Source organism: Lathyrus oleraceus, chromosome 6, assembly GCF_024323335.1.
Source record: "Lathyrus oleraceus cultivar Zhongwan6 chromosome 6, CAAS_Psat_ZW6_1.0, whole genome shotgun sequence".
In the NCBI taxonomy this organism is placed as follows: Eukaryota; Viridiplantae; Streptophyta; class Magnoliopsida; order Fabales; family Fabaceae; genus Lathyrus; species Lathyrus oleraceus.
In genome coordinates, this window is record NC_066584.1 from 508,357,121 (window position 1) to 508,429,209 (window position 72,089).

The 72,089-nt window shown below is 38.2% G+C and overlaps 2 protein-coding genes across 2 annotated transcripts; one reads left to right on the top strand and one right to left on the bottom strand.

The window, feature by feature from the left end:
- Positions 1 to 13,378: 13,378 nt before the first annotated feature.
- Positions 13,379 to 14,464, bottom strand: LOC127096467 (uncharacterized). The gene is made up of 2 exons (XM_051035032.1): positions 14,331 to 14,464; positions 13,379 to 14,204 (listed from the first exon to the last, which is right to left on the bottom strand). The coding sequence occupies exons 1-2, from the start codon at positions 14,462 to 14,464 to the stop codon at positions 13,379 to 13,381; spliced, it is 960 nt and encodes a 319-aa protein (XP_050890989.1).
- A 2,337-nt stretch (positions 14,465 to 16,801) lies between these two features.
- LOC127096468 (uncharacterized mitochondrial protein AtMg00810-like) lies at positions 16,802 to 17,578 on the top strand. The gene is made up of 2 exons (XM_051035033.1): positions 16,802 to 17,272; positions 17,387 to 17,578. The coding sequence occupies exons 1-2, from the start codon at positions 16,802 to 16,804 to the stop codon at positions 17,576 to 17,578; spliced, it is 663 nt and encodes a 220-aa protein (XP_050890990.1).
- The last annotated feature ends 54,511 nt before the right edge of the window (positions 17,579 to 72,089 follow it).

Below are 72,089 nucleotides of genomic sequence, written 5' to 3' on the forward strand. Positions count from 1 at the left end.
ACTCATTGGAAACGATGTCCCTACCCTGCAACAAGTAAAGTCTTGGTTGGGGAAATGCTTTTCTATGAAGGACCTAGGTGAAGAAGCCTATATATTAGGAATCAGGATCTATAGAGATAGATCACAAAAACTGCTTGGCCTAAGTCAGAGTACATACATAGACAAAGTGCTAAGATGTTTTAATATGCATGATTCCAAGAAAGGATTCATACCTATGCAACATGGCATGTGTCTATCAAAAAGACAATCCCCTTTAACTAAGGAAGAAAGGGATCACATGATTAAGATTCCATATGCATCTGCAATAGGATCTATCATGTATGCCATGTTATGTACTCGACCAGATGTCTCGTATGCTTTAAATGCAACGAGTAGGTACCAATCTGATCCCGGTGATGCTCATTGGGTAGCTATTAAGAATATCCTTAAGTATTTGAGAAGGACTAAGGACTCATTCTTGATATATGGAGGTCAGGAAGAGCTTGCTATAACTGGATACATCGATGCTAGCTTCCAGACAGATAAGGATGACTTTAGATCGCAATCTGGTTATGTGTTTTGCTTAAATGGTGATGCTGTGAGTTGGAAAAGTTCAAAGCAAGACACAGTTGCTGATTCTACAATTGAGGCCGAGTATATTGTTGCCTCAAGTGCAGCAAAGGAAGTTGTTTTAATCAAAAATTTCATTAGTGAACTTGGCATAGTTCCTAGCATTGTGGATCTCATTGATCTCTATTGTGATAACAATGGTGCTATCGCACAATCTAAGGAGCCTAGATCTCACCAACGATCCACACACATACTTAGGCGTTATCACCTCATTCGAGAGATAATAGATAGAGGAGATGTGAAAATATGCAGAGTACCTACACTTTACAATATTGCTGACCCACTGACAAAGCCTCTTGCGCAGTAGACGCATGATATCCATACTAGATCTATGGGCATTATGGGTATGCCTGATTGGCTCTAGTGCTAGTGGGAGATTGTTGGTGTAAACCCTAGAGGCCAATACTTTTGGTACTTGTATCGAATTATTTATTAATAATAAAAGGCTTTTTCTTTATTATGTTTGTTTAATAAAGTCCCTAGAATAGATAGTCCGTTTAATGTATCAAGTGTGACTTAATCATGAGATCCCATTAAACAGTAGGACATTATTCTTAAAGTATCCGTAGTCGAGCTTTTTTGTAAAGTGGGATAACATTAAAGCATTAAGACTATTATGTATATAGACTGATGATCACAACTCATGGATCATAAAGGAGTTATCAAGTCTTAAACATAGGTATGAATATTAAGAGTAATATTTGTACTAGATTGACCCACTATGAGAATACTATATAGAATATTATGCAAAGTGTCATAAGTTATTCTCATGGTGATAGTAGTGTATACCACCCTTCGACCTGAAACAACTATGGACCCTAGATGTAGAGTCGAGTGCCTTATTGCTGATCAAATATTGTCCGTAACTGGATGACCATAAAGACAGTTGATGGGTAATCCAAGAATCATGCTAAGGGACATGAGTGACCTAGATGGAATTTGCCCATTCTGCATAACAGGATAAATGTCTAAGGGCCTAATATTGAACTGGACAAGGATGACATGGTTTATGCCTTGTGTTCAATATAGACATAAGGGAAAAAGGGTAATTGTACATATAAGTATTATCACAAAAGGATTTGTCAGATCACATGACATTTTCGTGTCTTGGGTGGTAGTGATGTGTTGCTAGATACCGCTCACTGTTTATTATGTTAAATACATGATTTAATATAATTACCAATGTCGCGAGAACCTATAGGGTCACACACAAAAGGACGGATTGATGAGAGATAGAGTAAATAAGGAACACCGTAAGGCACGATGCACTTAAGTTAATTGTAGGACATCGTAAGGTACGACGCACTTAAGTAGAATACGAAATATGGTAAGGTACCACATGCTTAAGTGATTTTGGTATATCATAAGATATGGGTCACATACACTTAAGTGGACTTTTTAGCTTATAGCCCACACAAGTGGTTCTATAAATAGAACCCTTGTGTAGAAGAATTTGTGCATATGAAATTTCGTTTCTCTCTCGGTCTCACTCAAAGCCTTCATTCGTAGCAGCTAGCACTGAGATTGAAGGAATTTATTCGTGTGGACTAACTAGAGGCGTTGTCACCATTCAACGTTCGTGATCACTCCCTGTGGGTGACGATGATGGAGGCTTAGAATAAGGGGAAGATAATGATGGGGGAGGCTAAGACATAGGTGAAGGAAAGGCTCAGAGCCAAACTCTTACCACTCCAACCATTGCAGCTATTCCAACAGGAAGAGTTTCGACAAGTAGTACTAGGGGTCTCTCTGCAGAAGAACTGGATATTCTGAAACGAAGCCAACCCCTTGAATATCTGAAGGCTATGTTAAGTTGCAGGGAAAGTTCTTCTAAGAAAAGCCTTAACACTGCTTCGGCCTCTGACGATCAACCTTCGAGTATGCCTGCGGATGAAGTGCTTTCAAAAATTAAGGACAAGATCTTTAAGGGTGACTTGTTCTGATGTTGGTTGATCCTTCTGCCCATTTAACCTTGAGGGCTCTTCTTAATCAAGTCAATCTACTAGAAGCTTCTCCTGAAGTGGCCAATGTTATCTTAGAGGTAGGCACTATGATCGACCAAGCTGTCGAAGATCATAAGCTACTACCTTAGCTAATAGGATAGATAAAAAAAAAGACTTGTTCTGAGGCAGCTTCCTGGGATGCCGCCACTGCGTCAACCAACAAGGCAATGGAATTGGAGCAGACAAAACAAAAGAATAAAGAGAAGATTGAAGGCCATGATCATGATATTGCTTCGTGGAGACAACAAATAGAAGAACTACAGGCAAAAATCTTTGAAGCCAAAAGAAGCAAAAGTGAACTCCTAGAGTTCAATGATGCTTTGATGGCTAAAGAACTAGAATTCGGCGTGGAGTTCGTCGAAAAAGCTTAAAAAATGGAATCTGATATCAAACTTCTCCGTTCGAAAAGGTTTTTATGTGAGAAACTTCTGGAACTTCTTAAAGCAAATTACCTTCAGATCAAGTCCAATCTTCCTTTCTAGTTTTAGTCTCCTTTCCATTTTTTCCTATTTTGATGTAATGAATATAAGTCTTTATTGTAATGAATATTAGCCCTTTGGGCCTTTAAATAAAATGCAAACCATTTTGGCACTTTTACCATATTGGCTCTGATTAACTTATACATAATTACTCGTTTCTTATTTTTATCTCTTGGAGTGTTGGCCTATACTTTTTCAAATATTTTTCATTTACTCTCAAGATTCTCTTGTCTTCATTAAGTTCCTCAATATCATAGGCACCATTAAAAAACACTTGCAAAATTTGAAAAGGGCCTTCCCACTTGGGAGACCATTTCCCCAAGGTCATATCCTTTCGATCCATTGGAAGGACCATTTCCCAGACCAAGTCTTCAGGCGAAAATATTTTGATTTTTACCTTCTTGTTGTAAGAGTTCTCTACTCTCTTCTTCTGTCGTTTTAATAACTCCAAGGCATTTAGTCTTTCTTCATCTAGATCAACTAATTCATCCAACATCATGTTCCAATATGACTCTAATGGAATTTCATGATGCCTTTGAATTCCTGTGGATTGTAGGTAAACTTCTACTGGTAAAACTGCATCATGGCCGAAGGTCAGTCAAAATGGGGTCGAATTTATGGCTTCTTTGGGAGAAATACGACATGCCCACAAAATCTGATCTAAAGTTTTGTGCCAATTTCTAGGCTTCTTCCTCACATGCTTCTTAATCAAACCAATAATCACCTTATTAGAAGTTTCAGCCTGTCCATTAGCCTGAGCATAATATGGTGTCGAAGTTAACAATTTGAAACTCATTTATTTAGCAAATTCTTACATCTTTCGATCAGTAAATACTGACCCTTGATCTGTTGTGACAGTCTTTGGGATTCCAAATCTATAAATAATATGTTTCTGGATAAAATCAATCACATCTTCCTGATTTACATTTGGTAAAGGTGTAACTTAGATCCATTTCATAAAATAATCAACGCCCACCAGGATATACCTTTGATTCTTAGATGATGGTGGTCGAATTTCCCCAATTAGATCCAAAGCCCAACCTATGAATGGCCAAGGCTTGATTATAGAGTGCAATTCACTCACAGAGACATGTTGTATGCCTGCGTGTACCTGACATTCATGGCATCCTTTTGCAAATTCGATGCAATCTTTCAGCATGGTAGGACAATACATCCCTTGGCGAAATAAGATCCATTTTATCTTATGGCCAACTTGGTGTGCCCCACTATGGACAGTCGAAAGGGCTAAATATGCCTCTGGCTCACTAAGCCGTTTAAGTAAAACTCCCTCAGGAGACTTCTTAAACAACTCCAATCCCAGAAGAAAATAACTTAACGCTCGATACCTGGTTTTTCGATCAGAAGACGTCGTTGGATTCTTTAGATATTCCACTATTGGTTTCCTCCAATCTCCGCCTGTCAGATTGTTTATTGCCAATATTTCGAAGTTTTCTTCATCAAGGTATCCCAACTTTGTCTTTTCTAAATCTGATGGGGCTAATCTGGTTAATACAACTTTTCCTCTGACTTCGATGACTTTTTGCAATTTCTCTTTTGAAATTTTATACACATATGCAATTTGAGCCAAATTATTAGTCACTTGATTTTCCAATCGAGATATATGTCGAATTTTAGGTATCTCGAATCTTTTTAGCAATCGACTGGTTATTATGAAGTACATAATTAAATTCTCCTTAATACATATGTATTCTTTTGGGATCTGTTTTATAACTAACTCTGAGTCACCCATTATTTCGACTCGAGTTGCCCCCCAATTCCAACAATATTTCAAGTCCGGCTATGAGGGCTTCGTATTCAGCCTCATTACTCGAGTAGAGGCCCTATACTCTATACTTGAGTCTTGTCGGAATTTTATTAGGAGAAATAATAAAAACTCCTATGTCTGTTCCATCTTTGTGACTAGACCTATCGAAGTACAATTTCCAAGGTTCTAATTCGAGATAGTCCAGTGCATTCGCATCTATGGAGTGGTCGACTATAAAATCTGCCACCATTTTTCCTTTAACAGCCTTTAATGGCATATACATTAAAGAATATTCAATTAACGCTAATGCCCACTTTCCAATTCGACTGTGCAAAATTGGTTTGGACCACATATGTTTAATGATGTCAAAATGAGATGAAACATAAACATCAACAGGTTTTATATAATGCTTCAACTTTGTACAAGAGAAATACAAGCATAAACATAATTTTTCAACTATGTTATACCTAGTTCCTGCATCATTTAAGACCATACTAAGGTAGTAAATGGCTCTTTCGACGCCATTATCATCCTCTTGAGCCAACATGCTCCCTAAAGTCTTGTCAGATGCAGATATGTACAATCTCACACTCCTATTTCTACAAGGTGATGTCAGGATTGGTAGATGACTCAAGTATTCTTTAATTCTATCGAATGCTTCTTGTTGAGCCTGCCCCCATTCAAATCCTTCCTTGTTTAGTCGAAGTAATGGTGAAAAAGCTTGCGTATTCCCACTAAGGTTTGAGATGAATCTCCTCAGGAACTTGATCTTGCCTAATAGTGACTACAATTCTTTCTTTGTTTATTGCACTTTCGCCTCCATTATGGCCTTGGTCTTATTCTAGTTTATTTCAACTCCCCTTTTGTGGATCACAAAGCCTAAGAAATCCTCTGCCTGCACACAAAACGCGCATTTGAGAGGACTCGTTTTCAGACCATGTCTTCTCACACTTTCGAAGGACCGTCGAAGATGGTCTACATGGCTCTTCCCTGAAACAGACTTAATGATAATATCATCTATGTAAATTTTTATAAAAGTCTCTATAAAATCATGGAAGATAGAATTCATTGCTCTTTGGTAGGTTGCCCCATCATTTTTCAAACCAAAAGGCATCACCACCCATTCGTAGGAGCCTAAGGCTCCAGGACATCTAAATGTTGTTTTTGGGACATCCTCTTCCATAATAAATATTTGATTATATCCAGAATATCCATCGAGCATGCTAAGATATTCATAGCCTGCAGCGGAATCGACTAGCATTTCTGCCACTGGCATTGAATATTAATCCTTTTGGGATGCAGTATTTAAATCTCTAAAGTCTAAGCAAACCCTCAAAGTACCATTCTTTTTAATAACATGCACAATATTAGCTAACCATTCGACATACCTGGTTGTACGAATGAAGTTACAGCGAAGAAGCCTTTCTTCCTTCTCTTTGATCTTCGAAAGTATTACAGGTGCAAATCGCCTCTGGTTCTGCTTGATGGGCTTCTTTCCAGGCTTGATTGGCAACTTCAATTCGACCAGATCTCTGCTCAAACCAAGCATCTTGTCATAGTCCCACGCGAAACAGACTTTGAACTCCTTCAACAACTGACTATTTCGACTTTTAGTTAAGGGTTGATATTGGCGCTAATGTAAGTTGGCCTTTTTATCAATCCCTCTCCCAAGTCTATTTCCTCAAGTGGAACTTGATCCAGCATTTTAACATTTGTTGCCAGCGGATCCTTCTCGAAACCCAAAGGCTCATCATCATAGATAATATCGAGCCTCTGGCCTTGCTCTTCGCTTTGAACCTTATCAGGTTGCAGTGGATCATAGTCCTTTCCAGGACCTATATGATGAGAATTTTCACTGGCTTCGACAACCTTGTTTTTTACTTCAGCCTCTAAGGCCAATTGCTGCTTGTTTTCGGCTATGTAAGCCAAAATCCTTTTTAGTGCTTCGAACTCAGTTATCAGCATTGGATTCGCTTCCTTAACCTATGGGTTCAATTCCTGACGCTCCGAAGTACCCAAAGTCATCTTCGCCCACCACTTCTTTGTCCCAGCGAAAGACATTGTAAGGGTGAAACGATAGGGAACAGTAAGCATTGTCGTCAGAAGTGAATGCAAAATCGGCCGAATCACATGGATCGATATTGACCAAATGCTTGTCGAACTGGCGTTTGTCGGTATGGTTGATAGGGGTTTTGAAGTACCCTTGATCTGCTTCTATATTCTTCACAATACCATATGGACGCCATAGGATGATTCACTGGTGCATTGAGGATGGCACAACCCCGACCCCATGTATCCATTCCATTCCAAGTAACAAATTATAGTTAGCCTTCGTCTCCACGATCATAAACATTGTGGATCTTGTGACTGTTCCTATAGTTAACTCGACCTGGATGGCACCAAGGGTGGAACCCACTTTACCCTCATAATTGGAAAGCACCATATTGTGAGGTTTGACATTAGTGTCGTACTTGCCAATTTTTCTCAGCATGTGATGTGGAATCAAATTCACGCTCGCGCCGCAGTCCATTAAGATTTTATTAATAGGGACATCTTCGACCTTCCCAGTAATGAAGAGAGGCTTAAGATGACTCTTCATAGCCTCGTTGGGTCTCTCGAAGAAGGCATTTTGCTCCTCGACGCAACCATTATTCATCATGTAGTAGCATACTGGCTTATGAGCAGCCATTTCTCTTTCTGTAATGCTGTCGGTATCTTCGACCTTTGTAATTCGGTCAAACTCCCTGGGCATCACAGACACCACACCGACTAAAATATCTAAAGAAGGCTCTGATCCTGAGTCAAAATTATTTGTCAACATTTCGTCTTCAGCAGCCATTTGATCATATCTTTCTTTGGCCGCCTCTGCTGGGGTATTAAATTTTCTTTTGTCGAAGCCCAAGTCTTCCTTTTTCCTCATAGGCACGTTGTTGCTAGACTCGGCTTTGTCTTTTTCGCCAGCATCCCTCTGGGCTTTCCTCCTCCTCTGCTCCGTTCTCCATTGAGTCCTTGTCATGGGGTTTTTTCCTTTATAATTTTCAGAGACATGGTAGGTTTTCTTGTCGGCCTGAAATTCCATACGGAAAGCTAATGATGAACCTCTATCAACTTCGAAGTTCTTCCATTTCCCTTGGTCTCATTTCCTTCCATCTAATGGCTTTACCCATTTCGCGTTTGAAGCTTCAGCACTGGGTTTGAAAGAAATGGGTTTAGTAGCAGGACCTTGTCGTTTTGCTTCACCAAGCTTCACCATCGGTCGTCTTGGATCATAATACCTCCTTGGGTCAAAAGCCCTTATAAGTTGAACAGTTTGTTGATCTTGAAAAGCTATATGACCCCCTTGGTGTTTCGCCCTCCTTATTCCCTCGAGGTTTTGGGCTGCATTTTTTCAAACGCAGCACTGCATTGGGGGCACAACATGACTTCTGATTGCTTCTTCTGGCACCTTCGAAGGAAATCAGACAGGGTTTCATCATCTTTGGGGAAGGCGATTTTATTATATTCTTCTTGTTGACATTCATTGTCAACTTCCATGGAGGTCTCCTGGGATATATCAACAATATTAACCTCCATGTTGACATCTTTAGTGATGTCCAACTTCTGGAATTGTAATTGAAGGCCCTTAGTGGCCTTATCTATATGCACGAAACCATTAGCAGTTTCCTTAGTGACTATCATCAGGTTGGAATCTTCAGTGATTCCAGCATCAAAGACATCATCACTTTTATTGGTGGCATCTCCCATAGCTTCCTGAATGAAGTCATTAAAAGATTCCTAATCAAGATGTTCAGAAATCCTAGCCATGACAGGTTCATTGATGAAGTCTTCAGTGACTTTGGTGATGTAGAAATCGTCAGTGACTTCGACCAAGTTCACTTCCTCTAGCTCCATATAGTGGGCATCAGCCACTTGCAGATGATCAGAATCGATCTTCATCTGGCTCCGAGGTTAGTCTCCAAACTTGAGTCCCCCTTCTTAGATGGCATTCTGCACAAGATCCCTGAAAAGAAAACATTGAGATGTTTTATGATCCAGAAAACTATGTGTCACCCCCCAATTTTGACCCTAAATTGCTGATTCAATACATTAATCATAGCTATTGCATCTCTACATAGCATATCATGCATTCCATACCGCATAGTGCCTAGAATATCAGTCGAAATAATTTTCTTAGATCTACAGGCAAATCGGTTGAATTAATCGATGGATGTGCGTCAAATCAGTGGACGAAATTTTTTAAAATTAGGCTTCCAGACATCAGCTATATTAATTTACGTTTCGCGTAGTTTAATCTGGTATGCTCGATTTATTTTTCAGCTAATTTTTCGGCCACTTTTTGATCAGCTCGAGCCCGTTTAACCGGTCAAAATTTATTTCAAAATTAAAAGAAACGTTGTATTTTTCCAATAAGTTTATTTCGCACTGATCATTTTGGTGCATTCATTTTAATTTTTTGAGCATTTTTATGTTAGACTTTTATTCGTTTTTGAGTTAATTTATTTTTATTTTTTCATCCAAAATGTTATGAATATTAAATAGAATTAGTTATGGTTTCACTTTAATTTTATTTTATTTTAATTATTTTGACATATTTAATTTTGTGTGTTTTAATTTATTCACCAAAAAAATCAAAAGGGCGTTATTGGCGTGTATGCAAATTTTAAAAGCCCTAGGATCATTGTATATATTGATGATGTTGAAGAAAGAGAGGAATGGATCCAAACTCAAACCAAGGGGAGGCGCTCATCTATTAGTCAATATCAAATTTTATCAATACAAAAAAGAAGAATAAGAAAGTTGTTTGATATGGACTCCAATCGAAGAACAAACAAAATTGGGGGGCCCAACTGACACTCCCTCAACGTCTCTCTTGAGAAGAAGACAAGAAATAAAAGGATGCGCATGGCTTTTCTATGGGATCTCCTCGATATCTCTCACCATATTTAGGATCCTCTAAGAGAAACTACCACTACGACAACACCATGTAACAACAACCATTTTTTTTCACTTTCCATACTCAGTTCCCTCATAACCAACTTCTTCATTCTCCCTTCAAGGCATATGAGTAACACACCATATACCATATTCAACCAAACTCCAAATCGTGAAACATTTTCCATCCCTCCATCTCTTCAAGCTCACATCAACAACAACCTCACTCCACCCTCTATCAAACTTCCGGTCATGCAAACTCACATCTAAACACCATCCTTTTACGCTAAACTAACCATCCTCCGCCGTTAACCACTAACATTTCCGACGATACTCATACAACAACAACTCACGTAAACCTCCATACAAACTTCATCATGTGAACAACAATCTATACCAACTAGCCATGCGCCACCTTTCACCATTCAAACATACATTCACCATAACCACAAAGAAAAAGCAACATCAATTTCTATCAATTTTGTTTTGCACAATACCGATACAGCAGGATCATTTTAACACCAAATCTCCATAACAACCAACGCCACCTCTTCTCCTCTACATCACTCAGCAACCTTTTTCAACCTTTAATGCACTTCAAAAACAAAATAAGCCATTGTTCCTTTTGTTCTATACACACAATGGAAACCATGTTTCCTTATGTGTAACTCCGAATCTGGCGACAGTTTAGTAATATCCACCATAAAACATTGCCTCTCATTGTTAAGCAAGTTGATTGCATCACAATCACCACACAAAAGAAACCTCTCGTTGTTCGAACCCCCCCTGCCATAACTCATACAACAACAACAGACTGGACAACAACACTACAAACCTCCTCCACACATAGTGAATATCAAAACTATGTAACCTCTCAAGCTACATACTTCTTCATTTTTCAAGTCAAGACCTTGGACTCACTTCACCTTCTTTCTCAAAACAACCATAACATTTACTTCCATAACCTCCAAAACTCACACCATAAGCCTCTATCGTTATCTCCACCTTGGACACATACACACCGCCAACACACACACACACCTTGCATCCTTAACACAACATAAATCCATACTCCTCCCCCACGCCTCACAGTGACACATAAAAATTGGCATGTGACAACCTCTGTTACGAGTTTCTGCTGTTGTTTCAATCAAGTTGGTATGCAACAACAACATCACTTACATCTTAGCAATTACCACCGTGCCAAAGCTGTTAGAAAGTGTGCTACCGTTGTGTTTCCTGTTCCGTTTGTGTCACCATCGCCTACAACAAACGACATCACTACACCAAGCTCCACCACGATAACACAACTCAGGTCTTCTCACTGCGAAACACAACAACAAGTTCCAGCGAAACTCATTTCCATATGAACCGCATTGTACCATAACTCTCCAACAATCCAACAACTCGCACAACACAGCAACAACCATGAAGACATTGGAGAATTGATCCAATCAATACACCGCATATGGACCTTCCTCTGAAACTTTCTAAACCGTGCAACATAGTACCGCCACCAACGTTGCAACCTTCTGAAACAGAACTTTAACGTACACGTCGATAACACGACTTCCGACAATAGATCCACCGAAAGCTCCCAACAACGCCGCATGCGATTGGAGAACAACATCTCATTTCAATCACAACTACAACACCTCCATCATCGTTCCTCCATCCGCCGGAATCGTGTTTTTCAGCCAACGACAACCGCCGCGCCTTGACGTCTCCCGCCGCCATAGAATTGATTGGTTTTCCGCCGGAAAACATGTCGCCACCCCCGCTGTTTGTTTCTTCCCCCTATTTTGTTTTGCTCGATTTATTTTTCCGTTTACAGTTGAAGCAATGTGTGTGGTTTTATGTTTGATTTTGAGGAAAATGTTGTTTGGAAGAGGAGTATACTTTAATGGGTGAGAGAAATTATTTTTCAAGTGAAAAGGCAATTTTCTGATGGAGAGAGAGGACGTTCCAAATATTGCGTTCTTTTCATTATTTATTTTTATTTTGATTAAAGCGTGCCATGTGTCAAAGGATGATTGGACTTATTTTGAATTTTGAAAAAAATGGGAGAGGAGTTTGCTTGGTCAATAGGGCGTCGCCCCCATCAACTCTCATTATTATTATTCATTTTAATTTTGTTTTATTATTAGAGCTAGGGATTTAATTTTGGAATGGGCTTTGGGCCCTAATTTCATTTTAACATCCTTTAATTTCTTGTGCACCTCATATACATGCATGTTCTTTTTTATATTTATAATTTGTTTTTGATTATTTGACCATTTATTTATTCATTTGATTTCAAATTAATTTTGAGCGTGAAAAATAAAAATTGAATGATTGAGAACTCCACCGATTTATTTTCTGAAATCATATTTACATCTTTTTTCTCATTAAAATCTGAAGGAAAAATTACCTGGATGGAATATTCAGTCGTAATCTTGAATATTAGGCCCAAGTTGTAAGAGCTTGCAAGCCATAAGTATTCGTCTTCTCTTTAGAATACTCCAGTATTCAAATCTTTTTTCTTAATAAAATTGGAAGAAAATGATTACCCTGGATGGAATATTCAGTTGTAATCCTGAATGTTAGGCCCAAGTTGTAAGAGCTTGTAAGCCATAAGTGTTCGTCTTCCCTCCAAAATATTTGTAAATATTTAAACCATTTTCTTAATAAAATCCGAAGAAAAATATTACCCTGGATGAGATATCCAGTCGTAATCCTGAATATTAGGCACAAGTTGTAAGAGCTTGCAAGCCGCAAGTGTTCGTCTTCCCTTTAAAACACTTGTAAGTATTCAAACCATTTTCATAATTAAAATTGAAAGAAAAAGATTACCTGGGTGAAAGGTCTAGACGTAATCCCGAGTATTAGACACAAGTTGTAAGAGTTTACAAGTCATAAATACTCGTCTTTCAAGCCCAAAAATACATTCAACCAATCAAACTTTTCGCCGTCGTGCGATTGATTAGAAAAACCTTTTCAAAACGAAAGACGTCTTGTTTTAAGGTGATGAAAAGCAATGCTTCGGCCATAATTGTTGAGTTGAGATAAGTGACGTTTTTCCGAATATTGATTTGTAAATCCATTCGATGTGTGGTACACGTCCGCTCCTCATCTGTTTTGGGTAAAACAATGTTTTCGTCGATTAATACAATATAGCTTTCGCTAAAATTGACCAACAAACAAATATTTTTCTACCCAGAACTACGTAAGCCTTGAGTTCTCTATTGTACCCGGAGATACGTAGGAGCAGGATTTGTAAATCTTGTCAGGCCCACTAATAAAAAACTTAGGTTTAGTCCTTCGTCGAAAATCCAAAAATATTCTCCTCTCTTCCATTCTTTCTTTCCCACCTAATAACTTGAAAAGCCTAACATTTCTAACTAACACTAACACACACAATTAACCTAATGGTTCCCGTTGAGTACAATGGATATGAGGGGTGCTAATACCTTCCCCTTGAGTAACCGACTCCCGGACCCTGATTTGGTTGCGACGACCATAATCATTGTCGTTCTTTCTTGGGTTTTATCGATATTTCCCCTTTACTTTTTAAGAATAAATAAAGTTCGGTGGCGACTCTATTCAGTCTATCATTGCGAGCGTGCGATTGTACTTCGCTTAAGTCGTATTCTCATTTTTCGAGGTGCGACACTATGGTACTTGAAAAACCCTATTTTCTTTGTTTTTTCTAAAGGAGGAAGTTTAGCACCCGAGGGTACAATGATTTGACCATCCTTAACTAACAAATCGAAGATTTCGTCACATTTTGTAACGTCGAAAGTGTAAGTTTTCTTAGGAAATTTATCATTCTTTTCTAGTTCAATAGGGTTTTTTCCATTTGACGGGGCCAAAACCCTACACGCGTAAGGTGGCCCTTGCTTCAACTCAGCAAGGTCGATTTCATTTTCGTCAAAGTCTGAAGGCCCGTTACAGGGCCCTTCATCATTATTGCTGAAATCGACATAGGCTAGTCTTTTATTATTATTTGCTCTAGCTTTTTCTTCCTTCAAGCGTTCTAACTGTCGAACCCTATCAGCCAGTTGGGCCATATCTCTCAAATACTGGCTATCTAATTTCTTCCTAATAGAATAGTCAAGGCCCCCAGCGGCCATTTCAACCAGTTCATGCTCTAGCACTTGCGTAAAACACCTAGCTTTGAGTAATCGAAACCTATTCAGATAGTCATCAATTAGCTCAATAAACTTTCGTTTAATACTAGCCAATTCCTTCAGACTTATCTTCGTTTGTCCCATATAAAACTGCTCATGAAACATTCTCTCTAACTGATTCCAAGTATGAATCGAACTTTGTGGCAAGGTGGTGAACCATGTGAAGGCATTCTTTATGAGAGAACTTGGGAAAAACTTTATCCTAAGGCTTTCGTTGTTCGAAATGTCTCCTGCCTCGATTAAATATCTAGCCACATGTTCGACAGTGGATTCAGTAGTATGCCCAGAAAACTTAGTGAATTTGGGGATCTTTGTTCTAGGGGGTGCTTATGCCTATAGGATGTATTTCGACAAAGTTGATGTATAATTTTGCCTTCGAAGGCCAAAGTTTACCTCATTTCCAACCATAATCCTTTCGACCATGGCTGCTAGATTATTAGTTGTTGCCATATCGTCATGTTGAATCTGCCGTATGACACTATCGGTGTTTTGGTTTCTATTTACCATTACTACCCTTGGCTCCCTTTCTTTGGGGATTTATGGTTTGATCCTAAGGGGTCCGACTCCTACTTCTTGATTCACCATCTTTGGTTGCGGTTGACTTTATGGGATCTGGTTGATAGTATGGTCTTCTTCGAAGGTTGCCCCCTGGTTTTCCCTTACCCAATCCCTCGGAGGGTGTCGACAAGGTTGTGGTACACCCAGGAATTCAGACATTCACGCCACATGAATTGTCATCTGTTGATTCGACTGAGTCGTATTTTGAATCAAACCATTTAATATGATGGCCAATGTTTGGGTAAGAATTTGGACCATCTCATGGTTGCTTTCGTTCATCTGTTGTCTCAACACTACTGCAGAATTATTAGTAAGGCTAGGTATTTGTGTCTGGTGTCTCAACCCTGAAGATTGGTTGTTTCGACCCATGTTAACCCCAAACCCTTGTACTGGAGAGTTTATCTTAACTACTGGTTCAAAGAAGGTTGAAGCAGCATTTTGTAAACTTGTCATCACTGAAGTTGGCATTCCATACGGCTGTTCTCGACCACCAAATGGTATAGAGAAACCAGGGGGTACCAAAGGCCTGTTTGGAACATTTCCAATTGGTGGTGGGGGGGGGGGGGAGCCCCCCTGGGCCCAATGTAAGTTAAAATCGATTTAGTATGGGGAATCGAATGCGTTAGCATCGAACTTGCGACAGATGGAACCGTTTCCGACACGTGCATTGTGGTCGTGTTCCCCCCTATCGAAAAAGAAATGGGTGGTATATTGCTGGTTGATGGATTTTGAGAATTTTGGTTAGCTGACGCATTTAAATTCTCCATTCTCGTAGTGGATTTTCCCCTTGGTCTGTGTTCGTTGGTTATGGCTACTTTACCACTCATTAATAACATACAACGAATTCTTTCGAAAAAACGAGAAAATGAATGAATAGCCAGAAATAAAACAACTTCAATTTTCTTAAAACGTTAGCACGGTCTCACCAGGTGTGCCAATTTGTTTACCGTGAAAATTGGTAAACAACCGTTGATCTTCCAAATTACTAAATTTAGTTACTTACAGGACCGATCAGATTGATCCTAGGATATGTGTTAATTGTTTAAAGTGAATTCTAGTAAATACGAATACTTCGACAATATTGTGATGACAATAGTGAGTGAACTATTTCGATAATAAAAGACTAACACGAATTAAAGAGAAAGATTGTAGAAGAGATGATGATAACTAGCAGCAAATAAGAATATTTGAAATAAAGAAGTATTCTTGGAAAAATAAAGATCAATTGTATTACTTCAAAGTAACTGACAATGGTGTAAAACAAACGTATATTTCTTAATTTAGGGTTCCTCTTCACACGGGTACTTGGTAAATTTTACAGGCTTTATACACACTTTTACCACTCATCCTAACACAATATCCTTTATTTATACTTAATCAAAATAAATGTTTCCAACGGCCCCTCAATCATGTCGAGACAAATGGCACTTTGCATGGATGCAACTATCCATTACACTCCATGTGTACCTTCAACAATTTCAGATAAGAACAAAGTTCCCTCCTTTATTTGAATTTTTAATCTCCAGTCAAAACCGTCTTCAAAACATTCAAAGAAATATTTCTAAGTCCTAACTGCACACTGGCCCTTCTTACCCAGGGACTTTCAACTGAATCTCCCTAATATCAGATTCGGTCGAAAACATCTTCACATGGGATTTCCATTTTGTAACTCTAAAATGGGCATCAAAATTATGAGCTAACAGCCACATGTTGATGTTCCTCCTCAAGTTGAAGAGGTCACATCAAGGGAGGGTAGAGTCTCAAAACCACCGATATGGATTGCTGATTACACCTCAGGAGAAGGCTTATCAGATGCAGAAGATGAGGTAGATCTACTAAAAGTTGATGTTTTTGATAGTGACCATCTTGCATTCATGGTCATCTCAGATCCTACAAGTTTCCAAGAGGCAATCAAGCATTCAAAATGGAGGCAGGCAATGGATGCAGAGATAAAATAAATAGAAAGAAATCAAACATGGGTTATGACTTTGCTTCCTGCAAAAGCCAAAACAATAAGCGTGAAATGGATTTATAAAACCAAACTCAATGTATGAAGTGGACTACACTGAAGTGTTCACACCTGTGGCAAGAATGGATACCGTAAGAATGATTATTGCCTTGGCGGCATAACAAGGGTGGGGCCTCTACCAATTGGATTTAAAATCTTCCTTCTTACATGGAGAGTTGGAGGAAGATGTATTTGTGGAGTAACCTCAAGGTTATGAGATAGAAGAGAAGAAACATGTGGTCTACAAGCTGCGTAAAGCACTTTATGGATTAAACCAAATGTCAAAGGCTTGGTTCAGTCACATAGAATCTTATTTCGTCAAGGAGGGTTCCAAGAGCAGTTCTAGTGAACAAACCTTATTTGTCAAGAGGAAGGAAGGTAAATTTTTGATTGTTTGCATATATGTTGATGATCTGTTATTTATTAGTGATGATAAAGATCTATTTAATGAGTTCAAGTGTTCCATGAAGAATGAGTTTGACATGACAGATTTAGGAAAAATGAGATATTTCCTTGGAATAGAAGTGGCGCATAGAGGTGATGGAATATTTATATGTCAAAAGAAATATGATGCTGAAGTTATTGACATATTTGGATTGCAAGACTACAACTCTGCTTGCAATCGAATTGTTCCAGGACAAAAAGTTGGCCGTGATGAAACTGGTGTGAAAATCGATCCAACCGTATACAAGCAAATAGTGGGTAGCCTAATGTATCTCACTGCAACATGTCCTGATCTGATGTTTGTGGTAAGTCTCATCAGCAGATTTATGGCAAAACCCAATCAACTTCATTTTGCAACAGCAAAGAGAATCATGCGGTATTTAAAGGGAAGAATAAACTATGTGATCTGGTACAAACAGGGAGAAATAAGTAATGTCATAGCCTATACTGATAGTGACTATGTAGGGGATATAAATGATAGCAAGAGCATATTAGGTTATGTGTTTCTAATAAGTGAAGGAGGTGTAGCATGGTCCTTAAGAAAACAGCCCATCATAACTCTTTTGACCACTAAAGTTGAATATGTGGTAGCTGCCACATGTGCATGTTAAGCCATCTGGATGAGAAGAATATTAAAGGAGATAAGCCATGAAGAAATGGTGTTGTTATGTGACAACACCTCTACTATCAAGTTGTCTAAGAACCTGGTCATGCACGGATGATCTAAACATATAAGAGTTCGGTATCATTTTCTGAGAGACTTAACCAAAGAAGGTTTTGTCAAGCTTACTTACTGCAACACATGGATGGAGCTAGCAAACATGATGACAAATCCGTTGGAGTTGGAATCATTCGAAAGGATCCGAGAAGCACTTGGGATGAACACAGGTGAACCAAACTCTTCAAAAAGTTAAGTTCAAGGGAGGGATTGTTAAGTATTTTGTATTACTTAGGAATAATTGATCTATTAATATGGGTTTAATTAGAGTCAAATTCTATTAGAGTCAAATTCTATTAGATTCATTATAGCTATTAGTTGAGATAGTGGGCATCATGTCCTATTATTTAGCAGAGTGAGTTTTTGTAAGCCTATTAAAATGGCACTTTGAATTCATTAATAAATTGATGAGTTCGGTACTAACCTTCACAGGGAGAATATAAATCTATGTGATGTGGAGGTATAATTATGAGTTGGCTTTGATGATAATTAATGACACTTTTCAAATGGGGAGTTGATATCAATTGTCTATTAATTCTTGATTATGGCATCTAATCCAAAAAAAGATATCTCAAGTCTCATCAGTAAGATAATTCAAGTTCAACCTTAAGTGTTAATCAATTGCACAATTGAGCAGAGGAGTTTGAAATTTGAAAGTGAGAAAGTGTGAAATCTCGTCTAATCCTATGCTTAGTGTTTCAGAGTGATCAGTATTAGCGTTTTAGAGTGATCAATTTAAATTGTAAAAGTATAAGATTAAGTCTTGAATTACTAAGGCAATAAAAAAACACACAGTTCTTTTTCAAACTGTAGCGGTAAATTCATGATCATCAAGCTATGGATAAGCTAGATCAAATAACAAGAGTCGCCACCGCGCTTTTATTGTTTCCAAGGGAAAAGGGAAAAGGTAAGAACAAAACCCAAAAGTAAGAAGTTTTCAAATCAAAACTAATAAAATGTCAGAGATTACAGGTAAGGGGGTTGGTTACACAAAGGGAATGTGTTAGCACCCAAAGTGTCCTAGGTACTCCTAGGGAGCCCTTTTTGTGTGCATATGTATTTGATACAAAATGATGTTTACAAACAAATAGAATGGAGGGATGAGAAAAAAATTCATTAATTATATTTTTGTATTTGGCAAGATCTTTGGTCTTGTGCCTACGTACCAACATAAAAATGAGGGATCAAAACCTCGTAGTTCGTGATACAAATTTCAAAATGGATGCAATGCTTTTAATAAAAATTAAGTTTGAAAGGCACAAAGGCCTAAAAATGGTTTGAATGAGTTAATTCTTTTTTTGACTTTTTGAAAGTTTAAGTCAAGTATAGTTAAGTTTATTTACAAGTTTGATTTAAGAAAAGAAGATTGAAAATGCAATGGCATAAAGCCAAAGTTTCTATCTTTTTACAAAGTGGTCAAAGTTTTAGAACAAAATAAGTTCAATCAAAGAAGATTTTGAAAAAGGGAGGGAGAGATTTTGAAATTAAAGAAATGGGGAGAAGATGAAGGGACTAATCCTATGCACAAAATTTAAAAGTTAAGAGTTGAAAAGATCTGACCAAATGGGTAGCAATCCAATAGACAAGAATGTCAATAGAAACCCAGAATTCCCTTGGACTTTTAGAATCAAGCAACACACACATGCAAAATTATATTATCTTGAAGAGCAAAGGCATCAAATAAAGATAGCCACATCCAAGCTTATCCATTCCATGATCTTCTTCAAGATTAACCCATGTAGCAGATGAATTTCATAAGTCACAGATTCAAAATAACAACTTCACAATGATCATGTTGCAGATGAACTCAGAGGGATCTTGAATGATGTATCAGATGAAGTTTCAAATTGCAAGCACTTGGTTTCTCAAAAAGTTGGCATTGGCCAAGTCCTTTAGCATAGGAATGTTGCCTAACTTCTAAGTCCATTTGTCCAAGATCAAGCCAACAGTCCACACAAAAGTTTTTTAGGGTTTTTGTTGTTATTATGTACATTAATGGTCAAAGACCACACAAACAAGCAAAGTATACACAAACAAAATATATCACACAATATGGTCCAAGGGAACAAAGTGAGAATTGCATTAACATAAGCAATTAGAATGATATGAACAATGGCAAATGTATAAAAGCTAGAATTAAATGACATTAAAGTAAATGGCTTGAAATTAGAAGTTAGTTATTAATATGTTAGAAGTTAGTATTGTTTTGCTTTTGCTTTTCATTCTTAGACATTCTTTGGAGAACACTCAACCCATTTATCACAAGCATGGATCCTTGAACCAAGACATCTTCCAAAGGAAGGAAAAAAGACCAAGTTTCCACACAATACCATGAGAGAGGGGAGACTTACAATCTCACTAACTAGAATGCTATGCCTTTTATGTCACAAATTTAGCACTATGTTAAGCAATCGTAATTGGACTTATGTAGAAGTCACAACTATTTGAGGTCGGGCAATAGAATTTTGGTGTTAATGCATGTTAGAGACATAGTATTATGGACTATGCTCATGAAACATACCGCACACAAAAGAATATGCAAAAAGTGTGGCCTAATCTGATCCATACTCATGTTAATTTTTCAATCAACTAGCTTTAGGACTTTGAGATATCATAGGCCAAATGAGATGAATGCGTAAAGGAAAGGAATAAGATAAAGTAGGAGGGGAATGGATCAAAACACAAATTGACCAAAGGAAGACATTTACCAAATTAATATCATCCATTCATTTTGGGAGATGGAATGTACATTCCATCAATCCCCTAAATCCAATGATATTAACTTGACAAAGTCAAATCAACATTGACCAATGCCCAACTACAAGAGTCAAACACAAACAAGTCATCACAATTGATCAACAAAATTATTTGGCACTTATTCAAATTAAAAATACTAAAATAATACATTTAAATTGAATATGGTTTGTAAAATTTCTAAAACCTCATCAAATCACCAAATAAATGGCCATGAGATTTATCATAGGTCAAACAAGGTCAAAGGACCTTGGAGAGAAAAATTCAGAATTTTTAAAGACTTAAAAGTATTTTTAAACAATTAAAAACAAATGAAAAATCAATTAAATTATCAAAAATATTAATAATGATCCAAAAAATAATTTTAACTCAGAATATGAAAGAGGAAATTATTTGAAAATTTAGGGTGAAACTCTCATATTTTTTGGATCAATATTAAAATTAATATGAATTAATGAAAATAAAGTAATTAAAATGAAATTCAAATAATCATAAAAAAACGTGGACCACTTGATCTCCCTTATTAATTGAGGTGGCAGATCAAGTGGCCACCAACGCGCGTTCCATGGTAGACTTGAGTCAACGCGGTACAAGCATGGTAATTAAAATAACGCACGAGATTAAAACAATTTAAAAGGGATCAATGGCTCTGAACCGTGCTAACACATCACCGACGTCTAAAGGCCGATCATCTTCTCCGGTGACCCTGGCCGGACTGGTTCACTCATCACCATAAAAAAATGAAAAAGGAGGACATGATCTGAAAGAAAAAATGGCGTAGAGCACGAATCTGACCTCAATTTTAACTAACTCCTCACATCTAGAAAGATATGAGGAGTTGAATTTTGAGGTATGTCAACTGAGTTGCTTCGATTTGACCTCTAAGCAACTCAATCTTCTTGCCTATATTGGTAGGACTTCAGACAACCAAAGAATCAAGAGAATTGAGCAAGATTGAGAGAGAATCAAAGAGATAATTTTTTTGGAAAATACCTTCAATGCAGGTCTGAATTCAACTGATCTTGCCTTGGCTCGTGCTTGATCTCACTCAGAATGCTTGCAGAAGTAGAATGAAATGCCCAAAAGGTCTTGGATCCCTGGAGTTTTGAATCTTAAAACAGTGAGATTCAAACTCAATTTCAAGATGAAATTCTCAGGATTATCCTCTCAAATGGAAGGGTTAGGGGTCTAGGATTAAAGCTGGTGTGAATGTCTGTTCAATTCTGAGCATATGGAGCTCTATTTATAGCTGGATCATGTGATATTTGCACCTTCCAAATGACTTTCCAAAATTGGCAATGGATGATACATGGGTGCATGGGCGTGTACAGGCCCATGAGATCATTTCTTTAGGTCCACAATTGAGTGTGAGAGAGTCTGAAATCAACTTGGATTGCAAGGCAAGTGTACATGGAAACTTGAAGTTTGATCTTTGCCAAATGATGATGCAATGTTCAAGCCATGTGCAGCCTATTCAATTCTTGTCCAAAATGGATGAACTTCGACTTTTTGGAAAGGTTAGATCAAGAGGAACAAATTTCATGTTCAACACTTTTCCATTTTAAGCTTTTATCATGATTAATTTTGAAGTGGAAGTTTGGAGATTTCAACATGTTGAATTTTTTTTTAAGTGTCAAGCCATATACCTCAATATTCCACCTTGCTTAACTTTTTATGTGAGCTTCAAATGAGAAATGTGTCTTCATCAAAGTTGTATATATTTCAAAGACCTTCGAAATGTTCACCAATTTCATGTCATTTGGATTTGAAATGATAGAGTTATGCATTTTTGAAGTTTGGAAAAATCACTTGTTCAATGGTATAAGTCAAAAGTGACCTATAATGTAACCTCATATCACATGCTCATAAAAGTTGAATTTGCTCTCACTCCAAACATAAAAGTTGAAGTAGACACCTTGAATTTGATTGTGCAACTTGTAAGCATTTCATATTATAAAAATTGAGCAAGTTATGGCCTTGGTAAGTTGACTTTCAAATTAGGGTTTAGACAAAATGACCTATAATGTTTCAACATAGAAAATGATTTTCCAAGAAAAAATAGATCTAGGTCTCAATATGAAAGTTGTTAGGAATATCATTTAGAGTAAGTTTTCTCTTGGAGTCATTCTCATATGGTGAAAAGTGTAGGAGATAGGGTCTAGGGAGACCCAATTTTGATGAGATGAATTCATCTGGCCAACCACCATAAACCAACTTGCTAATATTCAACTCTCTTGACTTTATAGGCTCATGGTAGATCATATATGCATAAGATTATGAATTTTGAAGTGTCCCTTGATAAATTTGATCAATTGCTGTGATATCTTGTTGGAGAAGTTACTTAAGATACCTAATCAAACTAGAGTTTCCAAGATAAATCACCCTCAAACTCTTGAAGAAAACTTGATCAATATAACATGTAGAGATCATTGGGACTCATATATGATGCTTGTGACCATCCTTGTATCAATCCATTGTTGTGTTCTTTGTTCATGAGGGTCTCAAATCCTAGATGTGAACTTGATAGATCAGTGGGATCATGCCCTACCTACAAAAGAGTTAGGCAAATACAAAGATATATTTTTGATATTTTGGTTAGTGAAAATGATAAAATACAAGTATGATACAATCATATAGTGCTTGGTGATATCTCCTAAAACAAACCCAATGAAAAGGGGTAAGGAGGATGTCAAGATATGATCCCAATGCTAATGCTTATGATGAAAGTGCATGAGGGATCTTAGGGTCAAAATTGGGGTCTTACAGCTGCCCTTATTTAATGACATTCTAACTGAGGAGGCGAAGGTTAAAATCTTCATGTCGACTCAGTAGAATGGGCTTAAATAACAACATATGGAAACAATTTTGGTCCCTAAGATACCTCATGATGCATATGACATGAATGTAAAAGTTAATGCTCTGTGGGGAAATGTGGCCATAAAGGAAAAGAAATCAGAGAGACCGAAAGTTAGTAGGAGTATAATGTCTTTCGTAAGGAAAACTCACTGGGGAGACAAAGACTCTAGGGGAAAGACGAGTTATGCCTAGGCCAGGCTACGACTTAAAACTACTGGGGGACTCGAGGAATTCCATACAAACATGGAAAGAACTCAGCCAGGTAACAACAACATCTGTAGGGGATACGAGTAAGTCGGGATGAAACTGAAATACTTGAATCATGCAGGAAAAAGTGATTTCACTAAGGAAATACGCGCTCAACTCAACTGGGGAAGAAATAAACTTCAACACAGGAGGAGCAGAAATCTATTATCTACTACCTGTTATTGGGTGAGGAGATAATAAAGATCTGACAGAGAGAACATCCGTCATCGGTTAGGATGAACATATCAAGGACGACCCGCTGGGAACCAACAGAATGGAATATTCATTACCGGTTACTGGGTAAGAACAACCTTGTTGGAGAGAACTGCAGAAAATAGGATTTACAACTAACAGTTACCAGGCAAAAGACCAAGGGTGAGAGTATCCGTCATCGGTTAGGATGAACATATCAAGGATAAACTCAACAGGGAAGAAAATTCGTCATCGGTTAGGATGAACATATCAAGGATAGACTTGCTTGGGAAATGTCAAGGAGGATATCCGTCATCGGTTAAGATGAACATATCAAGGATAAACCAACTGAACAAAAAGTAGGAATTACATCTATCGAATGTTGGATAGAATACCGTCAAAGAGAAAATTTGTCACTGGTTAAGATGAACATATCAAGGATAAACCAACTGAACAAAAAGTAGGAATTACATCTATCGAATGCTAGATAGAATACCGTCAAAGAGAAAATATGTCACCGGTTAAGATGAACATATCAAGGATAGACTCTGAGAGAAGAGAAAATAGGGATTACATCTATCAGTTACTGGATAGAATACCATGAGAGAGAATCTGTCACTGGTTGAAGTGAACATATCAAGGATAAACTCTACGGAGGGAACAAAAGCAGAATTTACAACTACCGATTATTGGGTAGAAGACTGCAAAGAGAAGGAAACCCGTCATCGGTTAGGATGAACATATCAAGGATTAACTCTCTATGAAACAAGAATAGGGATTACAACTACCATTTTACTAGGTAGAATACCAAAGGTGAGAATATTTGTCATCGGTTAGGATGAACATATCAAGGATAGACTCAGGCAGGGGAAAGAAAGATATTTGTCACCGGTTAGGATGAACATATCAAGGATATACTTCCTGGCGATTTTGGTCCTGAATTTTTTATGTTTTTATTTTCGTTTAGCATGCCTGGCCTAACCTTACTTTGGTTTTATATGAGGATTGGTTTTGGTCCAAAGTCATGGTGTTGTTCATGTGATTGTGGATACATCTATGGTCTGGGTCATCTGAACAACCAAGCTTCTTGTGTTTCAAGCCACTTGCTAGTCATGTTATTGGTTCATGGATACTATGTCAAAACCCTAACCTTATGGTCTCATTTCATGACCTTGTTCATGTACATTATCAGTCAAGCTATTTTTTTTTCAAAAGTCAAACATTCAAGTCATAAGACAAAACAATTTGGAAACCAACTTCAAACCATTTGTTAATCCATTTCAATTTATTTCATGTCATTGTAAATCATTACATGTGAGTCCATACAAGAAAATACAAAATTTGGCATTTTTGACCAACTGTTGACTTTGGTCAACAGTTGACTTTTTGGTCAACTTTGACGAAAGTCAACCCAAATTCATTAAACCCTAAATTTCACCCTGATCATCAATACATTGTCCATTTACAAAGAAAATACCAAAAAAATGAAGTTTTGACCTATTGTTGACTTTGGTCAACAGTTGTCTTTTTGGTCAACTTTGACCAAAGTCAACCTCCCCATTGTTGACCATCAAGAACCTAACCTAACCAAATCTGCCTTGATTCTCCGTCCAAGCTTCACTTGGTGATGCCTTTTTCATGATTACTCCCATTACAAGTAAGTGACTTTGCACACCTTGTCTTTTTGGCATTTTGGAGCAAATGACCGTTTGCCTTGGTCTGTCCCTAATCCATTTCCAAGGGGTCCTCTAACAGCCCAACATTTGTTCATTACTTATCACTCTTGGCTTTAACCTAAAACAGTACATCAAACCATGAAAGTGCAAGATCAAGTCAATGGAAATATAGGATTTGCCTGCCCTACTGCTACAACATTCTGTTAATGAATTCCTGCAAAGCCACGGTTATGCCTCCAAGTGGTAGCTGCAGCCTGCAAAACCAGTGCACCATAAATCAACAGGTTGTTGTGCAAGGATCCATTCGATTACGATAACATTGCTCAAGGGTTTGCTAAAGGGCCAACCTTCATCAAATGACCAAGGCAATAATGTCTCTCTAAACCAGACTAAATGTCCTGTTGCAACGCATCCAGTCACAAGGCAAACATCAGGAAGCCAGAACTTATCTACAAAAGCACACAATTGCATCACCATGGAAGGACACAACAGGATAATAGCCTGAAACTACTGGCTGCATAACAGTCTGAAGCCTGAACTGAAATACCAATTATACTCACCTTCAAACCAGTGCCTAACCTCTTGTGCAGAATCACAACACCCTGCAACCTATACAGCAGACCATAACCCCGCAGTGAATATGCACCAACACACAACATTCTTATCGGCATCATTTCTGCCATGAATATTGTGGTTCAAAGCAAGGACCAATTGTAGAGTCCTCCTGCAGCAGTTGGAAAACCACAACATTGCATCATCAAGTATTGACCTTTTAATCATAAGCATAGCAGTCCAATTCAGCTAACATTTGCAACAGCCACCCAATGCTAATTGACCAACCACAACCTAGTAACATACCTGTGGGAACACTGCTGTGTAAAACCAGACCAAGGTTGAACTTAGGCGAGTGGAAATACATGGATAAGTTATGCAGCAGAATTGAGCAACATTAAACCTACAATCATCAACCCCATTCCTCATTAGAAGCATATGCTGCTAACTCAAGCCATCGACCCAGCTTGCCTTGCCATACCATGACTATACCCACCTGCATCAAGCCAAATTACCATGACCATAGCTTGCTGCAATAATCCAGGTGAAACCATGTCAAACCAGTGAAGATGAAAAGAAGAACCTACTACCAGCTGCAATCATACAGTCATCTGAGCTTACATAACTATTTAGACATGCTAACACCTGCATTTGGCCTTAAAATTGTAATGATGAAGGGCTCATGAAAGCTGCAGCAAAAGAATCATCTCTGCATGAACTCGACCATCCAGAAACCTCAGTGCATAATCCATGAATATGTGTGTCAATGACCAACTTGTTTTAAGCCTACAAACTAGTTCAGACCTGCAGCAAAACCACAATCTCATGTCAGTTCCATTTCTAACCTAGCAGGAAGCCTACCATATCCAACACCAGTCCAGGTACACGCATCCACATCTTGCAGCCAACATGAAGCCTAGTCAAGTTTGTTTCAATGCCTAAGTGCAAGTCAACAAACACCCTGCAGCCATCAATCCAAATATGTGAGCCAACCACACATCACTCTCCATAAACATGTCTTAATAGAGTAATACATTTGGTCACTTGAAACTCACCATGACAGGGGTAATGCATACAACAATTGGCCCTACAGCATGTTATGATCCTGTTACATTAGACGTCTACATCGAATCCAAAATTCTACAGATGGATAGCATCTTTTCCAAGCCACAGCAACATGCCTAACTACATCGATAACAAACCATAGCAAACCAAAGCTCCAATTTTCACTGCAGTAAACAAAATAATTACCGAGTCGGTTAAATTTCAGAAATATCCCAATTTGGCATAGAGACAAAAACAAAGAAGAAGGCACATGCTCAGGTTACCTGTTCCAGATCCAAGTATCAAACGAGATGGACCAAATTCTGAGCATCAAAAAAGGAACTTTGCAGGAACACCTCTTTTGAACATCAAAGACCCCCTTGGAAACCCTAATCAAGGAACATAAATAGAGAGGGAGAGAAAATCAGTAGAGGAGGCGGAATTGAAAACTTGAAAAGCAAAATTAAAACCCTAATCAACAACAGAAAAAACCTGGAGGCGAAAATCTGAGGAAAAAACCCTAAAATCCCAAAATCAATTACCTGGAGGCCAGCTTCTTCGCGTCCTTCACCGCCACTACCGCGACACTTTGTAAGAACTTCTTTTTCTTTCTTTTTATCCTTCTCATGTGCTTGTTGATGAAAATATTGTGAGAGTTGAGAGAGATTGATTCGCTGAGTTTGAGAGCGTGAGAGGGTTTCGTTGATGAGCGATTTCATAAGAGGGACGAGAGGGTCGAGTTCGTATGAGATTGCCGTTGGGTGGAAAGGGTGAGTTCGTGAGGTTGGGGAGAGGGTGAAGGAAGACGAGCGTTTGTTCTTCGTTCCCATTTTTTTTTCTTTTTTTTTCTTTTTTCTTTTTTTTTAATTTAATTTAATTTGATTTGTTTTAACAGAGATAAAAAAAAACATAAAAAAATATTTATGTGTTAGTATTTTCTTTTATTGTTCTTAATCTTTTTTTCATTTTTTATCCCGGTTTATATATTTAACGTAGTATCACAGTAGCAGATAATCATAAGTGGTCTGGTGGAGAAGGTCAGTGTTCATATTCTTGAGTGGGGTGGGTTCAATACTCATATGTAGCATTTTCTTTTAGCTATTTTATTTTTCTTTTAGCATTTTCATTTATTCTTATGTTTATGCCTTTATTACACTCATATTTTCATTTTATTAATAATGCAAAGTTGTTGTATTTTAATTTAATTCAAAACCATTTTAAAACTATAAAAATCATATTTTTCTCGATTTAATATCGAGCCCATTTTTCACACCCTTGTAAGTCGATTGCTTTTTAAGCATCGCCATCGACCTCACATAGCTTACTCTTGGGCTTTCTTACAATGAGCCGGTTCCCTTGCACTTACACTCATACATTGTTTAATGCTTCATTATTTCATTCTTTGATTATTTGATTCGATTATATACTTGTTTATATCTTACTTGTTTGATTAACTGTGGCCTACTTGTATGGTGTTTGAGGCATGTATTATTATTGTTTGTTTGCCATGAACAATCCCCATTCATAACAAATGTATCCCTCTCCCATGAAATGTATAATATTTATTCTTTCATTCTTTATTCATCTGTTAATACAAGAATTAAAATGAACATTCGATAACCATTTCAAAGCAAGATCAAAACCTCGATCCAACGTCGAGTAATCATTTTTCAAAACCTAACAGAACCAGCACGTATTCATCCACCCTTTTGTAAGTCGATTGCTTTATGCATCGCCATCAACCTTGTAAGTCGATTGCTTCATGCATCTCCATCTACCCTTATCCCTAGCACTTCTCCTTGCTCCATTCGTCGATCTTTGTTCCGATTAGGTAGCACCCATTAGATAGAACCTTTTGTATGATAACATAGGTAGGATTCCCATATCCTTTTGTATGATAACATAGGTAGGATTCCCTTGTCCTTTTGTATGATAACATAGGTAGAATTCCCATATTCTTTGCATGCTAACATTAGGTAGATATTCCCATTTGTAAATCCTAAACACTTAAGTACATATTGCATGACAACTCTAGGGCAGAGCTTCCCCACTTCTAGACCTTTCCGAGCGTCTCCGATCTTGTGGCATGTAGTCCGTCCTATTGCAAAGAGGTAACTGCCTAAGACTCGATTCAGCGAGCTGCGACACCTACTGCTAGGACGTGAACACATTGCCCACTCTCCTTTGACACAACTGGTGTCCTCCTTTTGTAAGTCCATATTCAGATGGCAATCCCTATGTAGCCGAACTACGGCAACTCTGATTCTCATGTTCAGATGAGATACGTAGGCACAAGATGCGATGTCTTGCCGAGTTTGACTAACAACTAACAACTAATCCTTGTTTTCTTTCGCCCTCGTTGCGATCCTTTCTCTCGCCCTCGTTGCGATCGAGACTTTCCTTTTCTCTTGCCCTAGTTGCAATCGAGACCCTTGTTCCCGTAGTTAGTTGAACTACGTTTTGCTCTGATTCTCATTCTCGATGAGATACGTAGGCATAAGACGCGATGTCTTAGCGAGCACACTCCTCTTTGACCCATAGGTAGCCGAGCTACGAAGACTCTGATTCTCATTCCAGATGAGATACGTATGCAATGGATGCGACATCCGTGCGAGTCATTTTCTTTGACCCTTTCTTTTAGTAAATAGTACATTAGATAAACACACACCCTTTAGACAAGAATAACAAGAGTGGATCCCGTAGAGTACTACGGATGCGTAGGGGTGCTAATACCTTCCCTTCGCATAATCGACTCCCGAATCCAAGATTTGGTTGCGAGACCTTGTCTTTTCCTTTCCTTTTCTCCAGGTTTACTTCGAGCATTTCCTTTCCCTCCTTTGGGATAAATAACGCACGGTGGCGACTCTTCTGTCATCTTTTTCTTTCGCCGGTTGTTTTTTCGCACCTTCTGTATTTTTCGGGTTGCGACAACTGGGGAGCAAGTCGAATGGCGATTGGCAGGGAAACCAATGCGATCTACTAGGGAGATCAACCACTTCTGCTGAAGGAACACAAACTCCACTAGGGAGGGCAGGAACTCTGTCGGGGGAGACAAGCTGCAAGGTACCTGAATCAACCAACTCAGCTAAGGAAAAGGAACGAAACTCCACTAGGGAATCAAAAACTCCGCTGAGGAACTGAATCAACATAGTTGTCTAGGGATACCCGAAGGGTTAACTGCTTGGGGAACCTCTGATGTTTCGCACTCAAGGACTTGTTATCCATCGAAATGCTGTTGATATTTCTTTTCAATTGCTTTGGAAAATTCTTGCTTTTATATGTTTTAAGAAAAAGAGATTTTGATTAAAAAAATTAAATTTTCAAAAATGATCATAATAAAATTTAAAACTATTGGCTGAAGTAAATAAGAGTAGAAACAATTGGATAAGAGCTCAACTTTATTTGACAGAATGGTAGTCTATAAATGACAAGACCCCATAGATTTTTACAAAGCTGAAAATGGTAATTTACATGGAAAAGGGTTACATTGAATGCAAATGATCCTTAATCCTTCTATCAACTCTTGATATCCGCTGTGCTCTTGACCGCTGCCGGGGTGATGAATTGATGTCAATCCTTGTGCTCAATCAAGTCTTCAAAACACTGAAGATCAGCAGAATACAGTTACTTACCATAATCCCTAATTTTTGCATAAGTTGCCCCAAGGTGGGGTACTCAACTTATCGGGAAATTCTTTTTGTTTTATGTCTCTAATTTTTTCCTGGATCGCCCTTTCGGGTTTTGAATCCACCAAGACGCTTATTTTTGCCTAAGCCGCCCTTTCAGGTTTTCAACTTAGCGAGCTGTTCTTTTTCTTTTTAGGTGAAGTATTTCTTGACTGCATCTGCGTTCACGGGACGAGTGAAATCTTCACCATCCATAGTTGTAAGAATCAACACGCCGCCTGAAAAGGCTCTTTTAACAACATATGGGCCTTCATAATTAGGAGTCCATTTCCGTCTAGAATCTAGTTTAAACGTCAAAATCTTCTTGAGCACAAGGCCACCTTCTCTGAACAATCAAGGTCTGACCTTCTTATGAAAAGCTCTCTTCATCCTTTGCTGATACAACTAACCATGACACATGGTAGTTAATCTCTTCTCTTCAATCAAATTCAACTGGTCAAACCTGGTCTGACACCATTCAGCCTCAGTCAACTTGGCTTCCATGAGCACACGCAATGAAGAAATCTCAACCTCTATGGGGATCACTGCTTCCATACCATACACAAGAGAGAAAGGGGTTGCCCCTACTGAAGTGCGGATGGATGTACGATACCCGTGCAAAGCAAATGGGAGCATCTCATGCCAATCCTTGTATGTGACAACCATCTTCTGAATAATCTTCTTGATGTTCTTGTTTGCAGCTTCAACAGCCCCATTTATCTTAGGTCTGTAGGGAGAAGAATTATGATGTGCAATCTTGAAATCTTTACAAAGAGCTTCCACCATATTGTTATTCAAGTTCGATCCATTATCAGTAATGATCTTGCTTGGCACACCATAACAGCATATAATCTGATTCTTGATCCTTACAACAACTTACTTGGTTACATTTGCATACGATGCTGCTTCAACCCATTTTGTGAAATAGTCAATTGCCACCAAAATGAAACGATGTCCATTCGAAGCTTTGGGTTCAATCATCCCAATCATATCAATTCCCCACATGGAGAAGGGCCATGGGGAAGAGATAACATTCAATAGTGTCGGAGGAACATGAATCTTATCAGCATAAATTTGACACTTGTGGCATTTCTTCACAAACTTGCAACAGTCAGATTCCATTGTCAGTCAATAGTAACCTGCTCGCAACATCTTCTTCGCCATTGCATGTCCATCGAAATGAGTACCAAAGGAACCTTTGTGCACTTCGGTCATCAACAAGTCTGCTTCGTGTCTATCCACGCATCTGAGCAAAACCATGTTGAAGTTTCTCTTGTATAGTATATCACCATTCAAGTAGAAGTTTCCGGCTAATCTTCTCAAAGTCTACTTATCTTTCAAAGATGCCCCAGGCGGGTAAATCTGACTTTGGAGGAAACATTTGATGTCATAATACCACAGCTTCTCATCTTTGATCTCTTCCACAGCAAACACATGAGCTGGCCTATCAAAATGCATCACAGACAAATTAGGAACTTCATTCCAATATTTTACCATAATCATTGATGCCAACGTTGCAAGAGCATCTGCCATCCGATTTTCATCTCAAGGGATATGATGAAACTCAACCTTTGTAAAGAAAGTTGAAATCCTCCTCACATAATCTCTATATGGTACTAAACCAGGTTGATTTGTCTCCCATTCTCCTTTGATTTGATTCACAACCAAAGCTGAATCACCAAAGACATCTAAATACTTGATTCTGAGATTCATGGCCTCTTCAAGCCCCATAATGCAAGCTTCATATTCTGCCATATTGTTTGTACACTTGAAAGTCAATCTAGCTGTAAATGGTAGATGCGTGCCTTGAGGAGTAATAATCACTGCCCCAATGCCATTTCCATATTGATTAACAGCTCCATCAAATACCATACCCCAACGGGAACCAGGTTCTGGCCCTTCTTCAAACAATGGTTCATCACAATCTTTCATTTTCAAGTACAAAATCTCTTCATCCGGAAAATCATACTGTACTTACTGATAATCTTCAATCGGTTGGTGAGCCAAATGGTCAACCAAGATACTACCTTTGATCACCTTTTGAGATCGGTACTCGATATCATACTCTGACAACAACATCTGCCAACGGGAAATTCTCCCAGTTAAGACAGGCTTTTCAAATATATACTTGATTGGATCCATTTTGGATATCAACCAAGTGGTATGATTCAACATATACTGGCGCAGACGCTTAGCAGCCCAAGTCAATGCGCAACAAGTCTTCTCAAGCATAGAATACCGAGTCTCACAGTCGGTGAACTTCTTATTGAGGTAGTAAATTGCAAATTCTTTCTTTCCAGTATCGTCTTGCTGACCAAGAACACAACATATACTATCTTCGAGCACAGTCAAATACATGATCAACAGTCTTCCTTCAACAGGCGGAGACAAAATTGGAGGCTTAAGTAGATATTCCTGGATACTGTCAAAAGCTTTCTGGTAGTCTTCGGTCCAATCACAAGACTGATCTTTCCGAAGAAGCTTGAAAATAGGCGTGTATGTGGCAGTCATGTGGGAAATGAATCTGGAAATATAATTCAAGCGGCCGAGAAAACCTCTGACTTGCTTCTCAGTTTTGGGCGCATGCATCTCTTGTATTGCTTTGACCTTGGCATGATCAACTTCAATACCCTTCTCACTGACAATAAAGCCCAATAGCTTACCAGAACGAACACCAAAAATACACTTATTGGGATTCAAGCGGAGTTTGTATTTCCTCAAATGTTGGAATAGCTTCAAAAAATGCTCAACATGTTCCTCTTCATCAATTGATTTAGCAATCATGTCATCGACAAAAACCCGATCTCTTTATGCATCATATCATGAAAAAGAGTAGTCATTGTTCTTTGGTAAGTTGCACCGACATTCTTTAGACCGAAATGCATCACTCTATAACAGAATGTTCCCCCAAGGTGTAATGAATATGGTCTTTTCCATATCTTCGGGTGCCATCTTGATCTGATTATATTCGGAAAATCCATCCATAAACGAAAAGACTTTGAATTTAGCATTATTATCTACCAACATATCAATGTGTGGCAGAGGGAAATTATCTTTTGGAATGGCTTTATTCAAATCTCTATAGTCAACACACATATGGACTTTTCCATCTTTCTTCGGCACTGGCACAATATTAGCCACCCATTGCGGATACTCAGCAGTTACAAGGAAACCGACATCAATTTGCTTTTGCACTTCCTCTTTAATCTTCACAGCCATATCAAGATGCATTCTTCTCAACTTCTGCTTGACTGGTGGGCATTCTGGCTTCAATGAAAATCTATGCTCCACAATCTCAGAATCCAGACCAAGCATGTCTTGATAGAACCAAGCAAACACATCTGAATACTCTCGAAGAAGATCAATCAACCTCTTCTTGACTTCTGGACACAAGCGAAACCCGATCTTGACTTCCTTCACATCATCCTCGGAACCCAAATTGACTAGCTCAATATGCTCTTCGAACGGCTGAATGGTTTTTTCATCTTGCTCAAGAAGACGAGGTAATTCATCACTCATTTCTACATCACTTTCCTCCTCGACTTCAAACACAGGGAATTCAAAATTTGGAGAAGGAGAAGGATCATTATATTCAATGGGGTTAGGAACCAACCTGCATAATAATTTTATATTTTGATTTTAGAGAAGTGAATTTGTGACCAAATATTATGCAGATGGACAATTATATTGTTTATTTATGTTTTTTGTGATTACCATTTTCAGAATAAAACAAAAAGTAAAAACAAGACATAATAGATGTGGATGAATAAAATTAATTTTATTAATGATCAATTTGAAAATGCCCAAACAATGCTCACTTCTCCCTTAGGCATAGGAGAAGGATTTTAAAACATATAAAAGCAATTAGTTAGATCGATGCAAAGTAACAGGAATATCAACAGCGGCCCAATTGTCGCAAGCCTTCCCATGCGTCAGAAAATTGGTGCAGTCTTCCTCTTCTCCATCCTCTAGCACAGCAGCTAAGTGTTGTTCATTGCCATGAATGAACCCTCCGCTACGAAAGCCAAGTTGCATATCTTCACACCTTGCAGTTGTTGAACCTTTCTGGAACCCTAAATAGGTTCTGCCTTTGTTGTCAGAGACCTCTACCATGCGCCCCCACTGATCAACATTGCCTTCTTGCAACATCTTCTTAGAATCTTTCAATGAGAACATAGGTGCCCCAGCCCTCTTTTCAGCAGCAATAGATAAGGCTTGGAATGTAGTTCCAACCTCATCCTTAGCTTCAACGTAAGAGAAAGATGACAAGTGGCTAACCAACAACGCTTTCTCTCCACCAACAATCACTAGCTTGCCATTCTTCACAAATTTGAGCTTCTGGTGCAAAGTTGAAGTAACATCTCCTGCCTCATGGATCCATGGCCTTCCCAACAAGCAACTGTAGGCCGGGTGGATATCCATTACTTGGAAAGTAATTTGAAAATCACTCGGACCTATCTTAACTGGAAGGTCCACTTCACCAATAACCGTTTTGTGCGAACCATCAAAAGCTTTGACGATTACGCCGCTATACCTCATAGGCGCTCCTTGGTATGATAACTTTGACAGAGTTGACTTTGGAAGCACATTCAGTGACGACCCAATGTCAACAAGCACATTTGACAAAGCATCCTCTTTGCAATTCATAGAAATGTGCAAAGCCAGATTATGGTTCCTGCCCTCCTCAGGGAGTTCTTCATCACAGAAGCTAAGATTATTGCAAGAAGTGATGTTAGCCATAATATGATCGAATTGATCCACTGTAACATCATGTTCTACAAACGCTTTCTCTAGAACTCTCTGCAGTGCTTCTTTGTGCGCTTCGGAATTCATGAGTAGAGACAACACTGAGATCTTCGAGGGGGTTTGGAGCAATTACTCTACCACATTGAACTCGCTTCTTTTGATTAACCGGAGTACCTCATCATCATCATTGGGTTTCAAATTGCTGGATTCACCATACTTACCTTTTGAAAAGCCAACTGAGTCTTCAACAGGCACTTCCACCTTCTTACTCACAACTGATTCTTCTTTATCCTTTGGGAACACCGACCCAAACACTCGACCACTGCGGGTCACCTTAGTAACATCAGCAATGCTCACTACTGAATTAGTTGTAGGTAACGGGACCTCTTGCCATCCTTCACCATTGTAGCATTATACTGATATGGCACAACTTTATCAGATGAATAAGGGACTGGGCCCGCTAACCGTATTACCACCGACGATACTGATCTTTGACTATTACTGTTACTGGAGTCATACTGGATTACCAACTTCTCAGGCTGCTTGAAAATAGGGACTATGACATTAACACCGTCATCTACATGACGGGATTGAACAATTTGAATCATGCCTTCATCCAACGACCCCTTTTCACAACTTCATAACCCCTCGGGTTAACACTACAAATAGCACAACCATCATGGTCGTTCTCACATTCACTTACTAAACAAACATCCTTATGCATCTGCACCAAGGATCTTCGGATAAACCGCACATCAAAAACTTTAAACTCGCCAGGACAACCATCCACCATATTCACAAAAGAGTTCCTATGGGCGGATTCGCTTTCACATTCGACGCACGGTCCTCGAAGGACACCATACCACTCTTTATCAATTTTTGAACCTCATATTTGAGCGGATAACAATTTTCAATATCATGTTTGGATGCTCCCTGATGAAAAGCACAACGATGCTCGGGCTTATACCACCAAGGAAGTGGCTCTGGAATCTGTGGTGGGTTTCTTGGTTGGATCAGGTTCTTGAGAACCAAGGATGGATAGAGTCCTGCGTAGGACATAGGAATCGGGTCGAAAGAGACCTTCTTCCTCTCAAAGTTTTGTTGATGATGATTGTTGTTGGTATTGTTGTTGTTGTAGGTGTTCGCTCGTTGTTGCGGTTATTATTGTTGACGTTGTTATTGTTGAACTAGTGTTGATTGTTGATTAGAAAATACTGGGATAACAGAAGATACTTGATGATGATGTTGACGGGATGGTGGATTTCTTCGGATCTGAGGCCTCCTCTACCTCCCACTGCTTATTGCATTCGTCTCACTGTCTTTCTTCTTACCGAAATTGATACCATATCTCTTACTTGTTGATGTCTCATCTCTTGACAAACGTCCCTCTCAGACTCCTTCCTCAAGCCTCATCCCCATGTTTACCATTTCGGTAAAGTCACTGGGGGCACTAGCAATCATTCGTTCATAGTAAAATGAACTCAGAGTTTTCAAGAAGATCTTTGTCATCTCTTTTTCCTCCAAAGGAGGAGTGATCTGGACAGCCAATAGCCTCAATCTCTACGCGTACTCCTTAAATGTCTCCTTATCTTTCTGAGACATAGACCTCAGTTGGTCTCTATCAGGCGCCATGTCCATATTATACTTATACTGCTTGATAAAAGCCTTCCCCCAAGTCATTGAAAGTGCGAATGCTGGCGCTGTCCAATCCCATGTACCAACGGAGCGCACGCCGGTCAAACTATCTTGGAAGTAGTGAATAAGCAATTGATCATTATCGGTCTGAGTAGACATCTTGCGAGCACACATCACAAGATGACTAAGCGGACAAGAGTTCCCTTTATACTTTTCAAAGTCAGGCACTTTGAACTTCACCGGGATCTTGACGTTAGGCATTAAACACAACTCAACAGCACTCTTCCCAAGCAAATCCTTACCTCTCAGCGTCTTCAATTCCTTGCGCAACTCAAGAAACTGATCCTTCATTTCATCCATTTTCTCGTAGACATCCGGACCCTCAGACGGCTCAGAGTGATAGATGGTGTCCTCTACATGAGGCAGGGTGTGCACAACGGGAGGTGGCACGGACATGACTGGGCTAGATGCTGGCATGGAAGAAAAGGTAGGCGCAAAGCCTTCGGGCACAAAGTTGGATGACATTCCCCACAGGAATCCGGCAGGCATAGTCGGTGCAAAATAGGCGGCAGCAGCAGGCATGGTAGAGGTAGCCACCTCTGAAATAATAGTCCTCGCTGGAGGAGTTGCAGGCATTGGAGAAGATTGACTTTGAGCAGCAAGAACAGACTTCATCATGGCAGTTAGGCGGGTGATCTCATCCTTCAATTCTTTGTTCTCTTGCTCTAGATGTTCCATGATTTTCAGATAATTGGCTCGGGTATTGTACCGGTGAGTCAGCTTGGCTGAAGTATAGAAGAAACACCAATAAGACATCTGGCAAAAACCTGCTTATGCAAATGATGCATGAGATGCAATGCTTGATCGTTTATTTTTATATTCAAGGAACCTACTATATCATCTGTGTATATATATATATATATATATATATATATATATATATATATATATATATATATATATATATATATATATATATATATATATATATTATATATATATATATATATATATATATATATATATATATATATATATATATATATATAGCAATTGCAACAATTTGATATGACCGAAAATCTCTTTTTATTTATATAAATTGGAAGGATTACACTTAGTACAATTTCAGAAACCAAAATAAAAATACAAGAGAAAAAGGAGACTAGTCATCCTAAGGATCCCTAACAACAATGTCAGAAGATTTGGCTATAGGCGCGTACTTCCTTCGAATGCGACGGATCTTGGTCTCAAAAGAAGTCTTCATCTGAGTCTTCTCGAGGACAAGCTGATAAATAATCTTCTTCCAAGCAACGGAAGGCTGAGGCATGCTAGAAGATGAAACCTCTGGCTCTCTCTGTCTCTTCGTTACTCGGTCTTCAAGTAGCTCAATAAGCGCATCTTTATCCTTAGACTCCAACTGCAACTCTTCATGCTTCTTGCTCAAAGCACATAAACGCTCTTCCCACATGTCTTTCTCTTGCTTCATCTTGACGAGCGCGTCTTCCGACTCCTCTACATCTTGGTTAAGGAGAGTTAATGGCTCAACCACAACCATAGACATAGGTCTTTCACAAGGATAAGGCATCTTCAATTCCAAAGCTCTCTTCTTCACCCAAAGAGTGTAAGCTTCCAAAGCTACACAATTGTGCGGACCAAGCTCGGATCTTTCTTTCCTATGTACATTATGCCAAGCATGCATAATCTTATGCTTCAAATGTTGGGGATCTTTACCCTCTTGATAGAAAAGACCTTCTAACAAAGTGTTATTAGGCTTATCTCTCAAGGGGAACCCAAGTTGACGACGAGGCAAAGCAGGGTTATAGTTAATTCATCCTTGTGTACCAATGAGAGGCACATTAGAGAATTCACCACAACTATCAATAATCTCCAAACTGCTTAAAGACGGATCATACCAAACTATATCATCATTAGTGAGAGACATAAGTCTCTGAGACCACCTTAGACATTGTTTGTTCTCCACAAAAGCAGGTGTCTGAGGCAAGTGCGAAATAAACCACTTGTACAAAAGAGGAATAAAACAGACAATAGTTCCACCATCCTTAGAATTCCTTAGGTGCAAATAGAAATACATATCACCCAACAAAGTAGGCACAAGATTCCCAATCAAGAAAAGTCTAATGGCGTTAACATCAACAAAACTGTCAATGTTAGGGAACAAAGCTAATCCATAGACGAGCAACACAAAGATAGCTTCAAAAGCATCCACACCACCGGATTGAGCAAAAGTAGTAGCTTCCTTGATGAGGAAATCAAATGACAACCCAAATAACCCTCCTTTCTTCACCCAATGAGCCTTTATCTCAGACTTCTTCAAGTGAAGAGCTTCAGCAATAATACTAGATCGGGGAATCTCCTCCAATCCACTAAAAGGTACTCTACTAGAAACAGGTATCCCCAAAAGATGAGAATACTCCTCCAAGGTAGGCACAAGTTGAAAATCTGGGAAAGTGAAACAACAGTAGAGAGCACCATAGAACTGCACTAGCACACTTAGAAGTCCTTCGACCACATCAGCAGACAAGATGGAAAAAGCTTCCCATGATGTTGTTTGAAGTCCAAGGGATCTAATACAAAAGATGCTAGCTTCCTTAACTCTTTCATGTCAGGACATCTGAAACTGTACTTCTTAGTGTTCCTTCGTCCATAATCCATGGTCTGAAAATATTTGCAAATAATACCTCAGTTCCTTGAAATTTTCGTAAGATGGATGTTATGATGCGCATGAATGCATGAATGCAACAATCACAAATAAGGGATCACACACAAGGCAAACAAAGGTCAAGGGATGAATCAAGTCATTGTCAAGATCAATCATCCATTTTGGTGGATTATGGTTTACACCTTATCAACACCCAAGTTCCATTGATATTGACAAGATTTGATTGGATCAACCAAGAATCAAGGGTTTGTTGCAAGTCACGAGCATGGAGTCTGGGTAAGAACCATCCCAAAGGAGTGGACTAAGGATAAAACCTGTAGATCATGTTCTAAAAAGTTCCCAGAGTCTTAATTCCATCTACCGGATATCATAGGTTAAGATGACTGACTCATCGACCCATAATATGTTGGTGTAAGCCCTAGAGGCCAATACTTTTGGTACTTGTATCGAATTATTTATTAATAATAAAAGGCTTTTTCTTTATTATGTTTGTCTAATAAAGTCCCTAGAATAGATAGTTCGTTTAATGTATCAAGTATGACTTAATCATGAGATCACATTAAACATAAGAACATTATTCTTAAAGTATCCATAGTCGAGCTTTATTGTGATGTGGGATAACATTAAAGCATTAAGACTATTATGTATATAGACTGATGATCACATCTCATGGATCATGGATAAGGAGTTATCAAGTCTTAAACATAGGTATGAATATTAAGAGTAATATTTATACTGGATTGACCCGCTATGAGAATACTACATAGAATATTATGCAAAGTGTCACAAGTTATTCTCATGGTGATAATGGTGTAGCACCCTTCGACCTGAAACCACTATGGACTCTAGATGTAGAGTCGAGTGCCTTATTGTTGATCAAACATTGTCCGTAACTGGATGACCATAAAGACAGTTGATGGGTACTCCACGAAGCATGCTAAGGGACATGAGTGACCTAGATGGAATTTGCCCATCCTGCGTAACAGGATAAATGTCTATGGGCCCAATATTGAACTGGACAAGGATGACACGGTTTATGCCTTGTGTTCAATATAGATATAATGACAAAAGGGTAATTATACACATAAGTATTATCACAAAAGGATTTGTCATATCACATGACACTTTCGTGTCTTGGGTAATAGTGATGTGTTGCTAGATACCGCTCACTGTTTATTATGTTAAATACGTGATTTAATATAATTGTCAATGCCGCGAAAACCTACAGGGTCACACACAAAAGGACGGATTGATGAGAGATAGAGTAACTAAGGAATACAGTAATGTACAATGCACTTAAGTGAATTGTAGAACATCGTAAGGTACAGTGTACTTAAGTAGAATACGAAATATGGTAAGGTACCACGCGCTTAAGTGATTTTGGCATATTATAAGATATGGGCCACATACACTTGAGTAGGCTTTTTAGCTAGCAGCCCACACAAGTGGTTCTATAAATAGAACCCTTGTGTAGAAGCATTTGTGTAGTTGCAATTTCGTTTCTCTCTCTCTCTCACACACTCAAAGCCTTCATTCGTAGCAGCTAGCATTGATATTGAAGGAATCCGTTCGTGTGGATTGAGTAGAGGCGTTGTCATCGTTCAACGTTCGTGATCGCTCCATAGATCTGCATCAAAGGTTACAATCGCCACAAGAGGTAACGATTCTATCACTGATCATGCCCATTCGTAAGGATCACTAAAGGAGAAATTTTAAATTCTGTTGCATTATGGATCACCCTTCTCCTTCATAATATTCTCAAGAGAAACTCGTCTGAGTGTAGTATCGCGTAACAACTGTTATCAAGTCTACACTTGAACAGTTTTTGTACTACGTCCTAAATAGGCCAAGAGGGGGTAAATGTTCTACGGTCCTCAGATTCTCAAACCCAAATTAGAGATAGTAATGCCTAACCACAAATACTTATGTGACATTTCCAAATCCAAAAGAGTCTCCACTGAGCAGATGGATCTCAAGCCAACTTGTTAAGGACTACTCCACACAAGTCGAACATGACTATACCATCCTCCTATCTTAATTGCGCTCAAGTTCGGGTTAGAACTTATCTCACCACTCAGAGATCACCAAGCACAACAAGCAGATTATATCACACATACATATATACAAACATCACATATATAGAAATATATACACACAAAAAAGTAGGCTAAACCCACTGGAGACTACTCCCCAACAGAGTCGCCATTTAATTTCTGTAGCGGTAAATTCATGATGATCAAGCTATGGATAAGCTAGAGATCAAATAACAAGAGTCACCACCGCGCTTTTATTGTTTCCAAGGGAAAAGGGAAAAAGTACGAACAAACCCAAAAGTAAGAAGTTTTCAAATCAAATCTAATAAAATGTCAGAGATTACAGGTAAGGGGGTTGGTTACACAGAGGGAAGGTGTTAGCACTCAAAGTGTCCTAGGTACTCCTAGGGAGCCCTTTTTGTGTGCATATGTATTTTGTACAAAATGATATTTACAAACAAATAGAATGGGGGGATGAGAAAAGAATTCATTAATTATATTTTTGTGTTTGGCAAGACCTTCGGTCTTGTACCTACGTACCAACATAAAAATGAGGGATCAAAACCTCGTAGTTCGTGATACAAATTTTAAATGGATGCATTGTTTTTAATAAAAATTAAGTTTGAAACGCACAAAGGCTTAAAATGGTTTGAATGAGTTAATTATTTTTTTGGCTTTTTGAAAGTTTAAGTCAAGTATAGTTAAGTTTATTTACAAGTTTGATTTAAGAAAAGAAGTTTGAAAATGCAATGGCATAAAGCCAAAGTTTCTATCTTTTTACAAAGTGGTCAAAGTTTTAGAACAAAATAAGTTCAATCAAAGAAGATTTTGAAAAAGGGAGGGAGAGATTTTGAAATTAAAGAAATGGGGAGAAGATGAAGGGACTAATCCTATGCACAAAATTTAAAAGTTAAGAGTTGAAAAGATCTGACCAAATGGGTAGCAATCCATTAGACAAGAATGTCAATAGAAACCCAGAATTCCCTTGGACTTTTAGAATCAAGCAACACACACATGCAAAATTATATTATCTTGAAGAGCAAAGGCATCAAATAAAGATAGCCACATCCAAGCTTATCCATTCCATGATCTTCTTCAAGATTAACCCATGGCCAAGTCCTTTAGCATAGGAATGTTGCCTAACTTCTAAGTCCATTTGTCCAAGATCAAGCCAACATTCCATACAAAAGTTTTTTTAGGGTTTTTGTTGTTATTATGTATATTAATGGTCAAAGACCACACAAACAAGCAAAGTATACACAAACAAAATATATCACACAATATGGTCCAAATGGACAAAGTGAGAATTGCATTAACATAAACAATTAGAATGATATGAACAATGGCAAATGTATAAAAGCTAGAATTAAATGACATTAAAGTAAATGGCTTGAAATTAAAAGTTAGTTGTTAATAGATTAGAAGTTAGTATTGTTTTTCTTTTGCTTTTCATTCTTAGACATTCTTTGGAGAACACTCAACCCACTTATCACAAGCATGGATCCTTGAACCAAGACATCTTCCAAAAGAAGAAAAAAATGTCAAGTTTCCACATAATACCATGAAAGAGGGGAGACTTACAATCTCACTAACTAGAATATTATGCCTTTTATGTCACAAATTTAGCGCTATATTAAGAAATGGTAATTGGACTTATGTAGAAGTCACAACTATTTGAGGCCGGGCAATAGAATTTTGGTGTTAATGCATGTTAGAGACATAGTATTATGGACTATGCTCATGAAACATACCACACACAAAAGAATATGCAAAAAATATGGCCTAATCGCATCCATACTCATTTTAATTTCTCAATCAACTAGCTTTAGGACTGTGAGATATCATAGGTCAAATGAGATGAATGCATAAAGAAAGTGAATGAGATGAAATGGGAGGGGAATGGATCAAAACATAAATTGACCAAACGAGGACTTTTACCAAATTAATATCATCCATTCATTTTGGGAGATGGAATGAACATTCCATCAACCCCCTAAATCCAATGATATTAACTTGACAAAGTCAAATCAACCTTGACCAAGGCCCAACAACAAGAGTGAAACACAAACAAGTCATCACAATTGGTCAACAAAATTATTTGGCATTTATTCAAATTAAAAATACTAAAATAATACATTTAAATTGAATATGATTTGTCAGATTCCTAAAACCTCATCAAATCACCAAATAAATGGCCATGAGATTTATCATAGGTCAAACAAGGTCAAAGGACCTTGGAGAAAAAATTTCAGAATTTTTTAAGACTTAAAAGTATTTTTAAACAATTAAAAACAAATGAAAAATCAATTAAATCATGAAAATATTAATAATGATCCAAAAAATAATTTTAATTCAGAATATGAAAGAGGAAATTATTTGAAAATTTAGGGTGAAACTCTCATATTTTTTGGATCAACATTAAAATTAATATGAATTAATTAAAATAAAGCAATTAAACTGAAATTCAAATAATCAGAAAAAATGTGAACCACTTGATCTCCCTCATTAATTGAGGTGGCAGATCAAGTGACCACCAGCGCGCGTTCCATGGTAGACTTGAGTCAACGTGACACATGCATGGTAATTAAAAACAACGCACGAGATTAACATAATTTAAAAGGGATCAATGGCTCTAAACTGTGTCAACACATCACCGGCGTCCAAATGCCGGTCATCTTCTCCGGTGACCCTGGCCGGACCGGTTCACTCATCACCATCAAAAAAATGAAAAACGAGGACATGATCTGAAAGAAAACATGGCGTAGAGCACGAATCTGACCTCAATTTTAACTAACTCCTCACATATAGAAAGATATGAGGAGTTGAATTTTGAGGTATGTCAACTAAGTTGCTTCGATTTGACCTCTAAGCAACTCAATCTTTTTGCCTATATTGGTAGGGCTCCAGACAACCAAAGAGTCAAGAGAATTGAGCAAGATTGAGAGAGAATCGAAGAGATGAAATTTTCTGGAATATACCTTCAATGCAGGTCTGGATTCAACTGTTCTTGCCTTGGCTCATGCTTGATCTCACTCAGAACGCTTGCAGAAGTAGAATGAAATGCCCAAAAGGTCTTGGATACCTGGAGTTTTGAATCTCAAAACAGTGAGATTCAAACTCAATTTCAAGATGAAATTCTTAGGATTATCCTCTCAAATGGAAGGGTTAGGGGTCTAGGATTAAAGCTGGTGTGAATGTCTGTTCAATTCTGAGCATATGGAACTCTATTTATAGCTGGATCATGTGATATTTGCACCTTCCAAATGACTTTCCAAAATTGGCAATGGATGATGCATGGGTGCATGGGCGTGTACAGGCCCATGAGATCATTGCTTTAGGTCCACAATTGAGTGTGAGAGAGTCTGAAATCAACTTGGATTACAAGGCAAGTGTACATGGAAACTTGAAGTTTGATCTTTGCCAAATGATGATGCAATGTTCAAGCCATGTGCAGCCTATTCAATTCTTGTCCAAAAAGGATGAACTTGGACTTTTTGGAAAGGTTAGATCAAGAGGAACAACTTTCATGTTCAACACTTTTCTATTTTAAGCTTTTATCATGATTAATTTTGAAGTGGAAGTTTGGAAATTTCAACATGTTGAAATTTTTTCTAAGTGTCAAGCCATATACCTCAATATTCCACCTTGCTTAACTTTTTATGTGAGCTTCAAATGAGAAATGTGTCTTCATCAAAGTTGTATATATTTCAAAGACCTTCAAAATGTTCACCAATTTCATGTCATTTGGATTTGAAATGATAGAGTTATGCATTTTTGAAGTTTGGAAAAATCACTTGTTCAATGGTATAAGTCAAAAGTGACCTATAATGTAACCTCATATCACATGCTCATAAAAGTTGAATTTTCTCTCACTCCAAACATAAAAGTTGAAGTAGGCACCTTGAATATGACTGTTCAACTTGTAAATATTTCATATTATAAAAGTCGAGCAAGTTATGGCCTTGGGAAGTTGACTTTCAAATTAGGGTTTAGACAAAATGACCTATAATGTTTCAACATAGAAAATGATTTTACAAGAAAAAATAGCTCTAGGTCTCAACATGAAAGTTGTTAGGAATATTATTTAGAGTATGTTTTCTCTTGGAATCATTCTCATATGGTGAAAAGTGTAGGAGATAGGGTCTAGGGAGATCCAGTTTTGATCAGATGAATTCATCTGGCCAACCACCATCAACCAACTTGCTAATCTTCAATTCTCTTGACTTTATAGGCTCATGTTAGATCATATATGTATAAGATGATGAATTTTAAAGTGTCCCTTGATAAATTTGATCAATTAGTGTGATAGCTTGTTGGAGAAGTTACTTAAGATACCGAATCAAACTAGAGTTTCCAAAACAAATCACCCTCAAACTCTTGAAGAAAACTTTATCAATATAACATGTAGAGATCATTGGGAATCATATATGATGCTTGTTACCATACTTGTATCAATCCGTGGTTGTGTTCTTTGCTCATGAGGGTCTCAAACCCTAGATGTGAACTTGATAGATCAATGGGATCATGCCCTACCTACAAAAGAGTTAGGCAAATACAAAGACATATTTTTGGTATTTTGGTTAGTGAAAATGATAAAATACAAGTATGATACAATCATATAGTTCTTGGTGATCTCTCCCAAAACAAACCCAATGAAAAGGGGTAAAGAGGATGCCAAGGTATGATCCCAATGCTAATGTTTATGATGAAAGTGCATGAGGGATCTTAGGGTCAAAATTGGGGTCTTACACAAACCCTTTTTAATTTTATTAAACTTCTTAAAATCAATCCAAACATGTATATAATTGACTAAAAAGTGTTTCTAATTAATTAAAAAAGTTACATTACTTCCTAGATAGATTAAAGACTTGTTTCAATCAATTAAAGCACTGAGAAAGACCTTCAAATTGATTAGAAAAGTTATTAATTGATTAATCATATAGTATTTTTAGTGTTTCCTTTTCTAGATTAGGATTTTCACTTTTTGAAGTGTTTAAATCGATTAAAATATTATTTAATTGAATAAATCATTTATTTGACTCATGAATCATTTTCTTTTTTAGCCAAAAAAATTTCTATATAAAAGAGGTTTCTCCTCATTTCATTTGACGCTAGATTCCTGAATAGAAATCTCTATATTATTTTCTCACTTTTTTTTTTAAATTGTCTTTTCACTAGAATTGACGTAGTGTTGAAAGACTGGAAAGACATTTTGAGAGTTGTCTTTTATTGGTGTTGTAATTAATTTGTTTTATTGAAGAGTGTTATTCCATTGTATAAACTTTTTTTGAAATGATTTGAAGGTTGCGACCTAAACATGGAAAAAAAAACTTGGAAGAGGGTTCTTGAGTTAAGCTTGTATAAAATTTATGTTTGTAGGTTCTTTAGTTAAGCCTGTAAAAACATTGTTTATTGTTGAAGGTTGTTTAGGATTGTGGTATTGGATTGAACTCTAGACTCGACAAATTTACATCGTTAATTGGTATTATTTGTTACAACAAACTGGTGTGGTGAGCATGGATCAAGATGTTGTCAATGAAGTGTGATATTGAGAAATTTACTGGAGTGAATCATTTCGGTTTATGGTGCTTGAAGATGCAAGCTCTTATGGTTTAACAAGTTTTGTTAGAAGCGTTGAAAGGATCAAAGAAAATGGATGCTACCATAACGGAGAAGGAGAATATGACGATGATCGACAAATCCCACAATGGCATCATATTGAGCCTTGGTGATAAGATTCTCCAACGGGTCTCGAAGGAGAAGATGACAACAAGTGTGTGGAGGAAACTTGAAGGGTTGTACATAATCAAATCTCTAGTCAATAGTTTATACTTGAAGTAGGCTTTGTATTCATTCAAGAGAAGTGAAGACAAAGTCTTGTCATAGCAGTTGGATATGTTTAACAAGCTGATTCTTGATCTAGAGAATATTGAGGTTTGTATCGATGATGAAAATCAATAATTGTTATTGTTGTGTGCCTTATCTAATCACATGATCATTTCAAAGACACTCTCTTGTATGGAAGAGACTCCCTTACCTTTGAAGAAGTTCAATAAGCCTTATACTCTAAGGATTTGAATGGACAAAAGGAGCACAAGCCATCATCTGTCGATAAATGATTGTCCGTTAAGGGAAAATTCTCAAAGAAAGATGGTAGGTTTGAGAAGAAGAAGGGTAAAGGTCAAAAGAAGTCTTATGGTGGTAATAATCTTACAATTAGTTGTTATCACTGTAATAAGGAGGGTCGTACAGGAAATGTATGCCCTGAACGTATGAATAATCATGGAGGTAAGGATAATGGAAATACATCCAATGTGCAAGATCATTATGAACCATCTGATTTTCTTGTGGTTTCAAGCACCAATTCTATCAAGGAATGGATTATGGACTCATGGTGTACTTGACACATGACTCTAAACAAATATATTTTTGAGGAATTATGTGATCAATATGGTGGATAAGTGTTGCTGGAAAACAATAAAGTCTGCAAAATTTCAAGTATTGGATCTATGAGATTCAAGCTCCATGATGAGTCAATAAATATGTTGATTGGTGTCAGGTATATATCTGATCTTAAGAGGCATTTGATTTCTATTGGTGAAATTCTAAAAGAAAGGATGTATTTTCTAAGGAGAGCAAGGTATCCTAAGAACCATAAAGTGGTCGAAGGAAGTCTTGAGAGGCAGAAAAAAGCAAGGCTTATATACCCTTGAGGCTGAGGTTGTAACTAGTCTAAACCTAACCATTAACCATCTAACCTACTTTTAACTCGAGCCAAATTGATAGTTAAGTCTAATTGTGTTTTCCAGCCAGTCAATTATTTTCAAACATTTAAACCAATATTTAAACTTTCTAACAATCTATTAACAAACTATCTGCATTCTAAATTCCAAATGACATGTGTCCTAGTGAAATACCCAAAATTCCCTTAAGCTAGAATTCCCTCCAAATTCCAAGTAACTAACTTTCAAAGGCCAAACAACCACAATTACATCTCATATTTTTTTCACTAAACTTAGCATAATAGAAACACAAAGCACTTGAAATCTCATTCCTAACTAACACAATTCATAAGAAACTCCTCATCAATCACTCTAAACCATTGATTAACCCTAGCCATATATTAATATCTAATGGCCCCAAACCCATGATTCCTAACTGCCTCAACCTCTTTTACCTCCATTTTCCATTAACCCTCAACTACTTAAACCCTTCATTTTCCATCCTTCAGGAAGTCATCTTCACCCTATTGTTACTTTGTCAAACTCTCACCCCAAACCTCACAAAAATCTCACTCAAAGCTCTCATACCATTGATCAAAGCTTCACATTGAAGCTCTGAATCAATTAAGCTATAGCTTTCCTCATGCAACCCTAATTCGGTTTTATCGTCATCTTCATCTTCAGCAAGTCCCTAATCGTATCACTCTAATCTCTACTCTATTATACTTCTATTCAACAACAAACAATAATTATACTGCAAAATTCAGAAGAACTAAAAAATTCAACAAAAAAAATGGTAGAGGAAGAAGGTTGAATTCTAATCAAGGAATTGAGGAAATTATTCATATCTGAGCATTAGAGCCTCCCCTATGGATTTCTTCGTCATCATATTTAACCTTAGCATCAACAACTACCAAAACAATTCTCTGCTCTATAGGTAAACACAAGCCTCCCTCAAATCTTCATCCTCTTCGCATCCTCTCTTTGCCATATTGTTATGCATTTTAAGTAGGTTAGAACCCTCCATTCTCATGCGTTTGATTCATCCTTCAGGAAGTCATCTTCACCCTATTGTTACTTTGTCAAACTCTCACCCCAAACCTCACAAAAATCTCACTCAAAGCTCTCATACCATTGATCAGAGCTTCACATTGAAGCTCTGAATCAATTAAGCTATAGCCTTCCTCATGCAACCCTAATTCGGTTTTATCGTCATCTTCATCTTCAACAAGTCCCTAATCGTATCACTTTTTATACTTCTATTCAACAACAAACAACAATTATACTGCAAAATTCAGAAGAACCGAGAAATTCAACAAAAAAAATGGTAGAGGAAGAAGGTTGAATTCTAATCAAGGAATTAAGGAAAGTATTCATATCTGAGCATTAGAGCCTCCCCTATGGATTTCTTCATTATCATACTTAAGCTTAGCATCAACAACTACCAGAACAATTCTCTACTCTATAGGTAAACATGAGCCTCCCTCAAATCTTCATCCTCTTCGCATCCTCTCTTCGCCATATTGTTATGCATTTTGAGTAGGTTAGAACCCTCCATTCTCATGTGTTCGATTCATCCTTTAGGAAGTCATCTCCACCCTATTGTTACTTTGTCAAACTCTCACCTCAAACCTCATAAAAATCTCACTCAGAGCTCTCATACCATTGATCAAAGCTTCACATTGAAGCTCTGAATCAATTAAGCTATAGCCGTCCTCATGCAACCCTAATTAGGTTTTATCATCATCTTCACCTTCGGCAAGTCCCTAATTGTATCACTCTAATCTCTACTCTATTCTACTTCTATTCAACAACAAACAACAATTATACTGCAAAATTCAGAGGAACTGAGAAATTCAACAAAAAAATGGTAGAGGAAGAAGGTTGAATTCTAATCAAGGAATTAAGGAAAGTATTCATATATGAGCATTAGAGCCTCCCCTATGGATTTCTTCATCATCATATTTAAGATTAGCATCAATAACTACCAGAACAATTCTCTGCTCTATAGGTAAACACGAGCTTCCCTCACATCTTCATCCTCTTCGCATCCTCTCCTCGCCATATTGTTATGCATTTTGAGTAGGTTAGAACCCTCCATTCTCATGCGTTCGACTCATCCTTCAGGAAGTCATCTGCACCGTATTGTTACTTTTTCAAACTCTCACCCAAAACCTCACAAAAATCTCATTAAAAGCTCTCATACCATTGATCAAAGCTTCACATTGAAAGTCTGAATCAATTAAGCTATAACCTTCTTCATGCAACTCTAATTCGGTTTTATCATCATCTTAATCTTCAGTAAGTCCCTAATCGTATCACTCTAATCTCTACTCTATTCTACTTCTATTCAACAACTAACAACAATTATACTGCAAAATTCAGAAGAACCGAGAAATTCAACAAAAAAATGGTAGAGGAAGAAGGTTGAATTCTACTCAAGGAATTGAGGAAAGTATTCATATCAGAGCATTAGAGCCTCCCCTATGGATTTCTTCATCATCATATTTAAGCGTAGCATCAACAACTACCAGAACAATTCTCTGCCCTATAGGTAAACACGAGCTTCCCTCAAATCTTCATCCTCTTCGCACCCTCTCTTCGCCATATTGTTATGCATTTTGAGTAGGTTAGAACCCTCCATTATCATGCGTTCGATTCATCCTTCAGGAAGTCATCTTCACCCTATTGTTACTTTGTCAAACTCTCACCCCAAACCTCACAAAAATCTCACTCAAAGCTCTCATACCATTGATCAAAGCTTCACAATGAAGCTCTCAATCAATTAAGCTATAGCCTTCCTCATGCAACCCTAATTCGGTTTTATCATCATCTTCATCTTCAGCAAGTCCCTAATTGTATCACTCTAATCTCTACTCTATTCTACTTCTATTCAACAACAAACAACAATTATACTGCAAAATTCAGAAGAACCGAGAAATTCAACAAAAAAAATGGTTGAGGAAGAAGGTTGAATTCTAATCAAGGAATTGAGGAAATTATTCATATCTGAGCATTAGAGCCTCCCCTATGGATTTCTTCATCATCATATTTAAGCTTAGCATCAACAACTACAGGAACAATTTTCTGCTCTATAGGTAAACACGAGCCTCCCTCAAATCTTCATCCTCTTCGCATCCTCTCTTTGCCATATTGTTATGCATTTTAAGTAGGTTAGAACCCTTCATTCTCCTGTGTTCGATTCATCCTTCAGGAAGTCATCTTCACCCTATTCTTACTTTGTCAAACTCTCATCCCAAACCTCACAAAAATCTCACTCAAAGCTCTCATACCATTGATCAAAGCTTCACATTGAAGCTCTGAATCAATTAAACTATAGCCTTCCTCATGCAACCCTAATTCGGTTTTATCGTCATCTTCATCTTCAGCAAATCCTTAATTGTATCACTCTAATCTCTACTCTATTCTACTTCTTCTCAACAACAAACAACAATTATACTCCAAAATTCAGAAGAATCGAGAAATTCAACAAAAAAAATGGTAGAGGAAGAAGGTTGAATTCTAATCAAGGAATTGAGGAAAGTATTCATATCTGAGCATTAGAGCCTCCCCTACGGATTTCTTCATCATCATATTTAAGCTTAGCATCAATAACTACCAGAACAATTCCCTGCTCTATAGGTAAACACGAGCTTCCCTCAAATCTTCATCCTTTTCGTATCCTCTCTTCGCCATATTGTTATGCATTTTGATTAGGTTAGAACCCTCCATTATCATGCGTTCGATTCATCCTTCAGGAAGTCATCTTCACCTTATTGTTACTTTGTCAAACTCTCACCCCAAACCTCTCAAAAATCTCACTCAAAACTCTCATACCATTGATCAAAGCTTCACAATGAAGCTCTGAATCAATTAAGCTATAGCCTTCCTCATGCAACCCTATTTCGGTTTTATCATCATCTTCATCTTCAGCAAGTCCCTAATCGTATCACTCTAATCTCTACTCTATTCTACTTCTATTCAACAACAAACAACAATTATACTGCAAAATTCAGAAGAACCGAGAAATTCAACAAATAAAATGGTAGAGGAAGAAGGTTGAATTCTAATCAAGGAATTGAGGAAATTATTCATATCTGAGCATTAGAGCTTCCCCTATGGATTTCTTCATCATCATATTTAAGCTTAGCATCAACAACTACCAGAATAATTCTCTGCTCTATAGGTAAACACGAGCCTCCCTCAAATCTCCATCCTATTTGCATCCTCTCTCTGCCATATTGTTATGCATTTTAAGTAGGTTAGAACCCTCCATTCTCATGCGTTCGATTCATCCTTCAGGAATTCATCTTCACCCTATTGTTACTTTGTCAAACTCTCACCCCAAACCTTACAAAAATCTCACTCAAAGCTCTCATACCATTGATCAAAGCTTCACATTGAAGCTCTGAATCAATTAAGCTATAGCCTTCCTCATGCAACCCTAATTCAGTTTTATCATCATCATCTTCATCTTCAACAAATCCCTAATTGTATCACTTTAATCTCTACTCTATTCTACTTCTATTCAATAATAAACAACAATTATACTGCAAAACTCAGAAGAATCGAGAAATTCAACAAAAAAATGGTAGAGGAAGAAGGTTGAATTGTAATCAAGGAATTGAGGAAAGTATTCATATCTGAGCATTAGAGCCTCCTCTATGGATTTCTTCATCATCATATTTAAGCTTAGCATCAACAACTACCAGAACAATTCTCTACTCTATAGGTAAACACGAGCCTCCCTCAAATCTTCATCCTCTTCGCATCCTCTCTTCGCCATATTGTTATGCATTTTGAGTAGGTTAGAACCCTCCACTCTCATGCGTTCGATTCATCCTTCAGGATGTCATCTCCACCCTATTGTTACTTTGTCAAACTCTCACCCCAAACCTCATAAAAATCTCACTCAAAGCTCTCATACCATTGATCAAAGCTTCACATTGAAGCTCTGAATCAATTAAGTTATAGCCTTCCTCATGCAATCCTAATTCGGTTTTATCATCATCTTCATCTTCAGCAAGTCCCTAATTGTATCACTCTAATCTCTACTCTATTCTACTTCTATTCAACAACAAACAACAATTATACTGCAAAATTCAGAAGAACCGAGAAATTCAACAAAAAAAATGGTAGAGGAAGAAGGTTGAATTCTAATCAAGGAATTGAGGAAAGTATTCATATCTGAGCATTAGAGCCTCCTCTATGGATTTCTTCATCATCATATTTAAGCTTAGCATTAACAACTACCAGAACAATTCTCTGCTCTATAGGTAAACACGAGCTTCCCTCAAATCTTCATCCTCTTCGCATCCTCTCTTCGCCATATTGTTATGCATTTTGAGTAGCTTAGAACCCTCCATTCTCATGCGTTCGATTCTTACCCAGGGTTGGTTTAATTTTGATTTGAGATCTTTTAAGGTTTGGCCTTGTAGGGTAGATTCAGGTTTTATGGTTGGGTTTCAGAGAAATTAAAGGTCGTGGATAGTTAGGGGTAGAAAAGACGAAGGGAATGGTGGTAGGGTTTGTGCATTTGGCACTCTTCCATCGTTAGGGGTGATTCCTGGCGCGGCGGAGACGAGTTATGTTTGTCTGAGACAAGAGGGAAAGGTGTAACACCCTTCTAAAATACCCCAAATATTTAATTAAAATAACAACATATAAATCAGAGTAATCATGCAATTAAGGGTGTCACACATTTTTTTCGCACCATTCGTCATACTATTTAGTCATGCTCATTATTTAACTCAAAACATAAAGTATTGCACAATACGCAGCGGATAGAGATCAAATCGATCATTCAAAACATGTAACATACTACATGTAAACTGGTTCAACAAACATCAACAACACAATTAAAATGTTCCCTCCCGATGTTACATCTATCAGAGCATGACCCACTAAGGAGACTACACTAGACTCCAAGCATTAGCTTCTACTCAATCACTGCTCGTTACCTGAAAAATAGTTGTAAGGGTGAGTTCCTCAATCGATATAATAAGCATTATAGAATACAATGTCATGTTAAGTAATTTAACACATTAATCACCCTAATCGTATCACACATTCAGTAACGGCACATCAACTCAAATATCATACTCAATATCAACCCAATCCATACTCATGCTCAATGCCAACACAACACACGTATAACATTGGAATACATCCATTCATATTATACACTACACGTATATTATGCAATGAGACTCCATGCATGCGGTACCGACTATTCGTGAACATATAGTTCAACTTCACCGACCAAATCCAGGTACGGCTACCAAGCTCACCAGTCCCACTCATTTGAGACCTAGTGACTCACATCACTAATTCCTCACCATGGGAATTAGCTACCACCCCAAGGGCCATGCTATGCACGCTAATTCACCTAGCATGCAAACATCAAAAACAGTCCAAATGACTAACATCACTAATTCCTCACCATGGGAATTAGCTACCACCATAAAGGCCACATTATGCACGCTAATCACCTAGCAATGCAACATCACAACAATAATCCACAATGGACCGATGCTCACTCTCTAAGCCATAAAACAGTCCATTCACAACACATGCATAACATACACATTCACAACGTTATGCATACCATCATACATTATCAACACATGTATCAACACATCATATCATGTCAAATAATTAAACACAGTATTAGCACACTCTACTAATACCTATACTGCTCAAAATAGCGGGAAATAATCCCTACTATATCACACACCGATATAGGCAACCATCAATTAGGCACACAATATTTTAATTAACAATTTTTTCCACTCTGCAACAGTGTTAACCGGTTAACGCCCTGGGTTAACCGGTTAACGCAGCACAAACACGCTTCCTGCCCAAAACTTAACAGTGTTAACCGGTTAACACCCTGGGTTAACCGGTTAACGCAGACAAAACAGCAATTATTCAGAATACATAATAGTGTTAACCGGTTAACACCCTGGGTTAACCGGTTAACGCAAGACAGAAGCTGTTCCTGCGCTAACACAAGGCAGAATGCAGAATTCTCCGCATTTTCCGCCGTTGGAGGACTTCCGGACCTCCGATTCCAATTCCGTAAAAAGCTATACGTTCGGAAATTCACAACTAACCCAAACACAAATTCAATTACAGCCTAAACACAATTTTATCCAACATAATTTTCCAGCATTCATGATCCCAATTAGGGTCAATTCAACGGTTTATCACTACCCATTACATGCTAATCCATAATACCCATTAAACGACGATAAACCCCCCTTACCTGATTTAATCCGGCAATCTCTAAGCTCCAAGCTTTTCTCTTCTCCAACCTTTGCCCTTGCTCTTCCTCTTTGCCCTTTCTCCACTTTCCACTTTTCAGCCGCTTCTTTGTTTCACGTAAACTCTTTTTACCAAATGGGATTCTTTTTCCTTACTTCACACTTATATATTTTCCAATAATTATTATTCCAAAATAATAATAATAATAATCCAATAATTCCAATTATTTAACTAAATTAATAAATATAATATTAATTTAAATCAAATAATTATCTTATTTTTATTGGGGTGTTACAACTCTCCCCCACTAAAAGAGTTTTCGTCCTCGAAAACATACCTCAAGCGAATAACTCCGGATAAGACTCCTTCATCTGACTCTCCAGTTCCCAAGTCACATTGCCACCTGCTGGTCCCCCCCAAGCTACCTTCACCAAGGCAATCTCTTTACCCCGCAACTGCTTCAACTCTCGATCCTCGATCCTCATAGGTGATGTTTCAACAGTCAGGTTATCTCTCACCTGTACATCATCTACTTGGACTACATGCGACGGATCATGAATGTACCTCCTCAACTGAGACACATGAAAAACCTCATGCAAATTCGCAAGTGACGGCGGTAAAGCGATACGATAGGCTACCTCCCCTATCCTCTCCAAAATCTGATAAGGACCAATAAATCGAGGTGTCAACTTCTTCGACTTCAAAGCTCGACCAACTCCAGTTATCGGAGTAACACGGAGAAACACATGATCTCCCTCTTGGAACTCAGGTGACTTCCTCCTCTTGTCATGATAACTCTTCTGACGACTCTGAGCAATTCTCATCTTCTCCTGAATCATCTTAATCTTTTCCGTAGTCTGTTGAACAATCTCCGGTCCAACCACAGCACTCTCACCGGACTCATACCAACATAAAGGTGTCCGACATCTCCTGCCATACAAAGCTTCAAACGGTGCCATACCAATGCTCGAATGAAAACTATTGTTGTAGGTAAACTCAATCAAAGGTAAATAACAATCCCAAGCACCTCCCTTTTCCAAAACACAAGCTCTCAAAAGGTCCTCTAATGACTGAATCGTCCTCTCAGTCTGACCATCAGTCTGCGGATGATATGCAGAACTCAATCTCAGCTTAGTTCCCAAAGCCTTCTGCAAACCTTCCCAAAACTTCGATGTAAATCTCGGGTCTCTGTCCGAAACAATACTCGACGGAATACCATGTAAACTTACAATCTTCTCAATATACAACTCGGTTAATCTCTCTAACGGATAATCCATTCTGATCGGAATGAAATGAGCCGATTTCGTCAATCTATCTACAATCACCCAAATAGCTTCAAAATTCTTAATCGTTCTCGGTAAACCAGAAACAAAATCCATACTGATACTATCCCACTTCCACTCTGGAATAGTCAACGGTTGCATTAGCCCAGATGGCTTCTGATGCTCAATCTTTGACTTCTGACAAGTCAAACAGGAATAAACAAAACTCGCAATTTCTCTTTTCATTCCCGGCCACCAAAATAACTTTTTCAAATCATGATACATCTTCGTAGCTCCAGGATGAATACTCAGGCCACTACGATGTCCTTCCTCCAGAATACTCTTCTTAAGTTCGGTAACATCCGGAATACACACCCGATTACCAAATTTCAAAACACCATTCTCATCAACTCTGAATTCACCACCTTGACCTTGATTCACTAGAGTCAACTTATCAACCAAAAGCACATCGGATTTCTGACCCTCTCTAATCTCATCCAGAATACCACTCGTTAATTTCAACATTCCCAATTTAACACTATTGTGAGTACTCTCACACACCAAACTCAAGTCTCTAAACTGCTCAATTAAATCCAATTCCCTAAACATTAACATAGACATATGCAATGATTTCCGACTCAATGCATCAGCCACTACGTTTGCTTTACCCGGATGGTAATTCAAACCAAAGTCATAATCCTTCAGAAATTCTAACCATCTCCTCTGTCTCATATTCAGTTCTTTCTGATCAAACAAATACTTTAAACTTTTATGGTCACTGAAAACCTCAAATCTTGATCCATACAAGTAATGCCTCCATAACTTCAGAACAAATACCACAGCTGCCAACTCTAAATCGTGTGTCGGGTAGTTCCTTTCATGAATCCTCAGTTGTCTCGAAGCATAAGCTATAACCTGCTTATTCTGCATCAACACACCACCCAAACCCAACAATGAAGCATCACAGTAAACCTCAAATGATTCCGATGGACTCGGTAATATCAGAATAGGAGCAATAGTTAACCTTCTCTTTAACTCTTGGAAACCTTCTTCACATTTTGAGTCCCAAACAAACGCTTGCCCCTTTCTGGTCAACATCGTCAACGGTAACGCCAACTTAGAAAATCCCTCAATGAACTTCCTATAATAACCCGCCAATCCAAGGAAACTTCGAATCTCAGCAACAGACTTCGGAGCTTCCCACTTAGACACCGCTTCTATCTTAGAAGGATCAACAGCAACACCACCTCTTGAAATTACATGACCAAGAAAACTAACCTCTTCTAACCAAAATTCACACTTGGACAGTTTAGCAAATAACTTCTTTTCTCGTAGAACTTCTAAAACCACTCTCAAATGCTCAGCATGCTCTTCTTCAGATTTCGAATACACCAAAATATCGTCAATAAACACCACAACAAACTGATCTAGGTACGGAAGGAAAATCCTATTCATAGACTCCATAAACACTCCAGGCGCATTAGTCACACCAAAAGGCATTACAGAATACTCATAATGTCCATACCTTGTTCTGAAAGCAGTCTTCTGAATATCCTCAGTTTTCACACGTATCTGATGATACCCAGATCTCAAATCTATCTTGCTGAACACACTCGCACCAACCAATTGATCCATCAAATCATCAATCCTTGGTAAAGGATACCGGTTCTTGATCGTCACTTTATTCAGTTGCCTGTAGTCCACACACAACCTCATAGTACCTTCTTTCTTCTTAACCAATAACACTGGTGCACCCCACGGTGACACACTCGGACGAATAAATTTCTTATCCAACAGATCTTCCAACTGACTCTTCAATTCAGTTAACTCAACAGCAGACATACGGTACGGAGCCATCGATATCGGTCTAGTACCAGGTACCAAATCAATCGAGAATTCAACTTCACGCTCTGGCGGCAATTCATTCACTTCTTCAGGAAACACATCAGGAAAATCACACACCACGGCTAGATCGCAAATCGCCAGTTTATCTTTAGCCTCCAAAGTCGCTAACAGCATAAACAACTCTGCCCCATCGGCTACTGCCTCATTCACCTGCCTTGCTGATAGAAACAAATCCTTTCCTTCTTCAATCTCAGGAAAGATCACAGTCTTATCAAAACAATTGATATAAACTCGGTTACACACCAACCAGTTCATACCCAAGATAACATCAATCTGCACTAGTGGGAGACATACGAGGTCCATCCCAAAGTCTCTACCAAAAATACTCAAAGGACAATTCAAACAAATTGAAGTAGTAGTCACTGAACCCTTCGCAGGAGTATCAATCACCATACTACCATGCATCTCAGATATCTCTAACTTAAGTTTCACAGCACAATCCAAAGATATAAAGGAATGAGTAGCACCGGTGTCAATAATAGCTACAAGGGGAAAGCCATTAATATAACACGTACCTCGGATCAAACGATCGTCTGCACAAGTCTCAGAACCCGATAAAGCAAAGACCTTGTCTCCCGACTGGTTCTCCTTCTTTGGCTCAGGACACTGTGGACTGATATGACCCACCTCTCCACAGTTGAAGCAAGTCAGAGTCTTCAATCGGCACTCTGCAGCCAAATGACCACCTTTACCACACTTGAAACACTTCTTCTTAGCACTGGTACACTCGTGGAAACGATGTCCCGCCTGACCACATCTGTAACACTTAGCAGGAGCACTAGAGTCTCCCCCACTAGGCCTCTTCATCCCACTCTGTCTCTGGAAACCTTTGCCAGCTGCATACGGTTTCCCACGATCATTCTGATTCTTGCCTTTCCTATCAACCCTCTGTTGATAGCTTTCTGCTCTGGCCTTGGTATCCTGTTCAAAAATCCTGCAACAGTCAACCAAATCAGAAAACACTCTAATCCGCTGATACCCAATGGCCTGCTTAATCTCGGGACGTAACCCGTTCTCAAACTTCACACATTTCGAAAATTCTCCAGCAGCCTCATTATAGGGAGTGTAATACTTTGACAGTTCTGTGAACTTAGCAGCATACTCAGTAACAGACCTGTTACCCTGCTTCAATTCTAAGAACTCTATCTCTTTCTTTCCTCTGACATCCTCTGGAAAGTACTTCCTCAGGAATCTCTCTCTGAACACAGCCCAAGAGATCTCAGCATTTCCAGCAGCTTCCAACTCAGTGCGGGTAGCAACCCACCAATCATCAGCTTCCTCTGACAGCATATGCGTACCGAACCTGACCTTCTGGTTATCGGCACACTCAGTAACTCGGAAGATTCTCTCGATCTCCTTCAACCACTTCTGAGCACCATCTGGATCGTATGCTCCCTTGAACATTGGAGGATTGTTCTTCTGGAACTCACTCAGTTGACGAGCAGCTCCCATTCCCACAACATTCGGGTTCCCTCCAAGTACTCCAGCTAGCATACCCAGAGCCTCAGCAATCGCAGCATCGTCTCTACCTCTTCCAGCCATCTCTATTCTGAAAACCCAACAAGCTAAAACAATAAGTACTGATAGGGTTACACAACACCTATCCCGTACAGGGGAAACAGAATAATTACGACTCGACTCGACCGACTATGCTCTGATACCACTAATGTAACACCCTTCTAAAATACCCCAAATATTTAATTAAAATAACAACATATAAATCAGAGTAATCATGCAATTAAGGGTGTCACACATTTTTTCGCACCATTCGTCATACTATTTAGTCATGCTCATTATTTAACTCAAAACATAAAGTATTGCACAATACGCAGCGGATAGAGATCAAATCGATCATTCAAAACATGTAACATACTACATGTAAACTGGTTCAACAAACATCAACAACACAATTAAAATGTTCCCTCCCGATGTTACATCTATCAGAGCATGACCCACTAAGGAGACTACACTAGACTCCAAGCATTAGCTTCTACTCAATCACTGCTCGTTACCTGAAAAATAGTTGTAAGGGTGAGTTCCTCAATCGATATAATAAGCATTATAGAATATAATGTCATGTTAAGTAATTTAACACATTAATCACCCTAATCGTATCACACATTCAGTAACGGCACATCAACTCAAATATCATACTCAATATCAACCCAATCCATACTCATGCTCAATGCCAACACAACACACGTATAACATTGGAATACATCCATTCATATTATACACTACACGTATTATGCAATGAGACTCCATGCATGCGGTACCGACTATTCGTGAACATATAGTTCAACTTCACCGACCAAATCCAGGTACGGCTACCAAGCTCACCAGTCCCACTCATTTGAGACCTAGTGACTCACATCACTAATTCCTCACCATGGGAATTAGCTACCACCCCAAGGGCCATGCTATGCACGCTAATTCACCTAGCATGCAAACATCAAAAACAGTCCAAATGACTAACATCACTAATTCCTCACCATGGGAATTAGCTACCACCATAAAGGCCACATTATGCACGCTAATCACCTAGCAATGCAACATCACAACAATAATCCACAATGGACCGATGCTCACTCTCTAAGCCATAAAACAGTCCATTCACAACACATGCATAACATACACATTCACAATGTTATGCATACCATCATACATTATCAACACATGTATCAACACATCATATCATGTCAAATAATTAAACACAGTATTAGCACACTCTACTAATACCTATACTGCTCAAAACAGCGGGAAATAATCCCTACTATATCACACACCGATATAGGCAACCATCAATTAGGCACACAACATTTTAATTAACAATTTTTTCCACTCTGCAACAGTGTTAACCGGTTAACGCCCTGGGTTAACCGGTTAACGCAACACAAACACGCTTCCTGCCCAAAACTTAACAGTGTTAACCGGTTAACACCCTGGGTTAACCGGTTAACGCAGACAAAACAGCAATTATTCAGAATACATAACAGTGTTAACCGGTTAACACCCTGGGTTAACCGGTTAACGCAAGACAGAAGTTGTTCCTGCGCTAACACAAGGCAGAATGCAGAATTCTCCGCATTTTCCGCCGTTGGAGGACTTCCGGACCTCCGGTTCCAATTCCGTAAAAAGCTATACGTTCGGAAATTCACAACTAACCCAAACACAGATTCAATTACAGCCTAAACACAGTTTTATCCAACATAATTTTCCAGCATTCATGATCCCAATTAGGGTCAATTCAACGGTTTATCACTACCCATTACATGCTAATCCATAATACCCATTAAACGAAGATAAACCCCCCTTACCTGATTTAATCCGGCAATCTCTAAGCTCCAAGCTTTTCTCTTCTCCAACCTTTGCCCTTGCTCTTCCTCTTTGCCCTTTCTCCACTTTCCACTTTTCAGCCGCTTCTCTGTTTCACGTAAACTCTTTTTACCAAATGGGATTCTTTTTCCTTACTTCACACTTATATATTTTCCAATAATTATTATTCCAAAATAATAATAATAATAATCCAATAATTCCAATTATTTAACTAAATTAATAAATATAATATTAATTTAAATCAAATAATTATCTTATTTTTATTGGGGTGTTACAAAAGGGAGTTAAGGTACGTTTGCAAAATGAGAAGTTATCTTTCTCTTTTTCCCTCTCCTAAATTCATACCTGGGATTTGGGGATTGGCTAATTACTGCTTTTTCTTATTTGCACCTTATATTTGCTTTAGCACCATCTTTTTTAGCTGAACATAAAAAACAAACATTGGGCATCCAAAAAGCCTCAGGCCCGATGCCTCTTTTGGTTGCACACCCATAGTTTCAGTTTAAACCCCCTGGCAGACTCTTAATTATTTCTTTTTCTTGAGAAATTAATTACTTCTTGAAACGCTTGTTTGATTTTGTGGATGACTCATAACCTATAATATTGCATGTTCCCTTAGGGTTTTCAATTTAATTAATTGGTTATTGCCACTTTGATTAACTTAATTAAATTATAAAACTTTAGGACTTGTACCATGTTCCCTTAGGTAAAAAATTCCATTCGTATTCAACATCCTAGAAAATAGATGAACAATTGTATGACAGCATTGGGTATTTTCCAATTTTAATCATGTAAAACTAAGATTCTTTTTTCAAATAAACCAAAAATACTTTAAACTAAACGAGTTTAATTCGGTCCTCATAGGATGAAAAAGAGAGGTCAGGATGCACTTGTCCTTTCAGCTATCTAGTATTCTGATTGTTTGTCGTACTTAGATTGTGGTTAGATGTTTGTCTCCCTCTATGTACCAACAATTAATCTCGCCTCACAAATTTCACAAACAAAAACTTTTGGGATGAAAAAGAGAGGTCAGGATGCATTTGTCCTTTTAGCTCCATAGTACTTGAATTGTCAGTCGTACCTAGCTTGTGATTCGATACTTGTCTCCCATTTAAAACCAATCACAACCAATCAAATTCAATTTTTTCTCCTTAAGGTATTCAAAAGCTTTTTTACAAAGGATGTGTTATTTAAGTTCTACCGCAATAAAAACAACGCTTAAACCTCCCATGTGCGAGTACACAAGCAACATCTATCTGCTAGAATGTGAACGTTAAAATCGTTCAATAAAAAAACAACCAACAAACACTCATTTTCTACCCTAAAAAATACGAAGATATGATTTTCTCATTTCACTATGGGAATACGTAGGCACAAGATTTCTAAATATTGGTGAGCACATTAATTAAAAACTTATTTTTCTCCTAAATTAAAACAAATAGTGAGTAACTTTAGATAATAAAACACATCCGCGCAAAACAATCAAAACGGTTCTCGTTGAGTACAACACATGTGAGGTGATAATACCTTTCCCTTGTATAATCGACTCCCGGACCCGAATTTGGTTGTGACGACTATCTTCTTTTTTTAAGGGTTTTCTCGATATTTCTCCTTTCCTATGGAATAAATAAAGTTCAGGGGTGACTTTGTATTTTTTGCAGTGCGACAAATGGCGACTCTGCTGGGGATATTCCTAAGCAAGTCAAGCCCAATTTTTGTTTGTTTCTTTGTGTGCTTTAGGTGTTTATCTTTATTTCTTACTTGCTTTATTTTATTGTACTTATTGCTTTTTATATTTCATATATTTTGGATATATCTGATGTATTCTCTATTGTGGGTTGGGTTTCATTGAGTGATAAGCCCACAAATCAGGCTTTGAGAGAACACCTTAGATAAAATGGTGGTTGCATAGTACTAACTTGTCGGACGTAGTTGTCTTAATGGGTCGGTGTGAAAACCTTGCCTAGAGTAGACTCCTCAGGAAGTATTATTGGCTCGTAAGTTATTTTGCGCTTATGACAATACTTTCAAGGAAGGATCTGTGACTCTATGGACCTTTAGTAAACTTGTGGATTTTGAAGTTGAGGTTTAACATCACTTAGGAAAAACGCCTAAAAACTCTATTGAGCAAAAGGGAAAACTGATTTAAGATCCAATCAATCTGGGCAATCACGTAGATATTTGACTAATCTCTCTAAGAAACGATTAATCAATGGCACTGCTCCAAGGTCCAAAGTACTGGGCTAGACCATCTCAAATCACTATGGTACAAATGTCCCAGATTTCCTTTCGAGACAAATTCCTTCCAAGATCCTATAGACTAGGGCAAGACTGGCTATAGAGGGGAAAATCTTCCCCATACTTTCAAAGCTGCTCAAGCAAGTTCTATCGTTCATAAGGAACCTCTAAGTTTAAGACGAATGTCGAGAAATCATGCTAAGCACATCCTATAACTTTTCAACAAGAAGTCTTGTAGCCAAGCAAGACACTTCCTAGTTTCAACCATACAGGGGCACTTGTTGAACCTTCAAAACCATTACATAAATCATCACCATACATTAATCATGTCGTTTCGCTCATGCATATCATTCATCTGGCATAGCATGAAGCCTTGTTAAATGAACAAGAAAATCTAAAGCCCGATCTTTATTGGCACCTCCAAGAAAAATAAAAGTCAAACCTCGGTTGATGTAACACCCTTCTAAAATACCCCAAATATTTAATTAAAATAATAAACATATATCAGAGTAATTATGCAGTTAAGGGTGTCACACAATCATTCACACCATGTTCCAAAATAACTGTCATGCTCTTTATGTAATCAATTAAACATTTGCATAAATCGCAGCGGATATAAATCAAATTAATCAAAACATGTAACATACTACATGTAAAATGGTTCAACAATCATCAACAACACAATTAAAATGTTCCCTCCCGATGTTACATCTATCAGAGCATGACCCACTAGGGAGACTACACTAGACTCCAAGCATTCGCTTCTACTCAACTCATTTCTCGTTACCTGAAAAATAGTTGTAAGGGTGAGTTCCTCAATCAATATAATAAGCATTATAGAATATAATGTCATGTTAAGTAATTTAACACATTAATCACCCTAATCGCAACATACAATCAGTAACAGCACATCAGCTCAACATCATACTCAACACCAATATAAAGCACAAGTATAATCTCAATCATACTTCATAACAACACAAACACACGTATAATATTGGAATACATCCATTCATATTATACGCCATACATACATTATGCAATGAGACTCCACACATGCGGTACCGACTATTCGTGAACATATAGTTCAACTTCACCGACCAATCCAGGTACAGCTACCAAGCTCACTAGTCCCACTCATTTGAGACCTAGTGACTCACATCACTAATTCCTCACTATGGGAATTAGCTACCACCCCAAGGGCCATGCTATGCACGCTAACTCACCTAGCATGCAAACATCAACAACAGTCCAAAATGACTAACATCACTAATTCCTCACCACGGGAATTAGCTACCACCATAAAGGCCACAATATGCATGCTAATCACCTAGCAATGCAACATCCACAACAATTCAAGAATAGACATATGCTCACACTCTAAGCCATAAAACAGTCTATTCACAAATGCATACACCACTGATACATTCATAGCATTCTGCATACGATCATACATTCCTCAACACATGTATCAAAACATTATATCATGTTAAATAATTAATCACAGTATTAGCACACTCTACTAATACCTATACTGCTCAAAACAGCGGGATATAATCCCTATTACATCATACGCCAACATAGGCTAACTCTCAGTTATGTACACAACATTAAAAAGCTAATTTTTCCACTCTGCAACAGTGTTAACCGGTTAACGCCCTGGGTTAACCGGTTAACGCAGGCAAAAACATATTTTCTGGCAAAACGTAACAGTGTTAACCGGTTAACGCCCTGGGTTAACCGGTTAACGCAGGCAAAACAGCACCTTTTCACAATTCAAAACAGTGTTAACCGGTTAACACCCTGGGTTAACCGGTTAACGCAGACAAAACAGCAGTTCTTGCGCTAACACAAGGCAGAATGCAGAATTCTCCGCACTTTCCGCCGTTGGAGGACTTCCGGACCTCCGATTCCGATTCCGTAAAAAGCTATACGTTCGGAATTTCACAACTAACCCAAACACAGATTCAATTACATTCTAAATACAATTTATCCAACAAATTTCTTCAGCATCAACAATCCCAATTAGGGTCAAATTAACGGCTTATCACTACCCATCACATATTATCCCATAATACCCATTAATCGACGATAAACCCCCCTTACCTGATTAATCCGGCAAATCTTTGAGCTCCAAGCTTTTCTCTCTTCAACCTTCAGCCCTTGCTCTGTCTCTTTGCCCTTTTCCTCTTTCACGATGCTTCTCTGTTTCACGTGAAAACCTTTTTCCAAATGAGACTTTTCTCTTATTTCCAACTTATATATATTTTCCAAATAATAATAATAATCCAATAATAATAATAATAAAATTTCCAATTATTTAATTAAATTAATAAATAAATTATTAACTCAATTTAAATAATTATTTTATTATTATCGGGGTGTTACAACTCTCCCCCACTAAAAGAGTTTTCGTCCTCGAAAACATACCTCAGGCGAACAACTCTGGGTAAGACTCCTTCATCTTACTCTCAAGTTCCCAAGTCACATTGCCACCTGCTGGTCCTCCCCAAGCTACCTTCACCAAGGCAATCTCTTTACCCCGCAACTGCTTCAACTCTCGATCCTCGATCCTCATAGGTGATGTTTCAACAGTCAGGTTATCTCTCACCTGTACATCATCTACTTGGACTTCATGCGACGGATTATGAATGTACCTCCTCAACTGAGACACATGAAAAACTTCATGCAAATTTGCAAGCGACGGCGGTAAAGCGACACGATAGGCTACCTCCCCTATCCTCTCCAAAATCTGATAAGGACCAATAAATCGAGGTGTCAACTTCTTCGACTTCAAAGCTCGACCAACACCAGTTATCGGAGTAACACGAAGAAACACATGATCTCCCTCTTGGAACTCAAGTGACTTCCTCCTCTTATCATGATAACTCTTCTGACGACTCTGAGCAATTCTCATCTTCTCCTGAATCATCTTAATCTTTTCCGTAGTCTGTTGAACAATCTCCGGTCCAACCACGACACTCTCACCGGACTCATACCAACATAACGGTGTCCGACATCTCCTACCATACAAAGCTTCAAACGGTGCCATACCAATGCTCGAATGAAAACTATTGTTGTAGGTAAACTCAATCAAAGGCAAATAACAATCCCAAGTGTCGCATCCTGCGAAAAATCAACCGGCGAGCTAAAAATAAAAACACACACAGAGCCGCCACTGCGCGTTATTTATCCCAAAATAGGGAAAGGAAACGCTCAGAGAAACCTGGAAAGGAAATGGTCTCGCGACCAAAGAGAAAGGGTAAGGGAGTCGGTTACGCAAGGGGAAGGTATTAGCACCCCTCACGTCCATCGTACTCGACGGGATCCACGTCCTAGAATAAAGAATAGGTTGCTAAAACATCACACACACACACGGGGAACGCAGGTGGGGTTAGGAGAAACGGGCTCGATAAGGTATCGCACCTTATGCCTACATATCTTGTCTGGAACAAGAATCAGAGCCACTGTAGTTCAGCTTACGCACGCCAAACAACACAAAACATACAAACAAGCAAGGGTGGCAAACATGGAGCCCGACAACCACTGGATGGAATTACGTCGGCATCCGAACCAAAACACACTCAAAAGGGCAAACGTGGAGCCCGACAGCCAATCATTGGACTTACGTCGGCATCCGAACCAAAACACACAGTCAGATAACAAGTAAACACACGCAAAAAAGAAAAAGGTTGCCCAGAGTGGTCTCGCACGACCACCTGCCTACATACCTCGTCTGGCACGAGGATCAGGGCGATGTAGTTCCCCTGAAAGGGACTGAATTACTAGCCAGAACAGAAGGAGACACAACACTAGGGAGACTACGACTCGAGCCTAGATGTTGTCATGCAAAGTCGTCCTTAAGTTCAGTTTTCTATCCTACTTGCATAAGCAAACTACTCCTATCCAGGAAAGAAGCAAGCACACAAGCATACAGAATAATTCAAGCATACATCAAATGAGAACAAGCATCTCAAACAGATATCCACATAGCACGCACTATAACCAAACAAGTGGCTCACACAATAGGTTTGACTGCCTCAGCAAGTCGTCTGTACGGGCTGGGTTTGCTCTTAACCTTGCCATTACGAGGCTAAGGTGAAGCGGATGAAAGGATGAAGTGAGGATCAGACCTCACAGCTCCTATCCCTAACCAGGGAGAGCTTCTGACAAATGAGCATGGGTCCAGAATGGGGGAACCCTTCTATACTCAGAGACTCTGACACAATGTGCACTGCACAGGATCTTGGGCTTGTGATCTCAATGCTACAACCATGTAATGGGAGCAAGGAGAAGACTCACAAAATAGTGGGGGATAGATTGCTTATCCCTACCTTCCACCAATTGCCTTGATTAAGGACTTTACCTGCTTAGGCACAATATTAAACAATCACAATCATCGCCTCTTAAGGAGGACTTCAGACATTTATTTGCCCGGCCCGGTAACAGTCGGGTCTCCAGACTACATGAAGTCAAGAGGACCTACCTCAATGCAAGTTGCTTAAGCAAAGCAAAGCAAAAGTTCACAAGGAACTGAGCAACTAAAAGTACCTGGAAACAGTCAAACACAGTTAGTACTCAGCCAGACAAAACTAAACAGCAAAAGTTCGATCAGTTAATCTATACAGATCAATGCACAACAAAGCAAGTTCAAAGCTCAATCCCAAACTTCACAACCTACAAAACAATGTTATATTAGTTTACAAACATCAAACAACATCAATTGCATTTAACTTGGATCATTCTCCATGTGCATTATGCTTTTGATCCTGAAAAATCAAGCAAATATTAGCAACAAGACCACTAGGCTAAGCCTAGGGTCCAAAGGCAAGAAAAATTCCTAAACAGCAAGGTATTCACCAACCAAAGTCAAATTAATGTCAAACAAGAGCAAACACCATTAGTCTCATGTTTATATCATTCATCATGTTCATGTTATGCACAAAACAAGGCAAACTAGTTCAAATGAAGCACCAAACATGCAAACAGAACTATTGCATTCAGATCCACATCAAAACAACTTCAAAAATTCTCAAATAAATTACACCTAAACAGGACCTAATCCAGGTATGGCACACCAAATTTCAGCTTAATTGGGCAAAGGGAACCATGTTAATGAAAATCAACAAAAACAGACACAATTATATGCTCCAAATCACAACATCAACACATGCTTCCACTTCAAAAATTCATAACTCCATGAAAACAGTAAAGAAATGAGTGAGACCAAAACAGGGATGTCACATCATGTGTCTATAACTATCATACAAAATTTCATGATCATTCAATAACATATGAGCATTTCACATCAAATCTACCAACCTATATCACACAAGCTTGCACAATTGACCAACAGAGATGAAAAATGGAAATCAAATTGAAAATGCCACATAAAATTCCACAAAAATTCACATAGCATCTTAACATGTTAATGAAACATCATGCAAAATTTCACATTAATCCAACAAGTATAGGTCACTCAAAAAAATCCAGCAAATTGACATAATGAGGTGTGACACAAATTGTCACACCTAAGTTCCAAAATTCATAACTCAATGGTCAGGCATCAAAAATTCATAAAGTTTACATGGAAATGAGCATCAATCAGTCAAGAATCATCACAAAAATTTTCAAGAATTTCTTTTAGAATATGAGGATTTCATGATCACAATAGCACAAGGTACCAAAAATGCACATATGTGAAAGAACCCTAGGTCAAATATTATTTCTACCATGCACAACTTTGACCAATAGGTAAAAAAAATCCTACAGTCAACAACAAAGTCAACACAAAAATTTCCACATTTTTCTGAATTTCCTATGATTTTCTATGAATTTTTTAAAGTCATTGTGAATTTTCTAATAATTATTTGAATTAATATAATTAAAATGAAATTGCAGTGGCATAGTTGTAATTATGAGCGCGGGGGCGGTAAACGTCCAGTTTGAAAATTCAAATGGTTTTTCAGATCAAACACACTAACTTCATCCCTTCCATTCCAGATTTTTCCAGAAATGCAATGAACACTCAAGAACACGAATTTTCCAAATCAACACCAAAACGCACATGCGAGTAACCGTTCGAACCGTCTGAGTATAAGGATCTCAATTATCAACTTAATTTGACCTAATTGTTCCTAAATCATACGAATCGCGCGAGTTAGGGTTTGGACATGAAAATTTAAATCACGATTTCGTGCGCTACAGTCGTCTATTCACAAAACTACCTATATCATTGGATTCTACGTGAGATGAACTTTAGAACGCATATGAACATTAAACATTTCGTGCGATTCGATTTTTACTCACCTGGAGATGGCAGTGATGAAACCGACGGAATCCTTGCGTTTTGGCTGCAAACAGTTCAACTAGAAGCTCCAGGGAATGGAATGATGCGTTCAGGTTCGAACAACTCTACTCCTATTGCACACAATCGTGATTCACCATGGATGATGTTGGTATGAACAGTCGAGATTCACCACTCCATATGCTCCAATAACCAAAAACAGTTGATGAGGATGATGAAAGGAGATTGATGCAACAAGAAATTCGAGAATTGGTTGAGATTTGATGAAGTTTGATGAAGTTTTGTGTTTATGGTGTTCTTGAGATTTTGAGAGAATTTGGAATGTTTGAGATCCAATTTTGGGGAATGTGATTTTCTGTTATGATTATTGTGTGATTAGGTTTATATATGATGCACTAATCCAAGCTTAATCATGTAATTAACCACATTGCATTTGTTAGTGACATGTTAACTTTCAAGCTTAGGGGTAAAATTGGAATTTCAACATGCCAGCTCATTGCCACCTGTTTGACAGCTCATACACTCTCTAAATGACATGTGTGAGCTGTTGCCACTTGCCTCACTCTCATTGGATGTGTATTTAAAAAATCACCATGTAATGCCACTTTGTCCAATTTTGCAATTTCATTTTAATGGCCAAATTCCAAACCACAAGCCTTTGCCATGAAATGATGATTCCAACAAATTTCAAATACCATTTGTGAGGTGTAGCAAAAATCCCCACTCAAAAATTCCAATTATTTCACAAGTTGGACAATTTTGCCCCTGGTCTATTTTAACTGTCCAGTTGAAAATTGACTTTTTGCATTGACCACTTTTGAGAAAATCAAATTATGCACCATGAAAGTACATGTCAAATGGAGTTTGTGCATATAAAGAACTTGCAATTTGGACAAACCATGTGGAAGTTATGGCCTCCTGATTATGGGTCATTTCTGAAATTCACTGAGCCATAATTTTCCAACCATACATGGGATTTTCAAGTTCTTGGACTTTTTGGAAAGGTGAGAACAAGATCTACAACTTTCATGTTGAACAAATTTTCATTTGAAGCTTCCTTGGACATGTGGTCTTGAGGTCAAAAACTTTCCATTTTTGGAAACTTCAATTACAAGTCACTTTCTATTTTTGGCAGTTTTTGTCCTGACTTGATTTTCTCCATTCTTAAGCTTTGAGATGTCATACAACACTTGTTCCAACATGAATGAAGTGCATCCAACTCATTTCCACCTCCAAATCCATCAAACCATGTACAGTTGACCACAGTTGACTTTTTCATCTGATAGATG

Bases quoted from the DNA above. Each gene is read 5' to 3' on its own strand.
- LOC127096467 (XM_051035032.1), bottom strand. From the start codon at position 14,464: ATGGTAAATAGAAACCAAAACACCGATAGTGTCATACGGCAGATTCAA. The intron at 14,205-14,330 runs GCAAAATTATAC...ACATGTGGCTAG, and splicing joins GTAAACTTTGGCCTTCGAAG to ATATTTAATCGAGGCAGGAG.
- LOC127096468 (XM_051035033.1), top strand. From the start codon at position 16,802: ATGTCAAAGGCTTGGTTCAGTCACATAGAATCTTATTTCGTCAAGGAG. The intron at 17,273-17,386 runs GTAAGTCTCATC...TGGTACAAACAG, and splicing joins GTCCTGATCTGATGTTTGTG to GGAGAAATAAGTAATGTCAT.